Raw genomic sequence first — 54,887 nt, forward strand, 5'->3', positions numbered from 1 at the left:
AACATGCACTCTACAATGTGGACTAACCAAAGAAGAGTTGAACCGAGTCAATCCATTTTCAAGTGTGAAAGAACTATGAGAGAAATTGAACGAACTGCATGAGGGAACTTTGGACACAAGGTAAGTAAGCATGATTTGATTCTAAATAAATTGTATAACATAAAAATGCAGGAGGGTGAGACGGCGAGTCAACTTCATGCACGCTTCCAAGACCTCCTCAGCGATCTCCACGCAATTGGACAAAAAGTGGAAAATCACGACGTCATCAGGTATGAACTTAATGCATTTTCGATGAACACTTTGTGAGCATCTATGGTAGATGCTTACAAAGTGTCTAAGGATCTTTCATAAATTAAATTAGACGAGTTATTTTCTGAATTTGAACTTCATGAATAAATTAATACTACTCGGCTGAGAAAGGTATTACGTTACTTGCATGGAAACTCGTGAACAAGAAGTCGAAGCCTAAGTGAGGGACCAAACCCGAGTCCAAAGATGAATCGAACTCAGAAGAAGATGAAATCACCACAGAACTAGTCAAACTAGTTCAGAAAGTACTTAAGAGGAAGAAGGTGACTCAATTGAACATAAAGGTTAAGTATGGAGGCTGCAACAAGAAGGGACACTACAAGCCTGAATGTCTAAACTCGAATCAAGGAAGAAGGAAGGTGTTGAAGGTAACATGATTCGAGTCATTGAAAGAGTCGAACGAAGAAGAACACGAGCAAGCAAGCTTCGTTGCTCTACCAGCAGAAGCATACATTATCGAAAACGAGTCTGAGTCTGAAACCGGTGCGGAATCAGAAACCGAGTTCGAAAGAAACCATGGATTTGTATCCGTTTTTGAAGGGCCAAATCACTTTGTAAGCTCTCTGTTCGCTAGTACTCAAATAGATGAATTATAAAATTTAATTGAATACTTGTTAAGAAAATTAGCTAAATCCAATTTCCGGATCAAGTCACTCCAAAATGAGGTAACAATCCTTAAGGAAGTGACTAACTCGAGTTCTTTAACTGAGCAAATTCAAGAAGAAACCTCAACTCAAATCCAACAATTTGAGGAAGAGAATTTCAATTTGAAAAGTCAAGTCAAGGAACTTAAGGACACATTGGAACGGTTCACCTTGGGTTCCAAGAACCTTGATTTGATTCTAAGAAAATAAAAGGTTGTATACAACCGAACCAGACTTGGATACAAGGCTAGAAATTGATTTAAATTTTACTTGTCTTTAGTGAATCGATCAACTAAGAACCTAGCCCAAGCATCGGTCCCCAATGTAGGACCGTTGCGGCCGGCTAGAAGGGGGGTTGAATAGCCTTGTAAAACTAAAACAAAAGTACCCTTCTCGAACTTTCAACAGAACACTTGCATCAAATAAAAGCAACAAATAAAATAAGAAAATAGAAAGTAAAAGGCTCACAGAGAGTTGACTTGGTTATAACCGGGGAGGTTGTTAATCCAAGGAAGATGTCGTACTATTATCTCCTTCTGTCGGAGAAGCCTTTTTACAGCAGTGTAGGCACAGAAAGACAGAAGCTTATCTAAACAGTGGAAGTGCACAAGTGTTGTTTACAATTTCTGAATTGATGAAGAGCTTCTAGACCAAGACTATATTTATAGCCTTGGTCGGGATGCCTGGAAGGGGTTCCGGGCGCCTTTGGGGGAATAAAACATTATCCCCAACGTTCAGATCGCGTTTGACGTGATCTGGTAAAAAAAAAACCAGGTATGGGCGCCCGGAAGGGTTCTGAGCGCCCCGTGCTGCTCCGGGCGCCCCGGAGCCTAAAAGTCAATAGCGGTTGACTTTTTCGTCCGGGACCTCTGCTCCGGTTCGGTTCTGCTCGGTCCGGGTCTTTTACTCCGGATTCGTTCGCTTGAGTGATCTCTGCCATCTGGAAAATGGCTCACCCGAACCCAACTTCCGGTCTTCTCGAGCGGGCTTCCCTCCGGCTTCTCGTCCCTCGGAATCGCCGCGTGTTTCCTTCTTGTCCGCTGGCGTACTCATTCGCAGTCTTCGTCCCTCGAACGCACCACGTGTCGTCCTTCTCGCTAGCTGCGTCTCTTGCTCCCCGAGCAATCTTCCGCTCCGGCTTTCGTCCCTCGAAACCACCGCACGCTTCCTTCTCCTCCGCCGGTGTACTCTTCCGCAGCACCTCGTCCCTCGGACTGCCGTCCTTCTGGCTAGCTACGTCTTCCGCTCGACTACCTGTGCTCCTAAGCTCCTGCACACTTAGACACAAGGTTAGAAACACACAGGACCTAACTTAACTTGTTGATCACACCAAAACAACCTTGGGGTTCCAACAATCTCTCCATTTTTGGTGTGATCAACCCAAGTTAAGATAGGGTTAAAATAGACATTAAATAAAATTAAGTAAATTAACTTAATTTACAATTTAAGGGCAAAAAGATAGATAAGATAAAAAAAATTTAAATCTATCTACCTCCCCCTAGACTTATACTTTCCCTTCTCCCCCTTTGATCACAAAAAAATGGGGTTCCAAGAAAAACAATCTAAGGGTTAAAGACTTTAAAAAAAATATTTTAGAAAAAAAGTTCTAAGTTTTTAATAAATTTAGAAAAAAAATTTCTAAGTAATTTAAGCTGAGATTTCTAGTTTCAGAAAAAAGTTTTTAACTTAGGAAAAAAAATGATTTTTGAGAAGTTTTCTAAGTAAAAAAAACATCCTAAGTAACAAAATTTTGAAATTAAAAAAAATTCTAACTTAAATTTTTTGAGAATTAATTTTTTTTAAGCACGTTTTTTAAAAAAAAATGACTTAGGCAATTAAAAAAGTTTCTAAGTAAGTAAATTGAAATAAAATTTTTTAAATAACCTTTTTAAAGCACTAATTAATTCTTGTATTAATGCTTCATTAGCAAGTTAATTAAACATTTATTTCAATATTTTGACTTCCAGGTCCTAGCGAGGCACTAGGCCTTCTTGGTTATTGGAGCAACAACCACTTCCTTGACAAAGCCTCATAAAAAAATTCTTTGTTTAATTTTCTCACTTAAAGCGCTAATTTTAATTTTAAAATTTAGTTTAAGCATGATTTAGGAACCCAATATAGGTTCCAACCTACTAGATTAACTAAAAAGTTTTTAGGAACATATTTTCTTGAAATGTTCTTAATTTGTCCCGGGTGATATTTAAAGTACCAATTTAAATTATTAAATCTTCTAAAATTAGTTTTAGATGAACATGCATAGTTTTTTAAGTTATCTATTTGAATTTTCAAATTTTGATTTTCTAATTTCAATTTTTCATTTTCCAATTTTGATTTATCTAATTCTTCTAACGGTCAGGATTTAGCTAAAATTATTTTTAAATTTTTTATTTCATTTTCTAATTTACAGCAGTCTTTAGTTAATAACTTAATGAATTTAAAAAGTTTATCGGGAGGAAGAGAACGTACCTGACTTACCTTGTCGAGTTCGTTGTCCATGTCTCCCCCTGAATTGCTGCTTTCTTCTGACGAAGCTCCCCCTTCATCGATGCTCTCGATGCTCATCTCGGAAGAGCTTGAATCGTAGTCGTCATCTTGATGACTCGCCATCAGTGCGAGTCCGGAGAATGCTTCGACTTCTTATTCGGACGACGTATCGTCCCACGTCACCTTTAGGGTCTTTCGCTTTTGAATAGGCTTCTTACCCTTTTCCTTATCCTTGTTCTTCAGTTTGGGGCAGTTGTCCTTGACGTGCCCTTCTTCGTCGCAGTGGTAGCAGCGGATCGTTCTTTTCTTCTTTCCCTGCGGATGGTTAGTAGATCTGGATTTACAAAGTTTCTTGAATCTTCTTACCATCATTACCAATTCCTCGTCGTCGAGAGAGGATTCCGATTCTGGTTCGTCTCTCGAGGCTTTGAGGGCGACGTTGTTCTTGGGCTCCTTCATTCCTGCACATCTTGACTCATGCACTTCAAATATTGAAAAGAATTCTTCTAATGAAATCTTTTCTAAATCTTTAGAAATGTAAAATGCATCTACTAATGATGCCCATTTGGTATTTCTAGGAAATAAATTTAAAGCGTACCTGAGCGAATCTCGGTTACTTACCGTTGCGGCCGGATAGAAGGGGGGGTTGAATAGCCTTGTAAAACTAAAACAAAAGTACCCTTCTCGAACTTTCAACAGAACACTTGCATCAAATAAAAGCAACAAATAAAATCAGGAAACAGAAAGTAAAAGGCTCATAGAGAGTTGACTTGGTTACAACCGGAGAGGTTGTTAATCCAAGGAAGATGTCGTACTATTATCTCCTTCTGGCGGAGAAGCCTTTTTACAGCAGTGTAGGCACAGAAAGACAGAAGCTTATCTAAATAGTGGAAGCGCACAAGTGTTGTTTACAATTTCTGAATTGATGAAGAGCTTCTGGACCAAGGCTATATTTATAGCCTTGGTCGGGGCGCCTGGAAGGGGTTCCGGGCGCCCTTGGGGGGATAAACCTTTATCCCCAATGTTCAGATCGCGTTTGACGCGATCTAGTAAAAAAAAACCAGGTTCGGGCGCCCCGGGCTGCTCCGGGTGCCTCGGACAGCTCCGGGCGCCCCGAAGCCTAAAAGTCAGCAGCGGTTGATTTTTTCGTCTGGGACCTCTGCTCCGGTTCGGTTCTGCTCGGTCCAGGTCTTCTACTCCAGATCCATTCGCTTGGGTGATCTCTGCCATCAGGAAAAGGGCTCACCCGAACCCAACTTCCAGTCTTCTCGAGCGGGCTTCTCTCCGGCTTCTCGTCCCTCGGAATCACCGCGTGTTTCCTTATCGTCTGCCGGCGTACTCATCCGCAGTCTTCGTCCCTCGGATGCACCGCGTGTCATCCTTCTCGCTAGCTGCGTCTCTTGCTCCCCGAGCAATCTTCCGCTCCGGCTTTCGTCCCTCGGAACCACCGCACGCTTCCTTCTCGTCCGCCGGTGTACTCTTCTGCAGCACCTCGTCCCTCGGATTGTCGTCCTTCTCGCTAGCTGCGTCTTCCGCTCGACTACCTGTGCTCCTAAGCTCCTGCACACTTAGACACAAGGTTAGAAACACACAGGACCTAACTTAACTTGTTGATCACACCAAAACAACCTTGGGGTTCCAACACCCAAGTCTAACTTGACTAATCAAGTTGGACTTGGTCAATATTGGATCCCCAAGGATCAAATTCACTATCTTGATAGACCTTATCGAGGCTATAATCCAGGGGGAGCCAATCGAAAGACCATTTTTATTATATAAACTTGATTAATGTTTGATTTACTGCTCTCTCTTTATACATGCTTAGACTAGGATAGATAAGAACTTAGGCCTGATCTACACTTGACTAGTTAGACTTAGGATTTTTAGAAAGAAAATTAAATATTCAATTTCTTTAAAAGGCTTTGTCTAGAAGTGGTTAATGATCTAATACCCAATAAGGCATAGTGTATCGCCACATTCTGGAAGCTAATTCTGAAATAAATATTTAATTGACTAACTAATAAACCTTAGTCTAACTCGAATGTAAATCCATCCTTATATTTGAATTTAAATTAAAAATTAAATTAACCATCTCACAAAATCTATAAGATTCCTTGATTGAAAATCTAAAAAAGAATGAGATGAACTTAGGTTTGATATTAAAAGTAGTTAACTCAAATTAATTAAACTCAATTCAATTAAGCTAACTAAAATTCAACTAAAATTAATTCAATTAATCGAAGTCATCATAATTAATTTTAAACTCTTAATTAATTTTAAACTCTTAATTAATTTTAAAAGTATAATTAATTTTAAATTATTAAGTTTAATTAATTTTAAATTCTTAATTAATTTCAAAAGTTTAATTAATTTCAAATTTCTAATTAATTTTAAAAGTTTAATTAATTTCAAATTTCTAATTAATTTTAAAAGTTTAATTAATTTCAAATTCTTAAGTATAATTAATTTTAAATTCTTAATTAATTTCAAAAGTATAATTAATTTTAAATTCTTAAGTTTAATTAATTTCAAAAGTTTAATTATTTTCAAATTCTTAATTAATTTTAAAAATATAATTAATTTCAAAACAAACTTTTTTAAAAAAAAAACTTCATTATATTCAAAACATAATTAAATTTTCAAAATCTAAACTTAGTCATTCTTCAAAATTCAAACTTAAAAACTCAAATTTAACTTGTTTTTATATTCAAAATTAAATTATTCTCCTTAGACTTAAATATTTTTCAGAATTCAGATATAAAGATTAACTCCAGCTCACATAAATTCATAAGATTCACATGTTTGATAACCTAGAAATGGTGAGATGGAAAATAGATAATCACTTTTATCTTATTTTGTTTGCTTGGACTCTCAGACCCTTAAAACTTAAATAATTCTGTTAATTTTTTTTTTGCATTAATCCAGGGGGAGTGAAAGAACTCAAGTTAAATTAAATATTTTTCTAAAAGTTAAATTTTTTTCAAAATTTAAAGTATTCTTTTTAACATTTCAAAATAGAGTTCTTTAAAAAATTTAACGTATTTTTAAAAGGAAGTCCAGTGTTTTTTTAGTTTAACTTTTTTTTAAAAAAAAAATCTAATCATTTTTGAAAAGCAACTTTAAATATTTTTTAAAAAGAAAGTTCAAATATTTTTATCTGGAAAAATAAGTTTTTAAAGAAATATTTTTAACTGAGTTTTTATGTACTTAACTAAGTTTTGATAAAGCTAAGCATTTGATAAAGTATTGTTAAGTATTTGAAATCATTTTCTTAGCTAAGTAATTTTACAAGAATTTTTTTTCTAAAAAAGCTAAGGAATTTTTAAAACTTAAATTTATCCAAGTTTTTCGAAAAAGTTAAGTGTTTAGTTAATTTTTTTTAAAAAAAGAATCTTTCTAAAGTTAAGTATTTAGTTAAATTTTTTAAGAAATCTTTTCTAAAACTAAGCATTTAGTTAAACTTTTTAATCTTTCAAAAACTAAGTATTTTAAATCCCTTTTAAGCTAACTGATAAATTCAAAGGGAGCTTTAAATTAAAATTTTGAAGGAAATTAAATGTTATTTTATTTTTTTTACTTTCTTTACAAATCAAATTTTCTCTCTAACTTAATATTTTTTGATGTATGTTAAAGAGGGAGAGAAAGGTTAAAGTCAAGTTAAACATATAACTTTTGATTAAGGGGGAGTATAATGGAGATTTTTTTGTCAATTTATTTTACTTATGCATAAGTTCTTTTAATTGTTTCATTTATGTGCATGCTTAAGTTCTTTACATTATTGGTATGTTTTACTTAACTTTGAAACAGATTGCCATAATAAAAAAGGGAGAGATTGTTGGTGCAGGGAGCACCAGACGATCGAACTTAAGTTTTGATTATGACAAAGGGTCCAAATTAAGGATACTTATTATCTAACAAGTGTTCATGAGCTTGCAGGAAAGTCCTAAGTGTTCTTAGGTAAAAGTCTTAGTGGATTCTGGGCAGATGAAAAACCCTAGAGGGAGATAACGCTAGGTCTTAGAGGGTGGTAACCCTAGGTTATGAAAAGTCCTAACTGCGTTTAGGCAATGTGAAGTCTTGGCGGGTCAAGCACTTTGAGCGAAATCCTAGAGTCAGAGACTCTAGGTGAAAATCCTGGTGGTCGCGGACCAGGTGGAAGTTTGGACGGGTCGTAGAGCGAACGTTCAGCATGAAGACCTAAAGTCTCGAACGTTGAGAAAAAGTCTAGACGGTCATGGAGGACCGATCTGCCAAAAGATAAACTCTCCTGAGAGAAGTAGGTGAGGATGCGTTCCCCTGAACAGGAAACAGTAAGCGTCGGTTTGACCTAGAGTTTAAGCGACATTCAAAGTCAGAGCTGAATAGTCAGAGGCTGTCAAATTCATATTTTATATATTATTTATTATCTAAACTAACTTTGTTTTGTAGAAAATCAAGGTGGCTGAAAAAGTTGGTCCGGGAGCTCGGACCAGCCTCACCCCGGGCGAGCTTGGGGTGCCCAGACGATCCGAGCACCTGGACTCGGTCTAGGCGTCCGGACCTGAAAAAATATCCACAAGCTAATGTGGAGTGCGTCGATTGGTCGAACCACGTGGTCCAGCGCTCGAAGGGGTTCTAGGCACCCGGAACAACTTATATAAGCAACATTCGACCAAGAGCTAAAAAAGAGAACATTCTGAACAACTTTCGCTATGTAAGCTGCTTCAAAAAAGCCCTTATGATGCCCAAAAGATCCGACGACGATTCTACTGAAGATTTTAGATATGTAGTTGTCGATATTCTTTATTTTACAAGTTGTTTTAATATTGTAATTCTATACTTGTACTTATTTGGAATTGATAGTGGATTGTCCATCAAAAGCACTCTCATGTGCGGGCCTTGGAGTAGGAGTCTCCACAGGCTCTGAACCAAGCAACTCTTGGTGTTCACGATTGCTTTCTTTCTATCTTTTCTTTCTTTATCCACTGCGTTTTACTCGAACATTTCTAAACAAACGTGAAAGCCATGAGTGTTATTCCCCCCCCCCCCCCCTTCTAGCGCATCGATCTTACACTCTTTGTAGGAGGATAACTTTAATTAGCTTCTACTTGGAAATGTTGAATCTATTAGAACTAATAGATGAAGAAAAGAAATATGATAGAGAATAATTCTTTTTATTAATATTTATTAAAACCAATAGGCTTATTTATACAAGTTGTCAAAATAATAATGGAAAGATTAAATATGACATACAATTTATAAGTATAGTAACAAATATAGCAAATTTGGAAGTATTATTATTTTTGCTATTTGATTCATGTCGATCTTGATTGTGATGTCGATCTTGATTGTGATGCCAAATATAATAAATTTCAATTGTTTGAAATTAATTTTAGATTATTTTTCATTATTATCATTACCCCCGATAAACTCAACAGGAATGCTTGAACGTTGAGTTTGAGTGCTAACTTGGTGAAACGTGATTTGGATAATGGCTTGGTAAATATATCAACAATTTGATCTTCAGTAGAGATGTAAGAAACTGAAAGTTGTCGAGTCGTCACACGCACTCGAACAAAATGAAAATCAATTTCTACATGCTTGGTACGAGCATGAAAAATAGGATTTGCTGCAAGATAAGTTGCTCCAATATTATCACACCAGATTTTAGATGTAGAAATTGGGGAAAGTGTAATTCTGAAAGAAGAGATTATAGCCGAATAATTTCTGACGTCGTGTTAGCTATAGCTTTATATTCAGCTTCAGTACTTGAGCGAGACACTGTAAGTTGCTTCTTTGAAAACCAAGAAACAAGATTTTGTCCAAGAAATATGACATAACCACTAATAGAACGTCTATTTTCGGGAGATCCAGCCCAATCTGCATCACTATAGGCAATCAACTCTTGGGAGGCCTAACGATACAAAAGAAAATCATGTAAAATAGTGTCTTTGAGATATCGAAGAATTCTCTTAACACCTTCCCAATGGTGTTCAGTATGAGCATGCATAAATTGACAAGCACGATTCATAGCGAAAGCAATATCGGGTCATGTAATGGTGACATATTGTAGGACACCAACAATGTTTCAGTAGATCTGGAGGTCAGACATTGAAGAGGAGGATGAATGTGCAGTGAAACCACCTTCAACGATCGGTGTGGAGATAAGATGTGCACCATCCATTTTAGCTCGTTGTAGAAGTCCAACAATATATTTGCTCTGAGAGAGAAGACAACCTTTAGAATGTGAGAGAAACTCTACGCCAAGGAAAAATCGAGCATTGCCAAGATCCCGAATAAGAAACTCCTGACAAAGAAGATGGATTAAAGTATTAATGCTATTTTGATCACTACCAATTATTAATATATCATCCACATAAATCAGAATAAATATTAAAAACTCCTTATTACATTTGTAGAATAGTGAAGAGTCAGTTTTGAGTCAGAAAATCCCTGAGTATGAAGTCAAGTAGATAGATGATGAAACCATGCACGAGGTGCTTGCCGAAGATCATATATAGATTTTTGAAGTTGACACACATGTGTTGGAAGTTGCGGGTGGATGAATCCAGGTAGTTGCTCCATATAAACTATTTTTTCAAGGTGTCCATGAAGGAAAATATTGGAAATATCTAATTGTCGTATCGGTCAATTGGAGCTAACAACTATAGATAATAGCAATCTGATAGTTGTAATTTTGATGGTTGGACTAAAAGTATCATTGAAGTCAATACTTGGTTGTTGATTAAAGCCTTTAGCAATAAGGCGAGCTTTGTAACATTCAATAGATCCATCTGCACGATACTTAATTCGGTAAACTCATTTAGAGCCTACAATATTCATAGATAGAGTATGAGAAACTAAGCTCCAGGTTGCATTGCAAAGAAGAACATCAAATTCTATAGTCATTGCAGTACGCTAATTTGGATCTTTGACCGCATGTTTAAAGCTAGAAGGTTCAACAAAATTTGAAGAAGCAATAAGAGCACGTGGAAGAGGATAATGAGTGGAAACTGGTTGACATTTTGCATAAATATTGCTTAGAGGAAGCATTCGCCGAGGAGTATTGTTGGAACTAATAGATGAAGAAAAGAAATAGGGTAGAGAATAATTCTTTTTATTGATATTTACTAAAGCCAATAGACTTATTTATATAAGTTATCTAAATAATACTGGAAAGATTAAATATGGCATAGAATTTATAAGTATAGTAATAAATATAACAGATTTAGAAATATTATTATTTTTGCTATTTGATTCTTGTCGATCTTGATTGTGATGCCAAATATAAAAAATCTCAATTGATTGAAATCAATTTGAGATTATTTTCCATTATTGTCATTCCCCCCTGACAACCTTAATGGGAATGCCTGAATGTTGAGTTTGAGTGCTAACTTGGTGAAACGCTATCTAGATAATAGTTTGATAAATATATCAACAATTTGATCTTCAGTAGAGATGTAAGAAACTGAAAGTTGTTGAGTCACCACACGCTCATGAAAAAAAATAAAAATCAATTTCTGCATGCTTGGTACAAGCATGAAAAACAGGATTTGCCGCAAGATAAGTTTGCACTGTTGGATCGAGAAGCGCTAGAGGGGGGGTGAATAGCGCTCGTGGCTATTTTGTTCGATTATCAAGGAAAACTATCGGAGTTATTAAAATGCAGCGGAATAAAATAAAGACAAAGACACAAAGAGATTTACTTCGTTCGGAGCCTAAGGCGACTCCTACTCGAAGGCCCGCGATCCTTGATCGCTTCCGGTGGGCAACAACTATAATTCGTGAAAGTTACAGATTAATTACAATTCAAAGAAGTAAAAGATTATACCGACAACAGAAAACTAAATCTGAAGCTTCGGGTTGTCGGGGTGTCGTTTACAGCACTTTCTGGATCGAGTCGTTAGCAGCTTGTCGCAAGGAAATTGCTTAGAAGATTGTTTTCTATGAAGCTGCACCTCAACCCTCCTTTTATATGCGGTTCCGGGCGCCTGGATCCCTTCCGGGCGCCTGGAGTGTGACGTGGCCAACCAACCAGGATGCTCCACGTGGCGAAGTCTCGCAAGGGATAAACTTTGGTCCCGGGCGCCCGGACCTGTTCCGGGCGCCCGGACCTCCGGGCGCCCGGATCCATTCCGGGCGCCCGGACACTCTTTTTCCAACAGGTTCCTCACCTGCAAACAAAGGTTAGTCCGAGCAAAATACCCTGCAAGACAGTGTTAGAATATGATAAAACATAGTAAGGAATAAACGACAGTCTTCGGACTGTCCGAGTCTGACTTTGGATTTCCATCCGGAAACCCTAGGTCGACCCGACGCCTACTGTTCCCTCTGCGGGGAACGCGTCCTCACCTACTCCACTCAGGAGATTTACCTGTTGTCAGCCGATCCTCCAGATCGACTGGACTTTTGCTCAGCACCCGATGCTTCCGGACTTTCTACTGGACATCCGCTTCCCCGGCTAGTCCAGTCTTTCACCTGGTTCGCGACACCAGGACTTTTCACCTAGGGTTACCACCCCTAGGGCTTTTGCCTGAAGCCCTCGACCTGCCAAGACTTTCCGCATAGGGTTACCACCCCCTATGACCTAGGGTTACCGCCCCCTAGGGTTTTCCCTTTGCCTAATCGCAGCTAGGACTTTCCTGAAGCACTCATTCAACATGTTAGATAATAAACATCTTAACTTTGAATTATTTGCCATTATCAAAACTCAAGTTCGATCGTCGGATGCTTCCCGCACCAACTTTCAATTGTAGGATCGAAAAGAATTTAGATATCTCCACAATTGCATGATATTGTCCACTTTGGGCCTAAGCCCTCATGGTTTTGCTCTTGGGCTCTCCCCAAAAGGCCTCATGCCAATAGAGATATCTTTTCTCTTATAAATCCATGATCTTTCTCATGTGTTTCCAATATGGGACTATGTTTGCAACCTTGCAACCCCAACAATCCCCCCCTCAAACAAAGGACCATAGGCTTCCCACGTCCGATCCTCGACCCACCAGGTCTTCCTGCCCCTCGGTCCACCCGACCTACTGGGACTTCCTTGCCTAGTCACAACTAGGACTTTCTGCCTGGTGTCTGGTCCTCTTAATCCGAACATAGGAGCCCCCACTTTCTTTGTTCGAGGTTAATATTGTACCCACATGACTCAATTAGACCATACCTCTTGTGCACAGTCGGCGGTTAAACCTTCTGGCAGTCCGCAAGATAAGTTTGCACTGCTCAAAAAGGTTGGATCCTCTCTTCAGAAGGATAACTTTGCACTGTAGTAAAAAGGCTGATTAGTAATGAACTTTATTTTTAAGAAGGAGCATACATTTTTTTTTTTGAGAAAAAACATGAAGGATATAAGTTCCATTGACTCCTATAAAGCTACAAATGGTTGTCACTCCAAAGTCAGGTAGCTTTTTCCCATTCAGCTCTTCTAGATAGTAACTCCCCGAGCTTAATTTTGCGATGATTCAATAAGGGCCTCCCCATTGTGGGTAAGTTTGCTTACATCCTCGGCCAGATTGACTTTTCGCTATTCTAGATCTCCAACTTGAAACAATCGAGAAATTACCTTTTTGTTTTACGCTTGCTTCATTCTTTGTCTGTATGCGACAAGCTGAGCGGCAACTTTTTCTCTTACCTTTGTCACTAAATCAAGATCAATGAGGCAATGTTTTGCATTTTTCTCTTCATCATAATTTTGTTGGTGCGAGAAGCATCCGACGATCGAACCCAAGTTTTGATAATGGCAAAGGGTTCAAAGTTAAGTCTTGTTGTTATCTAACATGTTGAATGAGTGTTTCAGGAAAGTCTTAACTGCGATTAGGCAGGTGAAAACTCTAGGGGGTGGTAACCCTAGGTCCTAGGGGGCGGTAACCCTAGGTGGAGAAAAGTCCTAGCTGCGGTTAGGCAAAGAGAAAACCCTAGGGGGTGGTAACCCTAGGTCATAGGGGGTGGTAACCCTATGCGGAAAGTCTTGGCAGGTCGATGGCTTCAGGCAAAAGTCCTAGGGGGTGGTAACCCTAGGTGGAAAGTCCTGGTGTCGCGAACCAGGTGAAAGACTGGACTAGCCGGGAAGCGGATGTCCAGCAGAAAGTCCGAAAGCGTCGAGTGCTGAGCAAAAGTCCAGTCGATCTGGAGGATCGCACTGGCAACAGGTAAATCTCCTGAGTGGAGCAGGTGAGGACGCGTTCCCCGTAGAGGGAACAGTAGGCGTCGGGTCGACCTAGGGTTTCCGGGTGGAAATCCGAAGTCAGACCCGGACAGTCTGGAGACTGTCATTACTTCATATTCATACTATTATTGTGTATTAACTTTGTGGTGCAGGTATTTTTGGATTAACATACTTGCAGGTACCAAAAACACAAAGAAGAACTCGTATGAACAGTGTCCGAGGCACCTCCATGGGGCTTGGAGGCGCCTCGGGTGCAAAACCTAAGCTGGCGCGAGAAGCAGGCTTAAGGCGCCTTGGATGGATTGAAGGCGCCTTGGACAGCTTGGAGGCGCCTTGAAGGGTTTGAAGGCGCCTTCAGGTCGCGGCAGTCAAAGGGTTATCGCAGCGAGCAGATCGGGATAGAATTCAAGCTTCAAGGCGCCTTGGAGCTTGTTTAAGGCGCCTTGAACACTGTTTAAAAGCAGTGGTCGACCAGCAGCTCGACACAACACCTTCTCAAGCAATCTTCTACAACGTGCTGCGAATTCGACCATCCCTAAGTGCTGCAAGAACACCCCGACGACCCAAAGCTTCAGATTTAGTCTTTTGTTGTCGGTATATTCTTATTACTGCTTTAAATTGTACTTAGTTTGTAATAGTCTTTACGAACTATAGTTGTTGTCCACCGAAAGCGGTCAGCGACCGTGGGCCTTCGAGTAGGAGCCGAGATAGACTCCGAACGAAGTAAATAGCTTATCTTTCTGTGTGTTTGTTTACTTTCCGCTGCGTTACTTCTCCGATAGTTTTTACGATTCCGATATTCGAAATAGCCACGAGCGCTATTCACCCCCCCCCCTCTAGCAGTCTCGATCCAACAAATTTTGCCGTAGAACTGACTTTTCACCTACCTCGGCCAGCACCACTACTTCTACTCCATAAATCAAATGAAAGGGAATTTCACCAGTGCTTTTTCTTGGAGTTGTTTGATAAGCCCACAAGCTGCTTGATAGTTCTTCAACCCAACTGACTTTCACATGGCTTAGCTTGATCTTGAGGCCTCAAATAATTTTCTGGTTGACAACTTCTGCTTGCCCGTTACTCTGAGTATAAACTACAGAAGTAAAAACTTGTTGAATACCAAGTCCTTCACATCATTCTAGTAGTTTGCATCCTTAAAATTGCCGACCATTATTGGATACTATTTTGTGAGGAATTCCATATTGGGAAACAATGTTTTGCCATAAAACTTTCATAATTGCATCCTCTGTGATCTGAGTGAGAGCTTCAGCTTTTACCCACTTGGAAAAATAGTCAACAATAACCAATAGAAATTTCTTCTACCTTGAACCAATCGAGAAGGGGCCCACTCTGTTTATTCCCCATTGATCGAATGGGTATGGCACAGTGGAGGTTTTAAGTTGCTTAGTGGGGTGGTATGACAGGGGCTGATGTTTCTGGCAATACTCACAAAAGGTTACAAATTTAGCTATGTCCGCTAGTAATGTAGGCGAATAATATCTAGCTAATAACACCTTCTGAGCCATTCATTTTCCTCCTATATGATGTCCGCATATGCCTTCATGAATTTTCCTCATGGCATAATCAGTGTCATCGGATCCAAGGCATTTAAGTAAAGGATGAGCAAAGGCTCGATGATATAGTTTTTTCCCAATCAGGGTAAATTGAGCAGTTCTTTTTAAATAGTCTAGCTTTTGTTGAGTCGGCCGATAATGTTCCGCTCTGGAGGAAAGAAATCATAGGAATTCGCCAATCTTCCTCTCGCTCGATAGTATTGCTTATTTAAGCTATGTATAAAGTCCGAGAGCTCGGGCTATCCAATGTCCACAAGGATAAAGCACTTGACATCTTTGCTAGTTCATCCACTTTCATATTCTCCGCTCGAGATATCATTTCAAGGCTCACTTCTTGAAAGTTATTCTTTAACTGCTCAAAGACCTCCACATATCTTTTCAACCACTTATTTTGGACTTTAAAAGTACCGTCCAACTGTTGTCTCACGAGTTGTGAGTCAGAATATATAATTACCTGAGCGGCTCCTACTCTTCTTGCTGCTTGGAGACTAGACAATAGAGCTTTATACTCAGCCTTGTTATTAGATGCTCTAAAGCTAAGCCGAACGACCAACTGTATAATATCTTCCTGAGGTGAAATTAATAAGACTCCTACTCTACTAGCCAGCCAGTTGGAAGAATCATCCACATATAACTTCCAGGTCTCTTCACAATCTGGACTGGTTACTTCCGCCATAAAGTTCGCCAAAGCTTGAGCTTTAATTGCCTTGCGGGGATGATATTGAATGTCGTATTCTCCCAGCTCAGTTGCCCATTTTACAAGATGCCCAGAAACTTTAGGATTAATAAAAACTCGACTGAGTTGGCTATTGATAAGAACAATAATAGGATGAGCTAGAAAATATTGCCTTAACCGTCGAACTATTAAGATTAACTCTAATGCCAACTTCTCCAATAGGGAATATCTTGTTTCTACACTTTTCAATATAAATGACTATGAAAATATATGAGGTATTGAATGGTACCTTCCTCCCGTAACAAGACTGAGCTGACCCCTTGCTCGATTATAGATAAATATAGAAATAATGTCTCACCCACCACTGGTTTGGATAGTACAAGTAATCCAGCAAAATATTCCTTGAGCTCATTGAAGACTTGATAACATATGGCATCACACTCAAATTGAAGCCCTATGAAGGACTTTAAAAAAGGGCAGACTCCGATTAGCCATTCGGGAAATAAACCTTGATAGAGAGGTTGTTCAACCCAACAATATTTGAGTCTCCTAAAGGTTCCAAGGAGGAGCCATACGCTGCAAAGCTTCCATCTTATTGGGATTAGCCTCGATCCCTTGTTTGGTCACCATCTACTCTAGAAAGCGCCAGCTCTTTACTCTAAATATACACTTCTTAGGATTTAACTTGAGTATATGCCTTCCCAAGGTATTGCAAGTTTCTTGGATATCTGCAATTAAGTCTTTGCCTTGGGCTATCTTTATCAGTATATCATCGACACAAACTTTAGATTTCTCCCGATTTAGTGTTTGAACATCCAATCTATCATCCTTTGGTAAGTAACTCCTGCATTCTTAAGATCGAACGACATCATAGTATAATAGAAGGTTTCATCAGCAGTGACGAAACTCACCTTTTCTTGATCATTAAGAGACAATGGAACCTGATGGTATCCCTGAAAGTCATACAACATACATATATACACGCATCCCGAGGTAAAATTCACCATTTGGTCTATACGAGGTGTTGATGCAGGGAGTACCAGACAATCAAACCTGTGTTTTGATAATGACAAAGAATTCAAAAGTTAAGATGTGTTGTTATGTAACAAGATTGAATAAGCTTGCAGGAAAAGTCCAAAGTGTTCTTAGGCAAAAGTCCTAACTAGGGTTAGGCAGGTGGAAAACCCTAAGAGGAGGTAACCCTAGGTCCTGGGGGTGGTACCCTAGGTGGAAAGTCTTGGCAGGTTGAACACTTTGGCGAAATCTTAGAGTCGGGGATTCTAAGTGAAAATCCTGGTGGTCGCGGACCAGGTGAAAGTCTAGACGGGTAGTGGAGCGGACATCTAGCATGAAGACCTAAAGTCTCGGGCGATGAGCAAAAGTCCAGTCGATCTGGAGGATCAGTCTAGCAATAGGTAACTTCTCCTGAGAGGAGTAGGTGATGATGCATTTCCCGTTGAGGGAACAATAGGCGTCAGTTCAACCTAAGGTTTCTGGAGGAAATCTAAAAGTCAAAACCGGACAGTTCGAAGGCTGTCAAAAGTTATTTTCATATATTGCTTAATATTTGTCTAATTCTGTTTTGCAGAGAAACTAACATTTTGTAGGTTGGAGTTTCGACCTTGATCGATCGACTGAACCGGGGATCAGTCGACTGAACCGGGGATCGGTTGACCGAACTTCGAAGCAAGCAGAGTAGACTTCTAAGCCAACTGATCAGGTTCGACCGAAGGATCGGTCGATTGAACTTAGGGTTCAGTCGACCGATCGATGGATAGGCGTCGACGTGGTCAGGCCGGGTGGATCGGATCAGATAAGCCAGTGAGATCAGCAGGATCAGTCAACCGAACGGCGAGATCGGTCGACTGAACGAAAACTTATCCAGGCTGCAAAAGCATGTGGATGAGAAGCTGGACAGGTTCAGAGGGTTCGGTCGACCGAACACCTGGATCGATCGATCAGCTTTGAGTCAAAGACTGATCCTGAGATCGGTGGATCTGGATCAGGTCTGGCTCAGGTATAAAAGGAGGGTTGACCAGTAGCTTCAAATAGAACAACAATTCCAAGATTAAGAATGAACAATTGCTGCTCTCTCCGACGCTACTCCGACAATCGACGAAAGACTTTTATTTTTATTGTTGACGGTAACTTTATTGTATTGCAATTGTACTTAATATATGTACCTATTTCCGAATCTATAGTGATTGTCCAACGTAAGCAATCAACGATCATGGGCCTTGGAGTAGGAGTCGCCACAAGCTCCGAACCAAGTAAAAGAAAGCTGGTTAGTGTTGCTTGTCTTTTCATTCTTTATTCCGCTGTGTTTACTTTGTGTTTTTCGAAACGAGTGAAAAGTCACGAGTGCTATGCACCCCCCTTCTAGCACATCATCAATCATACAATTGGTATCAAAGCAAGGCCGCTCTGAATTGGTGAAACTACCAATCGAGCAGGGGGCCTTTTATTTTTTTCCTTCCAAATCTTTTTTGAAAATTTTTTTTTTATTTTTTCACCATTGGTTAGTATTGATGAAATATTGCATTTGGTAAAATTTTGTCATAATATTTTTTATTGTTATTTTAATATTATTTTAGTATTTTTCTCGAAATTCATGCATTACTACTTAAGTAATTTCTTTATCTCCCGCACTAATAATTCAAGACTAAGTCTTGGAACAAGTTTCATTATTCTCTTATGTGCAAGATTTATCTCTTAAATGGCTTACCAAGAAGACTACAACACCACACGCCTGCCACTCTTGTCTAGCGAGAATTTCATATACTGGAAAGATCAAATAGAGCACCAACTAAAGACCCAGGGGAAGATATGGAACATAATCTAGATCAGATTCATACTCCCCACCGAAGAGGGTGTGACCATCGCCTGTGACAAGTGGGATGCACAAACAATGAGAAAAATTGAAGATGATACAAAAGCAACATGTACTCTCCTATGCGGACTGATAAATAAAGATCTTGATCGAGTTGGAAAATTTAACAACGCTAAAGAACTTTGGGAAAATTGATCGAGCTTCATGAGATTCCATCATAGCCAGAAGACCAAATAGAACTTGAGTCTGAATCTGAGTATGAATCCCCAGAGTCAACCTCTGAACCAGACTCAAAAGAATCAAATCAGACCAATTTCATAGCACTAATGGCCCAAGAAAAGATAGATGAATTTGAGTCCAAATTCGAGATGGCAACAGTCAAGGGGGAGAATCCTATCATGGATCCAAGAGGTAAAAGTTTAAATTCAAATTTTAATTTTCACATAACTTGTTTTAAGTGTAGGGAGAGAGGGCACCACAAAAACCAGTGCCCTACTCGTAAGATTCGGATGGCACGACTGGAGGAGGAGAAATCAATGTTAGGAGTCTGGAAAGAAAAGGAGTATATGGAGTGCTTCAAGTACAAATGGATGGGTCACTACAAAAGTCAATGCCCAGAAAGAAGACCCAAGAATCCAAGGAGAGAAATCAAGGTCAGTAAATTTACATTACATGAAAATCTAATTTTTGCAACTCATGTTGGTATCTTAACTAATCACTATTTCTCTAGTTTAGTTCCCTCCCAACAATTTAATATGCATGCTAATAATACAATGAATAAAATTCATTTAAAATTATTTAATAAAAATAAGAAATTAACTCTTAGAAAATTAGAAAAATAAAATAATAATTTAAAAGATAAAATTGATAAATTAGAAAGGATTGTTAATAATTTAACCAAATCACAAAATCTAGATTTGGATTATAATTTTAAAGTGAAACTTAAACTCCACAAACTAAGCTATAATCAAGTGTCTTTTTATTATGAAATTAATCAATAAACACTAAATTAATCAGTAAACTCAAAACTCAACTTAAAAGTTAATTTAAAAGTGTAACTTGTTAACTAAACTAATAAGTACTTGATTTGTTTGATCTATGCATAATTACCATGAACATACATATTGATCCTGTCCGAACGCTGAATCAACGGGCGCTAGGCACGTGGCGCTCTCCAAGTTGCTGACGTAGATCTTCGACCGGTCGTATGGAGCTCCGGCGAACCTGCAAAGAAGTCGGGCCGGGAGGGGGTTCCCGGCGACGACCCTCCGACGCTCAAGTCAGGCAAAGGGAGGACAAGAAAGAGGCTCTAAATCCTCGAGAGTGCGTACCTCCGGCGAAGTGTGAGGCTCCTTATATAGAGCTGGGAAGGGGCTCATGCACACACACACCGAGGCTAATACGTGTCCTCAGCTCATACCTCAGTATGGGCTTGTCAGAAAAGCTTACCTGACACCATACTACTACAGTCCGAGCACATCTCTGATGGGACAGCGAACCCCTCTGTCATAAGATCCTGTGTATGGCCTGCTCGTCGAACATACCCGCTGTCAGAAGATGTTCCCTTGTCCTTTTCTCCTTTTATTCCATGCTGAACGTCCGACCGGTCGGTAGTTCTCTCGCGTCCGGTCGGTCGTATGTGCTGGTCCGCTCGGGAGATTCCCGGTCGTGTGCTCTGTGGACTGTTCGCAGTGTTGCTACTTTATGTCTTCGGCCGAGCGGGCGACCCGCTCAGCCATACGACTCTGTTAAACATGAGCGTCGGAACCCCGACTCCCCGCCGGGGTGTCTTTTCTTCCGCTCGGAACATTCGCCCGGTCACCTCAACCTTTATCCGCTCGGCCAAGCCTCTGGTTGACCTTTTACCTTTCAACCTCCACATGGCGTTGACTCTGCTTAAAAAGGGAGGGGGGGCCCCTCCTTACTGCCGGATCACATATAAATTGATAAATGTCAGTCATGATTACTAATTGCTTAATTTAGAGTGGTTAGATAAGGACTTAGGCTTGATTCACACTTAACTAGTTAGACCTAGGATTTTCAAAAAGGAAATAAAATATTTAATTTCTTCAAAAGGATTTATCTAGAAGTGATGGATGATCTCATATCCAAGAAGGCGTAGTGTCTTGCCACAGTCTGGAAATCAATTATTGAAATGAATATTTAATTAACAAACTATTAAATCTTAGTCTAACTCAAATATAGATTAATCCTTAGATTTTAATCTGAAATGAAGATTAAATTAACCATCTCACAAAACTATTACGGTTCCCTAATTGAAAATCTAGAAAAAGATGAAATAGACCTAGGTTTAAAATAAAAAGTAGTTAACCAAATTTAAATTAATTAAGCTCAATTCAATTAAAATTAATTCAAATTAATTAATATATGTTATTTTAATTAATTGATTTTAAAATCATAATTAATTTTAAATCCTAATTAATTTCAAAATGTTAATTAATTTTAAAATCATAATTAATTTTAAACCATAATTAATTTTAAAATTATAATTATTTTAAATTATAATTATTCATTTCAAAGCATAATTAATTTCAAAATTATTAATTACTTTTAAATCATAATTATTTTCAAAATTTTAATTATTTTCACATCATAATTAATTTTAAAATTATAATTATTTTCAAATCATAATTAATTTCAAAATTTTAATCATAACATTAATCATTTTAAAGTCTTAATTAATTTCAAAGTATAATTAATTTCAAATTTTTAACTTTAATCAATTCTAAAATCCTTAATCAATTGTAAATTATTAACTTTCAAATTAAAATATGATTAAGACCAAAATTGAATCTGAACAAACTTAAATTAGATCTGATCAAGTTTAAAATCAATATTTAAATTCAAATTTCAAATTAAATTATTTTTAAATGATTTAATTTTTTAAATTTTAATCATAATTAAGTTTCAAATCATAATTTTTAAATGATTAATTAATTTTCAAATCATAATTACTTTCAAATATTGTTTAAAAAGTTTCAAATTTTAAAATTTAATTATTCGAATATAAATATTTTAAAATTCAAACTTAATTATTCTGAAACTCAAATTTAAAATACTTTTATCTTCAACATTTTGAAATTTTCAAATTCAAACTTAATAATTTTTAAAACTATCTTAAATTCATCTCACATAAACTTATAAGATTCACATGTCTGATAACTTAGAAAGGGTGAGATGAAAAAATAGAAAAATAGATAATTATTTTTATCTTACTTATTTTCATGTTTGGACTTAGGACCCCCAAAATATCCAATTTATTTTTTTCTACATTAATCAAGGGTGTGAAAGGAATTAAGTTAAAAAAAAATCTAATTATTAAATATTTTTTTAAAATTTAAAGTTTTTTTTTCAAAATTTCAAAGTATAGTTCTTTAAAAAGCTCAAAATACTTTTAAAGTTTTTTTTCAAAAAGGAAGTTAAAGTTGTTTTTTTAAATAAAGTTTAACTCTTTTAAAAAGCAACCTTAAATAAAATATTTTTTGAAAAGCAAGTTCAAAATTTTTATCTGAAAAATAAATTTTTATGTACTTAACTAAATTTTCTTTTAACTCTTCTCAAAAAGCTAAGTACTTAACTAGCTTTTGATAAAGTTAAGTATTTGATAAAGTTTTGATTAAAAGAAAAAGGATAAAGTTTAAATTAAAAGAAAAAGGCAAAGGTAAAATCTATAAATTTTTGAGAAACCTAGTTTCAAAAATTATGTTGTTATCCTTCTAAAACTTAAGTATTTTTCAAATGATTTTTCACATTTTTTAGCAATGTTAAACCCCCCATTTAGAATTTGTTTTTTTTAAGGGACAATTATATTTCAAAGTATTTGAAAAACTAAATGTACCTTTCCTCCCTATATTGTCTTTAATATATAGCAAAGGAGAGAATGGTCAAAAGTTAAAGGGAGTGATAAATTAAGGGAGAGCTAATACTAAGTGAGAAAATGCTATGTTTTTCTTTAAATGTTTTTTCTTTAAACTGCTACATATTTACTTAACTTTTGAACCTGATTTCCATAATCAAAAAGGGAGAGATTATTGGTGCAGGGAGCACTAAATGACCAAACATGTGTTTTGATAATGGCAAAGGATTCAAAAGTTAAAATGTCTTGTTATCTAATAAGGTCGTATGAGCTTGCAGGAAAAGTCCTAAGTATTTTTAGACAAAAGTCCTAGCTGCGGTTAGGCAGGTGGAAAACTCTAGGGGGAGGTAACCCTAGGTCCTAGGGGGTGTAACCCTAAGTTATGGAAAACCCTCGAGGAAGGTAACCTTAGGTCCTAGGGGGTGATAACCCTAGGTGGAAAGTCTTGGTGGGTCGAGCACTTTAGGCGAACTCCTAGAGTCGAGGACTCTAGGTGAAAATCCTGATGGTCGCGGACCAGGTGAAAGTCTGGACGGGTCATGGAGCGGATGTCCAACATGAAGACCTGAGGTCTCAGGCATTGAGTAAAACTCCAATCAGTCTGGAGGATCGGTCTGGTAACAAGTAACTTCTCCTGAGAGGAGTAGGTGAGGATGCGTTCCCCTTTGAGGGAACAGTAGACGTTGGTTTGACTTAAGATTTTCGGAGGAAATCTGAAAGTCAGAATCGAACAGCCCGAAGGTTGTCAAAAGTTATTTTCATATATTGCTTGTTATTTGTCTAACTTTGTTTTGCAGGGAAACAAATATTTTGCAAGTTGGAGTTTCGGCTTTGATCGGTCGACCGAACTGGGGATCGATCGACCGAACCGAGGATCGATCGACCGAGCCGAGGATCGATCAACCAAACCTCCAAGCAAGCAGAGTAGACTTCTAAACCAGCTAATCGGGTTCGACCGAAGGATCAGTCGACCAAACCTGGGGTTCAGTCGACCGATCGATGGATAGGTGTCGACGTGGTCGGGCCGGATGGATCAGATCAGATAAGCCAACGAGGTCAGCAGGATCGGTCGATTGAATGATGGGATCGGTTGACCAAATGAAGACTTATCCAGGCGGCAGAAGTATGTGGACAAGAAGCTAGGCAAGTTTAGAGGGTTCGGTTGATCGAACACCTGGATCAGTCAACCGATCAACTTCGAGTCAAAGATTGATCCTGAGATCAGTGGATCTGGATTAGATTTGGCTCGGCTATAAAAGGAGGGTCGACCAGCAGCTTCAAACAGAACAACAATTCCAAGATCAAGAACGAACAACTACTGCTCTCTCCGACGCTACTCCGACAATCGACGAAAGACTTTTATTTCTATTGTTGTCGGTAAATTTATTATATTGCAATTGTACTTAATATCTATACGTATTTCTAGATTTATAGTAATTACCCAACATAAGCGATCAATGATCGCGGACCTTGGAATAGGAGTCGCTATAAGCTTCGAACCAAGTAAAAGAAAGTTTGTTAGCGTTACTTGCCTTTTCATTCTTTATTCCGCTGTGTTTACTTTGTGTTTTTGAAACGAGTGAAAAAATCACGAGTGCTATTCACCCCTGCCTCTAGCACATCATCGATCCTACACGAGAAAGAGGATAACAGTCTTTAGGACACACTCAATTGAGGTCCCAAAAGTCAATGCACACTCTCCACTCCCCGCTCGACTTTGGTTCTAACGCTACATTGACAAGCCATGAAGGGAACTATACCTCCCTTATGTATCCCACCTCTAATTGCTGGTCCACTTCTACTCAGATAATTTGATTCTGCTCGATGCTGAAGTGTCTTTTCTTATGTTTTATCGGTCAGGAATCAACTTGTGCACTAGAGAAACACCTTTGACTTCTTTTGGTAACTAGGCGAAAACATGATAGTTCTCCCTCAAGCAATCTAGTAGTTGTTGCTTCAATCTTGATTCTAGATCGACTGAGATTCTCGTGATGTCGTCTTCTCGCTCAGGATGAATATAGATCTCTTCTTGCTCATCTTCCTCTAGTCAGTGGGGTTTTTCCTCTTTATCCGATAGAGATAAAGGAAACTCCTAAGCAATTTGTAGAGTTTCTATAGTTTTCTGAGCTTTTCGTGATTTGAGCTGAACCACATCCACATAGTATTTCCAAGATGCCAACTAGTCACCTCTTACTTCCCCCACTTGGTCACCAATCGGGAACTTGATTTTCTAATAATAAGTCGAAACAACTGCCTGGAAGGCGTTTATAGGCGGCCTCCCCGGGATGACGTTGTACGAGGAAACAGTATCCACCACCATAAACAGTGTTCTTCTAGTTTTCTCAAGATACTGGGCGGTGTCTGTTGGATCGAAAAGAATTTAGATATCTCCACAATAGCATGATATTGTCCACTTTGGGCCTAAGCCCTCATGGCTTTGCTCTTGGGCTCTCCCCAAAAGGCCTCATGCCAATGGAGATATCTTTTCTCTTATAAACCTATGATCTTTCCCATGTGTTTTCAATATTGGACTATGTTTGTAACCTTGCAACCCCAACAATCCCCCCTCAAACAAAGGACCATAGGCTTCCCACATCCGATCCTTGACCCCCACCAAGTCTTCCTGCCCCTCGGTCCACCTGACCTACTAGGACTTCATTGCCTAGTCGCAACTAGGACTTCCTGCCTGGTGTTTGGTCCTCTTGATCCGAACATAGGAGCCCCTACTTTCTTTGTTCGAGGTCAATATTGTACCCACATGGCTCAATCAGACCATAGCTCTTGTGCACAGTCGGCGGTTAAACCTTCTGGCAGTCCGGACTTTGATACCAATTGTTGGATCGAAAAGAATTTAGATATCTCCACAATAGCATGATATTGTCCACTTTGGGCCTAAGCCCTCATGGCTTTGCTCTTGGGCTCTTCCCAAAAGGCCTCATGCCAATGGAGATATCTTTTCTCTTATAAACTCATGATCTTTCCCATGTGTTTTCAATATGGGACTATGTTTGCAACCTTGCAACCCCAACAGTGTCGCCTAGCGATACTGAAAGAGAAATCATCCCGAGCGATTGCACTTGATGTCCTGTAAACCTGATCAGCGGTGTGGTCAATGGTAGCAACTCTTCATCGATCTCCATCTGGTCCATAGCTTACTTGAAGATGATATTCACGAAACTTTTTGTATCCACAAATATCATTTTGACAGTATAATTTGCAATTGAAGCTTATATTACCAGAGCGTCTTCGTATGACATCTTAACTTCGTCCAGGTCTTCTGGCCCAAAGTTGATAGGCTAACTCTCTGCTCGGGACTAGTTGTCACTGCATGGACTTCTAACCGTCAAACATTTTCTTAGCGCAGTTCGAGTCACCATCTGTTGGTCCACTTGAAATGATCCTGATAATTTATAGGCTCCCGAGCTATTGTTTTTCCCTTTTCTTCCCTCCTCTGTTCCTCTTCTCCAGAAGATGGTGAGGGCTCTCCTGTTGATTCAGGGGCTCTCTTGATCGATTCAAGGGCTTCCGCTCTGGTTACTCCTTCCTTACCGATCGGCTGCCACCCCGTCTAGGTCTAGTAGACCAGGAGGAATTATACGACACCTTTCTATGCCATGTCTGAGCGGAAGCTCATTTTTGTTGATTCTTGTGAGTGTAATAACAGTGTTCGGTGGCATGGCTCAAAGATTGATGATAAGTACAAAAACGTTCTTACTTGGGAAATTGTTGTGATCCCTAATGCAAAGTTGGAGGAGTTGTCTCTATATTATGAATTGCCCCTTCTGCTTGATGGTCTCTTGGTTTATACAAGTAAGCTTCTTTTGCCTTCAACGAGAGAGGAGGTGCTTTCTGCTCGAGCTGAACATCTTGTTGGGTTGGCATCCCAAGATCTTTCCTTTGAGCTAACTAAACTTCCTCCACGTTCACATGCTTGCTTGAGCGGCCAAGCAAATCATTAAAATTGGCTGGAGGCTATCTTACAATAGATCTGAAAAAAATCCCCCTCCAGAAGGCCTTGTAAGAAGGCACTTACTAGTACTTTAGAGGTGGCTGAGGGAACATCTTGCGTCATTTTGTTAAATCTTTGAATATAATTCTTTAGTGTTTCCTTCGGTTTTTCTTTCAAGGAAATAGGTTCATGGAGGTTTTGTGATACCTCCTACTGTTGGCGAAATGGTGTAGGAATATAATTCTAAATTCTCTGAACAAATGAATCAAGTCTGAGGGGAGCCGAGAGAAACATCCTTGCACAGGTCTCAATAGTGTAGTTAAGAATACTCTACACTCTATCCCCTCTGAGTATCGATGCAGCAATGATATATTCTCAAACTTGCATATGTGATCCTCGAGGAGCGGTTGAACCATTATACTCCCCTGTAGTCGGTGATCTATAATGGCAATGCAGTAGATCTTCGAGAATCTCCGCGCTGAATGGAGAAACCACCAAAGTTCCTGCTTTGTTTTGGATAGCACTTGTTGCAGAATGGGGTCTCGAGAAGGAACATTTCCAACTGATGATTCAGCCGACCCCCCCCCCCCCCCCCATTTCCAATCTGAGGGTGCCCAGGTGCCCCCACACCTCCGGTGTGTCTCACTGTGGGTTGAGATAGATGGGGTTGCTCCCTTTGCGCAACAGGCAGAGCTCCATGGGGAGGGTTATGAACATGATCTTGCTGTATTTATCACTGGTGGTGGTTGCTCCTGACTTGCTGTTGTTGCACTTGGTTTACTAGATGTTGCTCTAAGACATCTTTCACAACATCTGATACAATCTTATCTAACTCCACTTGTGTCAAAGTAATATTGTCGGTGTCTTCCATGAGTCTTGGTTGAGGTAAATGAGATTCTCACAGATGATGTCAATTTGATCTTATCCCGAGATTCTCAAGGTTGACTTCTCGATGCATAAGTAAAGGAATACCCTAAGAGATAACGTAAGCAGTCATGTTTTTAGAAGAGACAATAAAAATGGTAGAATAATATTGAAAAAAAAACAAAGAAATATCTTACCTTCTCTTTTTTTATTATGAACTTTTTATACATTTTCCCCACACCTTTCACCTTCCTTATCATTGAAGTTGCATTTATTATAAGAGGAGAGAGTAATGAATCAATTATTGATTCATGAATCACAAGGAATTTTCGTTTTACCTTCCTCTAACTTTAATGTAGTTATTATTAATAAACTCATAATAAATGAATAAGAATATTAATTTTCTCTTCGACATGTTCCCCTTTTTCATGTTTTTATGAGCTCATATATAATATAGGCAGAGTATAGGCCGCATTGAGTATTTAATGCATCGGATTAATGTGATGATTTTCTTGATCGATAACTCGGTAACTTTCTTACCTGAATGATGCCCACTTGAGACTTATAAAGGTACTTGAGCGGTCGCTCAGATGTTTGTTCGAGCAAGAGCGGAAACTCCACTTTAAAATTTACTTGAGAAGGATTGAAAATTATAAGAGCTTGTCCTAGTGAATGATCATGAGTTATCTGCTCCCAATCGACTTGGTCATCACCAAAGCGATGCATCTCCTTTTTCCAACCTTGATTTTGACCAATGTCTCATTTACTATGTTGACTCTTATAAATATTACATGGTACCTTCTATAAATCATCACGTCATTTTACTATTCTTTTCTATTTTGTCAGAGAAATTTCTCTTATATTAGTATTTTCTTCTGTCAAATTTGATTAAGCATTTGAGGGATCTCGTCAAGGTAACCTTGCCTTTTTCTTTCCATCTTTTTTCAAGTCTTTCTAGCCTTCGCCGTCTGAAGAACATCATTCAAGTCCCGATGATAATCTGTCACTGGAAGTCGATCCGACAAAAGTCTATCCGATAGAAGCCGATCTGACAAAAGTTAACTCGAAAGGATTTGATCTAACATAAGCTAACCCGATGGAAGCCGACTTGATATGTGTCGAGCCTACTACAAAGAGCTCGGTTTCATATACGTTTATAAGTTACCCATCTCCTGATTTTTGACCGGATTTAATTTAGTTTATTTCATTCTTTTCAATTAATGGCTTAACAATGAGCTATTCAAGTCGCGAAATTGCCTATTGATCACCCCGAATGCCAACAGTGCAATCCTAGCTAGATTACCGTCAAACAACTCTAGTCTTGGAAAGCATGATCTAGATCTATGAACTGGTCAAACACAAACCAAATCAATGGAAATAATTAGTATGGTAATATTTTTTGGTTCATTATTAAAGATGTCCTAATAATATCCTATTTTATAAGTCAATTATAATATTTTTTTATTTATTTTCATATTTAATTCCAAAAATAATATCTAATTAATTTTTATTAATAATACTTAATTAATTTTTTAACAAAATTAATTTTTAAGCTTGATAAATTTAAATTTTGGTCGACTCAAATTTATCGATAACAAAGGTTGGTATACCATCTCAAAACCAAGGGAGTGCCCCTCGATTTCCCAAGCAGTTTTTCTTATTTTTTCTTGTTCCATCATTGAGGGCAGCAGATACTGACAATGCGAAAAGGACGAGATTAGGAGTTAGTGCATGTGATCATAGAAGATTAGAATAAAGGAAGGGAACGGCTGGTGGTGGGAAAAAGATCATGACGATGCATGCATGCATGCATTTTTCGAACAAAATTATAAGTAACAAGGTTAATATTATATTATACGGCCATGTTAACCTACGAATCCATCGTGGATAATTAAAATATTTTTTAAGATTTTATTTCTAAAATTCAAATTTATAATTTTTAAGTTAATTTTTTTTAAAAAGATTTCAATAGTAGGATTTAGATTTTTTTAATTGGGTCATAATATTTAGTTAAAAAAAATTAAAAATAAAATAAATTTAAATATTTACGGAGTATGTCTATTAAGAATTTATATAAGGAAATGTTGATTTTTTTAATTAAAAATTAAAAAATAATAATAGATATTATTTTTTTAATGCTTTTTTAATTTTGAATTTAAAAAATTAATTAAAATTTTTTTTAAAGATTTTATTTCTAAGTTTGACTTTCTAATTATGTTATAATTTTTAAACTATTTTTTTTTAAAACAGACTTCTCAATTAGGTTATAATGTCTATTTAAAAGAAAATTTTAAAATAAAATAAATTTAAGTATTTAGGAAATATTGTAATATGTTTAAGGGATAAAATATATTAGAGGAAATATATATATATATATATATGTAATTTAGCAAGATTAAAAATTAGTCGTTTAATTAGCTAAAGAGATCTTTTATTTTATTTCCTTAAAAATTCTCATCCATGATATAATTATTTTATTTTGGATTAAATTTCAAACAATAACTCTTTATCATACGTGTACTACCAAATAATTAAGTCAAATGAAAGAATTAAAAGTAAACTAACATGTTATATTATCAAATAGAACATTAATTATGAGGAACATGCTATAAATCTTGTTGTATAATTGAAACATTATGACAGGATTGAGTTGGCTATGATAGAATTGTTATTCGAGGAAAAAAAATCCTTCTTGATCAACTATAATTTCTCAATTTATCATTATTATGTGCACCGTTTACTATCATTGTTGTATAATTGATAATATAACATTAATTGGTTGGGTCAATCAAGAAAATCCTTTCAAATTTGTATTTATCAAATTAAAATTTATTATCTTAAAATATTTAATATATTTAGTTTAATTTCAAAACTATCATAAAAGTTTATCTTTCATATCTAATAACATCGACCTCATTAACAAGCTACACTCGTACTCTTAAAGTCCACAAAACATTGTTTTAGGCTAAAGTTTCCAACTCATTTTATTAATGTAAAAGTTTTAGCTACTTAAATCTAATTGAATTTAAAATTTCCACGGATAACATTATCCATCACATGCTATCTTAATTAAGAAATAGTAATCATACAAAATTGTCATTAGTTAATGGAGTTGATAGTACAGTAATAACAAGACAAATATATTGGTGTACAAAATTATTTATTTATTATCTTCAATTTTTTAGTAAAATTTGGAAAAAAAAAATCATGTTCAAATAATCAATTACATTATTTATTATTTAAGCTAGAATTTGCACAAATTTACAATAAAAATCATAAATTTAATAAAACATTTTTGTAAGTATAATATATTTGATACCTATTTAAGTATTACTATTATCTTTTATGTAATCAGTCAATCAAATATATTTCCTAAATTTATCATCTATTTATCTCTTTCCATATGTTAAGCGTGCAATTTATTGGATTTTTTTTCCTTTTTTTTTTAAATCACATTAAATATTTGATAGATCACCTTACAAATTCAAACCATTATTAGATTTTCTAACTTCCGTCCACCCTGTCCCGATCTGACCGTTCATCCTAGACGCGAATCTTGACTCCATACCTCAGAGTCTCAGATTATTGATTTCCACTTTTCTTCTTCCTCCTTCTCACTCATCCTCGCTCGGAAGCTGTGGATTCAAGATGGAAAATACAGCTCTGTGTGGGAAGGTGATGACTGATGATCAGATAGACACATTGAGACGGCAAATCGCCGCCTATTCCACCATCTGCGAGCAGCTCGCGGAGATGCACAGGGAAACCACGCTGCGCCAGGAATCCTTCACAGGTTCTTCCTCCCCTCCTTCTCCTTCTTCTTTTATTCAAGCGCCGTCCAAAAATTCGATATTTACCTTTCCTTTTTCTTTTAGATGAATCCATGTTTTTTCTCATCGTCTACAATGTGGTGATTTTGCCAGTAAAAATTGAATCTTGGCGCTCTAATGCTGCAGTTTTGGATCTTGATATGTACGCCGGCAGCCAATTTTGATTGATAAAGCGATATTTTTTTTTGGCTGTTTTGATTGATAAAGAGATTTCAAGATTTTTTTTTTTTTTTTTTTTAGTTTCTTTCTTCTAGGTTTTTTTTCAGCTTCAAAAAGGGTTCTTGCGAGGGCAAATTCCTAGGAACCTAGGTGTCTGACTTTTGCAGAAAGGCATGTGAGTGGTTGATGTCGAAATCATTACGATCTCTTTCGGCGAGAGATTAAGACAAGAGGAGACGTTTTGTTCCACAATAATTCAATCCGTTGATTCAAGGGTTAACGAATAATATGTCATTGCTTTCAGGAATGGGAATGACTTCTTTGTACTCGGACTCTGCAATGGCATGTGGAAGCTCCAAGATCTCTGCGAGGCAGCGCTGGACGCCGACGCCGATGCAGCTTCAGATTCTGGAGAGCATCTTTTACCAAGGGAGCGGCACTCCGAACAAGCAGGGGATCAAGGACATCACCGCCAAGCTCGCCGAGCACGGCCAGATTTCTGAGACAAACGTCTACAACTGGTTTCAGAACCGAAGGGCTCGGTCTAAGAGAAAGCAGGCGAATCCAACACAAAACAATGCCGAATCCGAAGAGGCCGAGTCCCTCAATGCCAAGAGAGCCAGGACTGAGAAGCTGGTTCCACAGAGCAGTAACCTATCCCCTGTAAGCGATGATCACCTGTTTCAGGATGTCAGCTCCGAGTTGCGATTCGTCGATCAGGATCACGGTGGAAGCCGAGCTGTGTATTCGTTCATCGATGCTTCGAAGGTTGCCAATGGTTCCGGCGGCATGGCTGTCTTTGGCAATTCTTGGTCGAATCCAAGTGAGTAAATTAGCCATGAGTTGTTTCCTTTTGAGTTCATTAATTCAATGAGTGTCTTAACTCTTCCTTTCACAAATATTTCAGGCTGGTGAATATGTTGCAAATTTGTTGATAGAAGCTGAAGGAACACAAGTTCGCTGGTCCATTCATGGAGTTTCTTTGTGAATTTTCAGAAGGAAATATAATTCCTTTTGTTTGTTCTTCTTCTTTATGGTTCTAATTTGAAACAGTTTTAACTTTTTTTATTATTTCTTTTTCATTTTGTTCAAAGAGGGGATACGAAATACTAGTGTGTGGTTGTTTTAAGTGGGTTTGTTCATGTTGATGTGAAGCATGTAATCATTATTTGTGGCGCTGATTGTTTATCAGTTTCAAGTTATGGTGCCATTGTTAGATTAAAGCATTTCATGCTTACGATGTCGCGCTAGCGCGTCAATTTAGTGTTGAATGTAGCTGAACTTTGTTGATACCGACCAGTAGAATTGGTGAAAATAATAATAATAAGTGAGTAATTCAGCCATATTAGACTTGATTCGGATTGCGGTTTTATAAATCATGAGCCCGAGCAGATCATGATTTTATAAACCATGAGTCACGTTCTCTAAGTTAGTCGGAAGTCATTTGCCTAAGTCGAAATATTATGTTAACAGTTGTCGAGATCAGCCACGACCAACAAAATGATCCCTCCTACTTCCAACCCTGTCTACATTGGTCAAATAATTAACGCCATGATTGGTTACACTGACATGGACAAATAGTTTGAAATTTCGACATGATCACAACATACATGTTTGATAAACATTAAAGTACACGAACCTTTCAAATCTCTCAAATTTTTACATTTTTCTTCTTCTGTCTTTGTTTGTTCTACTGAACCACTCAGACGCTTTTTGACATGGGATAATGTACATAGGGACCTCCCCCACTGAATTGTCTGGATTGATCGACACGTTTCCTACGAAACAATAGGTTCATTCGTGCCGCCTCAATTACGGTGCTCCAAATGATTAATTACACATTTAAAATTAGAATTCCAGCTGGGTGAACGGTAGCGATTTTTCTTGGAAATGCTAAATCAGAAGGATAGTAAAAAGTTAATAATGCACATTCCTTAAAATAATAAATCTAAGAATAAAATTATTTGGATGATCTTGATGAGCGTTTTTTAATCTATCATGATAATAAATAGGAAATTTTCGTGTGGTCGATCACTCAAATTAATGATTTGAAAAATTAAATATATAAATTATCAAAAAAAAAAAAAGTTCGCTGAAAGAAAATATTTCATCTTAGATATTGAATAAATAGATGACACAGTACAGATCCATTGGTTAAACTATTTATCATCTCTAAAGGTATAATTTGAATCTGGACGAATGATCGGAGGCTATCTGGAGATCGTTGACAATGGACAAATGATCAAATTGTTGAGCGCCGAGCGAGGAATAACTTTTAACTATCTGTTATAATCCAAAACAATAAATCTAAAGATAAATCACAACTAATTATAATCATGATTTAAGGACTAAGAGATCTGGCCTCTGGCGTACATCGCTTTGAGACCTATCGAAGTGTAACAGTACCTCTCATTAGTGGCGGATCCAAGAATTTAATTATGGAGAGGCGATCATGATAAACAAGGGACGGTATCCTCCATCTCCATCAATGAAATCCCATAATACTAGGGGTTCCACCGCTGACAAAGAGGGACGACCGCCGATGCCCCCTCCCTCCACTGGATCCGCCCCTGCCTCTCATGGGTGTCTGTCACAAATCATGTCACTGGTAGTCTCTCTATTCTCCGATGAACTCCCTCGTTCAGTCATCAAGTTAATAAATTCGGATTGTATTTTTCACATAATAATTTTTGAAAAAAATAAAAAATGATTTTACGATTTATTCTAAAAAAGACGCTCCATTCCGTAGCAGTTATATTAAAAAAAATTGTACATGACTGCTATAATTACGTAGCAGTTATATAAAAAAAATCTTTTAGTTTTGACCAAAATTTCGTGATTGCTGCTCTCATGTTTTTTGATTTACCCCATATATATAATAGTAAGAAGCAAGGATAATTCCTCTACCTTCTTAAAGACGATTTATCTTACGATGTCAAAATCCATCTACCTTCTTAAATTTATCGAATGACTGATCTGTAGCCGTCATTAGTTGGATCGAAGGCCTCGTTACGTTGATTAAAAAAAACATTTACCTACTTTTTCAAGTCTAGTCCTCTTTCACCATATTTCAAAGTCAAACCCGAACCGTGCGGTCCAATACAATCCCGCAATTCAACATGTAGAAATTTCATTCCGCGTCTGCTTTCTTCGTACTCCTCGAGCCATTCCAATCTCCCCCTCCATCGATCCCACGTCCGACCGACCGACCGACGTCGCTCCTCCTCCTCGTCCGGTCAACAACCGCCACGATTCTACGATATCAGCCATGGCCAACATCTACCGGTAAATCAAAACCCTAATCGATCGTTTCTCCCTTTTTTTTTTTGTGTGTGTGGTTTTTAGTTAACCCAAGTCCTGGTAGGTGTGCGGAGTGCGGGGTGGACCTGAACCTGAGCGCGGCGCACCTGTACCCACCGGACGTCTACTTCGAGGCCGGCAACAAGGGCAGCATCTCCTTCTCCTGGGTCGACGACTCCAAGCTCCGCTTCGTTAAGGAGGACCGCATCAGGCCCTTCTTCGAGACCCGCAACTACTGGGGCATCCACCGCAAGCGCACCCGCCTCCTCTGCGACTCTTGCGGCCGCCTCCTCGGCCACCTCTACGACGACGGCCCTCCCATGATGACCGGACACGGCCAGCTCGGATTCGGCCCCAGCCAGGCCATCCCCCGCGCCCCCAGGTACCGCTTCAAGATCAAGGCACTTAACACCTCCTCCTCTTAATTCATACTTCTCTCTGTTGTTGTTTTACTTGTTTGTATAAATTCGTGATCTTGGTGATGGGAAACGACGCTTTGGCTGTCGATTTGGTTGTTGTAAATTGAAATGATCGCAGATAATAAAGTTCGTTTTCTCGAACAAAGGAAAAAAATTTCTATGATTTTCGATTGTTCTCTAAAAGTTTCTATTCCTCTATCTTGAGCAAGTTCCATCATTCCTATTTTTTTTTGCCTATTTTTAATCCCTGAGGAAACACATTGAAGTAATAGATATCTTTAACACTTGCTAGGATCATTGCAATCATGAGTGTTGTCCAATGTCCATTCTAACGTATGGATTGCTTAACAATCAAATGAAGATAGCCATAAATTGATATTCTGATGACTCCATTATATGTTACAGTTTTGTATTGGTGTTGCCTGGCATTGAAAATCTGGAGTTTGAACATTGAAGCAAAGTAATTCATTAACCAGCATATTCTCATTATTTCTTACCTGTTTTTCTGATAGGGATATGGAATTATGAACACTTATCTAGGTAGTGTTTAAAATATTTTTTCAGCTTCCATGTTCTATTGAAGGGTTGGGCTTCTTTCTTGACTTTGTGAAAGTGCAGCATCTTCCTTGATCATAGTCAATTTCATAGGCAAATTCTGACCCCAAAAGTTATCACAATTTCTCATATTTTAAAGAAGTACCTCTTAACTTTCATGTGCTAAAGTTTCTTCTCATAATATTTACTGACTCATTAAGCATCTTGGCTCTTAATTTCTACATTAGACCTTGCAAACCAGTCAGGAACTAATTACATTGCATTTGTAGATAGCAATTGTATAGGTAAACTGATGCCTGATAGGACATGATAATAATCATTTGCATATAAACATAAACCTTTATGTTTGCTTAGATCAGTAATTACATGGTGATGGTTTCATCTCTGTAGGTTCTAATGTCTGAAACTTGTAGAAAATAAAATAAAGCAAAATGAACTGTGTAATACTCCTTATCAATCCACTAATTAATAGTTTAGCCTATGCATTTGAGAATGTTTGTCTTCATATTATTATTGGGATCTAGGACCAAGAAAATGGTCTTCTTGCTATTTCAGCAAGGTTGTAAAATACAAGTTCATATGGTTAACCATTTTAATCAATTATCGAATATTGAATAGCAAATGTCAAATAAAAAAATATAAAAGACGTTAGCAAATAATTTACACTTTTTTTCAGCATAATTATTGAAAAATCTAGAAGCATGTAAACCAAATATAATATCAATACAATAGGTGGAGTAATAGATGGAGTAAGCTGATGCTATTCATAAAAAAAAATCTATATCTTTCAGTGTGACAATTTAGAGATTATTTTTTTTTATTTTATTGAATTCAAGTAAATGAGTACTAAGAAACTTTTCTTAGTGAATGCTTTTGGTAAACAAAAAACATTTTCATCAAATGTATTAGATATGATGACTTCTAAGTTAGTATCAATTTCATCTAGCCCCCGGTGCTATGGTGCAATAGAAAGATACTAAGTTGTTACCTAAATATCCATGGTTTGATACCAAATTTAGTGTTACCTAGTTGAATTTTTTTTTTATATCAATTTTATCCTTATTTTCACTTTTGCGTTTCAATTTCACATGATTTATTATTCTTAATCATGTTAGGTTTCAAATTTAAATGGACTATATTATCAACTCTACTACTTGTTAACTTTTTAAATTTAAATTGACTATTACCATTTCTATGTCTCTGTGTGATTTTTTTAATCTTTTGAATGTATTTTATCATATGCTCATTGTTTTTTTTCTTCTTTTATAATAAATGTAGTTTATTTCCTAATATATTAGGTTTATTTGAATCATTATTGAATTTAATCACTATAGTTCTTTTTCGTTTCCAATTCCTAGATAAAAATTGCATTATTTCACATTATAAGAATTATGAATTATTTTAGTACAACTGCTCTGCACATTCCTATGGGACTGTGATTTAGTATCTCTTTTAAGAATGCTAGAAATTCAAAGGGAGGATATTCCGTTGAATATTTCGGTGATGCCCAATAACTAATTGTGAGCTGCCTATGGGATTATGGTATAATAATAGGGTATTTAAATTGTCATCTAAGTATCCGTTGTTCAATCTTTAGTTATGATATATTTGTAAAAAAAAAAATTTCAAATGAGACGTACAACTAAGAAATGTTGAACTTCTAAACCATCTATCGTAAGTACTTTTTAATTTATCTTGATAATCAATGAAAAAATTTTATAGGACTGAACTAGCCAACCAAAATTAGCTAGGTTTATCATTTTTTTTTTTTTTCAAAATTAGAGCTTATAAGCTTAGCAACAGCTTGCGTGATAGGAGCCATAAGAAAATCAACATTTAAATTTTAAATATGAGGAATATTATAGTTGTCTATTTTTAAATCTATACAAGTTGTATTTTAAATTAATTTGATAGACGAATTTAAGGGAGATTATATACTTTTAAGATTAATGGAACAAAGTTTAAATACCTCAATTACTAATAAAAATTAGAGCTCATAATATTAAAACTAATATGATAACACATCCAATTTGATTCAAAATACTATAATTATTAGAGAGTATTTAAATTAGACATAGTTCTATAAAAACGTTGGATTAATTGACATCTACTTTACATCTCAATTTAAATGAACAATTTTTCATGGAATTAAATGTTTATGAAATCAATTAAATGAATTATTCATGGAATTAAATGTTTATGAAATCAATTAAATGAATAAATTTAAGTAATTCGTTAAATTCAATGAATAAATTTAAACACGTGTATATTTTAGTTCGTTAATATTCATAAATAATATTTATATATAATATTCATAAATAATATTTATCAATAAAATTTTTATTAATATATTAAATAAATTAATTCATTAAAATAAATAAAAAAAATTATATTACCAAATTCAATAATCAATTAGCAAACTTAAAATTTAAACAAGTTAATAAAAGTCAGACAACTTCTTGGGCCAGGCATAGGCCCGAAGTTGGGCCATCGGTTCTAGTTGCCAGCACAAAACTTCGCCATGCTTTCTCTTTCTTCCCCATCACTATCTCCATTCCCAAATACGGAGCAGAGCAAAGGGATCATGGCGTTTTCTTCCCTCGTCCGGCGGAGGTCTCTCCCGTGCCTTGCGATGTCCTCCTTCGCGATTAAACCTATACTTTTCCGATCGCTCCACGAAGGGCCCGACACGATCGACGAGCTCCTCGACCGCCATCTCGTCGAGAAGAAACCCAAGGAGGAGGACCACGACGACGATAGCGAGCTCACTCGAAGAAGGCTCACCAGCAATCGTCGGGAGGCGCTTTCCCTCTATCGCGACATCATCCGGGCCTCTCGCTTCTTCACCTGGCCGGACGCCAGCGGCATGCCCTGGCGGGAGGTCCTCCGGCGGAACGCCCGCCGGGAGTTCGAGGAGGCCCGCTTCGAGAGGGACCCGGAGGTCGTCACGCGGCTGCTTATTGGCGGCCGCGACGCGGTGCAGAAGGCGTTGGACAAGCTCGTCGAGGCCAGTAAGAAGAGCATCGAGGCCGAGGAGCAGAAGCGAAGGGATGGGAGAAGATGACGAATAGATTGCCACTAGTAAATCTCGAGAAAGAAGAAATTCCCCTTCATTTGTTCTCCTTGACGGTACACTCTATTGGTACACTTTATTGCTTGGTTTTCTTTTCTCCATCCGTTTGCGACCTACAGAGATTTGTGCCCTTCATCGTGTTAGTTATGCCTTTTGTAATGTACAATATCTTGAATATCTGTTAGTTCGAAATTGATTAAACCCTGAATAAAACTTGGGAATGGATAGACTTAATCTGACTTCTCATAGTTGAAAAACGAGAATTTTCTTCTTAGAGTCCTTGAAAAACCTCAAGCGCTATGTTTAAGTTAGAGGAGATCTTTAGGGACTTATTTAGTTTTTCAATGCAACAGAGATAGAGGCTCTTTATTTCTTCTTATTTAAGTTTTTAGTGCTACTTATTATGAATTGAAAACACCCCCTTTGTATTGATTATACTTTGTTCTAAGAAGAAGCTTGTATCAGTACATGATCCCTTTTATTCTTACCTGCAAGCCAAACAAAATCTGTCTCATTAACAACAATTCATGCCATTCAGTGATTTGTTTTGGTAATATATGTGATGATTGAGGTTGTTGATCATTAATCATCTCTCACTATAATCAAATGAATTTGAGTTTGTTTAGATGTTCTAAGGTAGTCTGTATTTCTTGCATGCTCCAGTTTTTAGATACTTGAGGACACACCATATCATTACCAAGGATGAGAGATAAGGAGTGTTTTGCCATCAATTTAGTGTCATTCCAGGAATTGCTCCAAAGATTCTGAATGTGAGATGCTAATGTTTTTCACCTTTAATTCTTTGCATTTTGCACGAGGTTCTGAAAAATGCTGGTGTTGGGTATAGCAGTGACTGTAGGAGAATAATGGAATCATCCTAGTAACTCAATTTATGCTCCTGAATACATACTTGCTTAAGCTATATTGGGCCATGTGTGACATGCCAGTCTTATTATCAAGGCCTCTTGCTTGTTAACACTAGAATGAGTAAGTGAGATGAGAGCATTATTTTCACATTTTTCAAAAAAAAGGGATGAATCTTTCATCCTATGTAATCAAACCATGTTAGTGTGTTGAGTAAAAAAAATCAGAGAATATGTTAGATAGGTTTGGCCTATATTCCTGCCTTTTCCCATTCTCAAAAATTAGATAATTTGCAAGTAAAAGTTTTTGTAGTTCTGAAACTTCTTTACTTTCAATTAGTTTGTCTTACTTCTTCAGTGAAATATTTAAGGATCATTTTTCATTAGCTCTGTCAAATTATGGTTACCTTTAGGAGCCAATTTACAGCACATGATGTCCATGATGCGAAGAGGCCAATCCAAATAATTCATCTTAATTGACACCATATGTTTTAGTTATTGCTTAATCATGTAGGTCTATATTACTTGCAATCATAATCAAATTTGAATAGTTTTCCTACCTACTACCTAGATAATAAATATACTTTATCAAACACCTTCATGATAGAATTCTGAGCATCTATTTGGTTAACCATTGAAAGTTTTGGATCATTTCTTGGCATATTCTTGGAGTTTTCTTGTAATTTTTCCTATCATAATTCTACTCCAAATTTACAAGTGGCCCTTTTGACCTCACAATGACAAGAAAATACCAAAGGTGAGGCTACTTACCAAATAATTGTTGGTTTTAGAATTAAGCATAGTGCAGGAGCATTTTTCAGCAGCAAAATCAGGCAATAAATCTTTTTAACCTCATGAATAAGTATATAGTAGAAACAAGGAATTAAGTAAAGAAGCAAGTCTTGTGCATTGTTTATGGAAATTGGACATATTGTTATTGAATTGCTCCCATAGCATTTTTACGGTTAGATGGTGCAGTAAACAAATTTTCCTTGGTTCACCTCCAACTGTGAATATGGAATAATGTAAGGACTTAGGAGACACTTGGAAGAACTGGGCACATTACTGGTTAGTGTAAAAGAATGACCTTGATCAGTCCAAATACTCATTTTCTCATTTGTCTTTGATCAGGGGAAAAAGAATTTCAAAATTATGGATCTTGAGTTAACTCTACCTTAAGACTGCCATTCTACCTTATGTTCATAACCATGCGCTACCTATCTTCCACATTCTAAATTTTTTGTTAAGCTTATATCATACATTATAAATCTATAAAGTTTTTGAGAAGAATTTCTAACTCTCTGATATTAGCCCTCATCAAGAATGATTATTTGTTAGTTTGTTTCCCTAAACTTGGACAGCATATTTTAGGATTCTCTGATTGGAGTATTTTGCAAGTTTTAGATGATGTGGTTTAGGTTTAAAACATCCTGTTTGGATATGAGAATTAGTAATATAAACTTCAAACCATGTTTGCTGTTGATGATTCAATCGAAAGATGATCCAAGAATTACACCATTTTAAAATACCTCAACCAAAACAAATTAGGAAAACAATCAAATAACAAATTAGAAAACAATCAAATCCAAATAAAACTCCTTACAATATTACTCTCTTCTAAATTAAAACTTACTAAAACTAGTTAACATTCTAAAACAAACATTTACGAACTTTACCCACACCATTGAAACTAATTCTATCAAAATCATCCTTTTGACAGTGTAAAACTTTTAAAACTTAATTTTCTAATTGCATTATTTATTTATGGTTGATCTCTACAGCACGTGATTTAGAAAGGAAGTGAACACCGGGGATACTTTTGTTGTATTGCAGTGCCTAACAAGTGCGTGCATTACAGTGTCGGCCACCTGTTATTTTTGGCCTAAAACCCTGCATGATGTGAAGTAGAGTTGTGCAGGAGAAGAGTAGTTGGCGAAACAGGTATATTGTGGAATGTATGTAGAAGTTGGGTGTTTTGTTGTTGCATTCTGTCCCATGGATTCGGTTGCCGGCTGGTTCAAGTAGGAGTACTTACTCTTGGTCCACCTGCATTCATCCACAAAAACTTTATTAATCTTTGAATCCATTACATTACAAATCAGTGAATCTTCTTGATGACCTGCAAAATTAGTGATATGGTTGTTGTGTATGATACTGTATGTTTTTTTTTTTTTTGCATTATATCTTGATTGAGTGAACTATGATTTTCTGTTTGTATTCAATATTGTCGTTTAGCTGACTTTTAGTGGGATAAAGATTTGATTGTTGTGGTTATTCAATATTGCCAGTCCTATGCTACCGAAGAGGTGGGACTTCTGTGTACCAGGGTTTTTCTGACAGTTTTGATCACTCTTTAGATGCCAGGCTTCACTTGGTTTCTGTTGGTTCGGCATTTATCAACAAAATATTACAAGCTTCTCAGAAAGAATCTCATGGGAAGTGGATGCCTACCAGTCCCTGAATCTTATCCATGTCTCCATCTCACCATTGTGATTAGCCTGTGTCTTTCCTTCGCCTTTAGCCTCATCCAACGTCTCCTCCAATGACTCCTCAAACTTCCGGTAGTCTTCTTCCTGCATCTCACAATTATCGACATGAGTTTTGGATCAGAATATTGTTAGCAAGATGATCTTCATCTTAAAGCCACTTTAACTTTGTTAATCTTCATCATATGGTGACTAAAAGTTAAAAGGGGAGAACTTGCCTTGAGAGACTTGGCTCTGATCTTGGCCACTGCTTTCTCGGCTGCAAGGAGGTGATCCTCTTGGATCATCCGCTTCATCCTCCAATATTGGTTGATCTCCTCTACCGTTATGCTTCTGACGGCTGGCCTTTTTGTCTGAGGCAAGGGTAATGGGGTTGATGCCTCGGATACAGATGCAAGTGTCGTCTTTCCTGTTAAACCCATTTCTTTCTGCACGGACTCAACTAGCTTGCCTGCTAAATTTATTGGCCTCCTTGCTCAATTTCCTCGTGTTTTCATAAACTGCTATTCCAACCTAAACTTCTAAGTTGGACTGGCAGAGGAGGTGGATGTGGTTGGCTGATGGTTTCAGATTTATATTGCATAGCTTTCGGGTCTAGCAATTTCTGTTTGTTTTTCTTCTCTTGAGGGTCCACTGAATGGCTGATAGCGTCGTTAGACATAGGGATGACAATGGATAAGATTTGAGTAGGATATTATATCCTTGTACTTATTCCCATTTATTATATCTATATCCATACTCATCCTCATACTCATCGGGTATTTAACTTTCATACTCATCCCCATACCCGTTGGAGTTTCGGATACTCATATCCTATCCATTATCTTATTATTTCATATCATTCTCATTTAAAAAAAATATTTCAATGTACTTGTCAGCTCTTTCTCATCTCACCCTCCTTCGATCGGGTGAATATTTTTCGTGAAAAAAAAGATGAAATGTGTGTTGATAACAGGATAAAGAGACAAATTAAGTTTTTTTTTCCTAAGACGGAAAAGCTAAAGTTTTTTCTTTCTCAATAAAAAATGAGGCTTATAAATAAATAAATAAATATATCGGGTATCGGGTAGGGTATGGGTAGGATTTTACCACATCCGTCTCCATACTCATACCCGAAATAATACGCATATCTGAATATCCATTTACTATAATCGGGTATAAAAATTCCCTCTATATCCTCCTCCATTCGGGTTGGATGTCGGATTATCCATCGGATTCGGGTGAAATTGCCCTCCCTAGTTAGACAGCCGACTAATGACAAGCTGTGTAGGTCTAAATTCAGTTAGTCTCATTGACTAGTTAGTCCTAGAATGGCTGATAGTGTCGTTAGACGGTCGACCAATTAGGGGTGTCAAAAATGAACCCGACCCGATGACCCAACCCGAGTCGACCCGAAAAAAATCAGGTTCGGATTGGGCATTTTCGGGTTCGGGTCGGAGGGTTGGAGAGTAAAAAAGTTTCAGGTTGGGTCGGGTTCGGGTTGACCCGTGTTGACTTAAATATAGGGTTTTGTGGATTTTTTTGGGGTTAAATCAAATTTTATTTTAAAAATTTAGATGTTTTTATGTATTTTAATATCAAGTTTGTATGATAATGATGGAGTATTGAGATAAAAGTGAAGAATTATAGGGAAAATAGCCCAAAAAAATCGTTTTGAATCGAATTTTCGGGTTATATGGGTTGGGTTCGGGTTGATCGTGTTGGTCGGGTTCGGGTTGAGGTGTTTTCGGTTGAACTCGGGTTCGTGTCGGGTTTGGATTGAGTTAAAAAAAAAAAAAACTTAACCCGACCCAATCTGATCCAACCCATCCGAATTGACAACCCTACGACCAATGATAGACTAGGTAGGTCTAAACTTAGTTAGTCTACTAGCTAGTCCTATAGAAAAAGAAAATTTGTTATCCATGCATTTAGAGTTAAAAATTTAGGGAGCGTAAGAAATTTATCTACAGGCTTTTCGCTTGTGTTTCCGGATTTATTTTAGTAACTGATAGATTTTTTTTTGTTTTAAGACTGAGTTGGTCGTCTTTAAAATTAGTCAGATCTGATATCTGGATATATAATCATCTCTGAGATTAGTAAGATCTGATAACCTGGATATATATATAAAAGCTAATAAATTAGGACTTTTTAATTGTCAGAACAGTTTGCTGAGAGGTAGTAAACTGGTCCTTTAATCAACAGAGCGAACGACGTGATGCAGTGCAACTATGAAAAACGTCCACAAGCTCACAAAGAATATAAAAATTGAAGTAATTGGTGCCAAACGAAATTCAAAATTGATTAAATCAAATTTATTTTTGAATAAATCAAACAATTAAACTTTGTCAAATAAATAAATAAATTGATTACGATATATCAATTGAGTAATGATGTTTTCATTTAATTGGTTAATTAATTTATAGAATTTGAAATCAAAATTATATCGAATAAATAAAAAAATATTATTTTTTTAAAATTGAATTTTTGAACTAACTAAAACTAAACTTTAGAATTCCATGGATTACTATGACAATTTGATTTAATTTTTTGTTTTTTTTTTTTTGCTGAAACAAAAACACCATCTTTGTGGCACATTTAAATATGTTGCAATTTGTAGGCTACGAAACAGGGCATCCCCAAAGCAAAATGAACATGGTCGACTGATGATTATTAGGTTATGGAAAGTGATGCATGCAATGTGTAATGCACAGGAGACATAAGAACTACATGAAGATTTGTATTTGATATTAGAGCTAAGGCCCTTATATCATGTGGGGTAATAGAGTAAGAAAGAATAATTAGTCTATAGAAAATAATTTTAATTTTTAAATATTATCTGTACTTTTACTAAAAATTTTAATTTGTAAATATTATTGGTACTTTTATCTTTTTTTTTAATAGGGTAAAACTCTAATATTTTTATAATTTTATACATATCTAAGGGTACTTACAAAAAATTGAGGTGAGCAATTCTATTTTATAAAAATTTAATTTAATTTTTTATATTATATATTAAACTGATAAGAATAAATACTATATTTAATATTAGCCAAAAGAGCGCTCGTAAATTGGCTAAGGGTGTGTCAAACTCATGCAATAGTATAATACTAATATTATACTTGATCTTATCGAAAAAGTCGAAGTATGCTTTTTAGCATCGTCGACCTAAAATAGTTATGAAAGCTTTTTTGCTCGCATTGTTGCAGTTGTCAATTCTAATATGTGAGACTAAAGAGAATTCTAGATTTCTAATTGATTAATGAGAAAAATTCTCAATAATATATCACAGCTGAGTCTTGAACTCTAGATCCCTGATTGATTAATAAGAAAAAATTTCAATAATACACCACAACTGAGTTTCGAACTCTAGATTACTGATTAATTAATGAGAAAAATTCTCAATAATATACCATGGCTGAGTCTAGTACTCTAGATCCTTAATTGATGTGTTTGTAGAAATTACTAATAAACCTTAAAATTATTTTCGATGTGAAAAGAAAAAAGGATATTATCATAATTCCATTTTGGGATTTGCCAAAATTAGTTAGTAAAGGGGGCAGATTCTTAATAAAATAGTAAGATATTGATTACGTATTAACTAGATTGTATATATAAGCAAGCGATTTTAGTGATTGACTACACACAAAGTGACGTTGGACAGAATATAGATTATTTTGGGTCGTGAAGTTTCAAAGGGATAACGAGAAAATAAGGGAGAAATAACAAAATAATAAGTAGCCCAAGTTAGGCTTATAAATCTTCTCGAGAAAATAAGAGCGAGAATAGAAGAAAAAAGAGATATAGCCGTAACGTGGCTTAAGCAAAGTAAATTGATTCAATATCCAAACAAACTTGTCATAAACATTATCTAAGCATAGGTTTATATAGTTCTTAAAACCCTCAAAAAAATCTAAATAGAAAATTAACCAACCAAACTTAGTTCCCTAGGATTTAGGATAAATTAATCAGCAAGACTTAGTTTTGATTTAGGACGAGATTAAATATAATTAAGGAAAAAATAAACTAAATTTAATAAACGGATAACCAATTCAAAAAAACTCAAAGATGTAAATTTGAATACTTTGGATCCCCTCCTACATCAGTCGTCTGAAGTTGAAAAGAACTCATCCTCGAGTTTAGGGTGGGTGTATCCGACTCCACAACACAGTAACTTAGGTGTTTCACATTAAAAATATTAGAAGTTTTTAAATGATTAGGAAGATGCAACCAGTAGACATCGTCGTTAATCTTTTCTAGTACCTCGCAAGGTTCAATCTTTCGATCTTTGAGTTTATTGTATTTACCAATAGGGAAACAATCATGAGTTAATACAACCCAAACCATATCACTAACATCAAAAAACCTAACGTCGATGTTGATATGCCTTGATCTTGAACTCGATGTTGCTTTCCTGAATAATTTGCTTAACCTGCTCATGAATGACTCAAAGATGCTTGACCATCTCCTTAGCCTTGGGGTTAACTTGTCCTAGATGCAAAATATGGACTATGGACTAAATCCAGTACCTCAGATGGGTTTCCTCCATAAACAACTTCGAAAGGGCTCAAACTAGTGATCATTTCTTTGATCTACTGAGGAAGATCGCCAACACTTTCCTCAAAGATACTTCCTTGACCTTATCGCTTTCACTGTTCTCAATAAATTTGCCATTTCTTATTTTGAAGAAAGATCTCTTAGAGAGATCATAAAATTTATACCCCATTGATTTCTTAGAGTAACATACAAAATTACAACTAATTGTTCTTTAGTCCAATTGTTTTCGTTAGGCCTATAAGGCCTAACCTCAGCTGGACAACTCCAAACGTGTAAACACCTAATGTTGGGTTGTCTACTCATCTATATCTTGAATAGAGTTTTAGTTACTGCCTTACTAGGTACTTTATTGAGAAGGTAAATTGTAGTCTTGAGTATTTTACTCCATAAAGACTTCGTTAGAGAAGTGTAGGTCATCATACTTCTTATCATGTCTTTTAGAGTTTGATTGTGACACTTAGCTGTACCATTTTAACTGGGAGTACCAGACATGATATATTAAGGCACAATCTCATACTTAGCAAGATAATTTGTAAAAGGTTTTGGACGTTATTCACCTGGTTCATTATATTGACCATAATATTTATCTCCACGGTCAGATTAAACAACTTTAATTTTCTTACCTAGTTGATTTTCAACTTTTACTTTGAAATTTTGAACATGTCCAACGATTATGACTTTTCATACATAAGATACAAGTAGCTAAATTGAGAGTAGTCGTCTATGACCTACTAAAATATATTTGATAATTTCAAGATGTCTTAGAGAATGATCTACAAATATCTGTATGTAATAGCTCCAAAATGTTACTACATTGACTTGATCTCTTATTTCTTTTGTTAGTTGTCTTCTGTTTAACACACTCTATGCAGATATCAAAGTCTGACATGATAAAGGAATAAAAAATTTCATGTAACATTAACCTTTTTAAGCATTGTTTGGATATATATCCTAAATATCTACGTCATAACATGAACAAATTCTCATCAGTAAATTTATGTTTCGTACTTATACTATGCAAATCACATTGTCAACCGTAGAAATTATGGTGTTTAATTTACGAAGCTTATCAACCAAAGAACAATTGCCAACCAATGTAGGATCGAAAACGCTAAGAGAGGGGGGGGGGGGGGGGAATAACACTCGTGGCTTTCACGTTTGTTTAAAATACGATCGAGTAAAATACAGCGGAATATAAGGAGTTGGAAAATAAAGCAATGCTAATAAGTCAAGATTTACTTGGTTCGGAGTCTGTGACAACTCCTACTCCAAGACTCAGATCACTTAGGGCTTTCCTTTGCCTAAGATCATTTAGGATTTTCCTATATACTTAGTTCAACTTGTTAGACAACAAGAAACCTTAACTTTGAACCCTTTACCATAATCAAAACTTTAGTTCGATCATCTGGTACTTCATGCACTAACAACCAACACTGAATTAGAGAAAATACTTAAAATTTTATTTCTAAATGAATAAGAATAACCTGATTTATTCAAATAAGAATTTGAAATTAAATTTCATAGAAAAATAGTATAATAAATGTATTTTACAAATCCAGAAAAATCTTAGTTCCTAAACAAAGTCTAAAAATACTAATCGACTCGACTTTAGGCTTATTTCCATTCCTCGTATAAATGTATCTTTCACCATCAAATGAAAGTCAGCTCCTGAGACAACCCTGCATAATGATACTTATGTGAGTAATAACATCGATATCTATACATTAAGTGTCAATGAGTATAATAACTGATCCTGTCCAAAAGTCGAAGAGATGGAAAGCTAGGGATGTGACACTCACGTTGATCTCCCGTGGGCTCCGAGCGGACCTGCAACACAGACTACATTAGTACTGAGCCAGGGAAGGAGTCCCGAGTGTCGGCCCTCCGACGCTTAAGTCAGTCACCAGCGATGAAGAATAAAGCGGAGCAACAAGACTGTAGCACAAACAGTGAATATCACATACCTCCGCCGATGCTTGGACCCCCCTTTATATATAGCTCCGATAGTGCGCGTGCACGCTTCCTAAGGCGTGCACACTTCTCAAAGCTTTCCTTCAAAAGACTTGCTAGTAAAGTATCCCTGACACAGTACTTTAACAAGCCAACTATATCTCTAAAGTGACAGTAGAAGTTTCCGCCGTACGATCTTCTGGTAGTCCATGTCTGATGTCGGCGGCACCAACTGTTGGGATCTTGACGTCCGCTAGAGGGGGGTGAATAGCATCTCACCCAAATCGTCGCTTCCTACGCTTGTTAGTGCACAGCGGAAACAAAAATACTAACAAACAAAAGGAAAGCTAACCTTAGAAAATAATAAACAAGAAGCAAACCCAATGACACGTTGTGTAACGTGGTTCGGAGATGAAGCTCCTACTCCACGGCTGTCCGTAAGGTGGACGATCCCGATCCGTCGGTGGATGACTCTCTGGAAAACCTCCGGCTAGCTCGTGTAGCTCCTTGTGGGTGGAGAAACCTCGCCACAACCTTGTACAAACACGCTAAATCACTTGGACACTAGGAGACTCTAATTAGGGTTAACCACCACTAATTTCATCAACTTTAACTAAGCTTCCAATGCTTGGTTATATAGGCCACGGGTTGGAAAACTCCGCCTACCAGTCGATTGCCAAAACATGCAGTCGACTGTCCTTCGTGGAAATTCGACCGTTGCAGCCCAACGGCTCGATACCAGCCCTCTGTTCGCTCCCAGTCAATTGCACCAGTCGACTGATGAAACCACCAGTCGACTGCTACAGTACTGCTACAGTAACACTATAGTACTGCTACAGTAAAACCTAATTCTAGGATTTTACCCTGAGTACATTCACTCAGCACTCATTCTCACCCGACCAACCTACTAGCCTTCTACCCTCCTCCATCAGCCTTGCGTCCCTCGGATGTCTCCCCATCCTTCACGTCTTGCCTTCTGGAGCTTCTATCGGCCTTGTCATTGTTGTCGGGTCTTCATTTGCCAAGAGGTCGCACCTCCAGGACTTCGTCCATTGGCAAGTCACACTTGGACTTACGTTGTCAAGACTACATGCTTGGACTTACACCGCCAAGACTCATCCTTGGACTTTCCTCCTTTTCCAAGATCACACTTGGACTTTTCTTGTTATACCTGTATCCTGCACACTCACAATGCATATCAAATATAACAATAAATCTAACTTAAACCTTTACCCAAACATCAAAACCTAGGGTAACCAGATTGCTCCAACAATCTCCCCCTTTTTGATGTTTGACAACCCGTTTAAGTTAGGGAAATAATATAACAATACATATGAAAGTAAATATGCAAATCAACTCATGCATAAATAATGGAACCTAAATCCCTAGGCTCCCCCTTGAGCTAGGATTTCTTGTAAGGGTAAACTTCTCACCCTTTGCAAATAAATGAGCACTCACTCCCCCTTCACCTAAGCTCCCCCTTGAGTTAGGATTTCTTGCAAAGGTATGTAGGTTTCCCACTTAAACCTAAACTTCTCCCCCTTTGCCATACATCAAAAAGAGCTCCAACAATATCCCAATTATTGGACTCTTTGACATCTAATGACCATAAACATCATGTATTAATCTCCCATAAGATTACACACATGTTCTTCACTCTTTTGGTCATTTTCTAAAGCAAAAAAAAATATTTTCAGACCGTATCAGTCGACTGATATAAGTCTCAGTCGATTGTCATCGTCAAAATGAACTTACAGAGACATTCTGTGCTCATGAACAGTGTTACCAATCGACTGGTATAAACCCCAGTCGACTGTCATCGTCAAAATGAGCTTACAGAGACATTCTGTGCTCATGAACAGTGTTACCAGTCGACTGGTAACTGTACCAGCCGACTGGTATTCTATGTTGGTAAAAATCAACCTTTTTAACTCACTTTCAGAAATACACCAAAAATTCCACAGACCTCCAAAAAATCCCAAATTTTGTGGAGATGTCTATTTTATCCATGTATACTTGAGAAAAATATATATATAAATATATTTATCACGGATCCCAAGATTGACATAAAATTCAAAACTAGCTAAATGGTTCAATTGAACCTTGACCTAAAATCCTAGTTTTAGCTTCTTCTTGATGTATCTGCCCATACTAAATCATAATGCATCCCTAGCATTAGTTTATATGGTATTTATATATCAAAAACTAATTTTCATGTAATATGAACTCAATTCACATTTCAATGCATGAAATACATCCCAATTGTGCAACCCCACTATGTTAGAGACTTAAGTCCGTCTCCTAACCACTTAGCACATTTGATAACCTATCTACCATGGGTCCCAAAGGCTCTTCCTAACCTTAGGAATCTTAACCTTAGTCACCTCCCTTGGTGACTCATCTACTATGGCCAGGCCACTTTGGTGCACCTCGGGTGACACTTGGCCTACAAAACTCACCTTCTTAACCTTAGACACCTTGTCTTTGGTTAGTTTCTTCTTGTCCTTCACCATGGACACCTTATCCTTGTCATAATTATATGTCACCCTAGCATATTTCTTCTTATTGGCCTTGGATGACTCTCCCTTGTCCTTGGTCACACCTCCTTTACCAATGTCATGTACTACCTTAGCACTTGACCTCCTTTTGGTCTTGGAGGGACCTAATTTGATATTTTTGAATCTTTGACCACCCAAACACATGTCAAGTCCTCTAGGTCCAATAATGAACCTATCTAGGACTTTCTCCATTTCTTCAAGTCTTACCTTCAAGGCTTGATTTTCCAATTCTAGGGTTCTAACCCTAAAGTCAACATGTCCACCTTGGACATCCCTAGACCTACCCACCTTCCTAGGCATATGTCTCCCTTTCTTGGAATTAATGCTTAGGTTTTCACCTACTTTCCTTCCCTTTGGCAAAGTGGTTTGAGTCTTATTAGGTCTACTCTTACTAGATTTAGCATGAATAGGTCTCCTAGAGTTATCTCCTACATTAACCCTATTCCTATCATTATATCTAAATCCATGATTATGCTTGGGTAAATAATGAAAATTATTTCTAGCATGCATGGAAGAATTTAAATTTGAACTAGAATTCAAATTAGGGTTTACTTCCCTTCCCCTTGAAGCTCTCTTCTTCTCCCACCTCTTTAAGTGCGCCAATTTCTTGAGCTCTCCTCTTCTTGGGCACTTTGTATGGTAGTGACCCCACTCATCACATATGAAGCATCGAATATGCTTCTTCTCCTTCTTCCTATAACTCACATTAGTTTCTAAATTAACTTTTGTGAGTTTAGAGTTTACCTCCTTTACCTTCTCGAGCGAAGGACACCTACTCTTGTAGTGCCCCATCTTACCACACTCAAAGCATTTGATGTGGCTCTTCTCGCTCTTCTTGGTAGTTGAGGTTGAGGGTTGAGCTTCCAAGATCTCCTCTTCCTTGGATTGCTCTTCTTCCTCTTCACTTGAAGATGTGGACGGTTCCACTTCTTCCTCCCTTGAAGATGTGGATGATACCTCCTCATCTTCCTTCTCCTCCTCGGATGTTGAACCCGTGTCAACATCTGATTGGTCCTTCTCTTCTTGGACCAATGAACCCTTCTCCTTGAGCTCCTCCTTTTCTTGGATTTGTGTAGGACTCTTATGAAGCGCAATTACCTTTTTCCAAAGGTCACTTGCGTTCTCATATTCACCTACATTCAATATCGCATTAGGAGATAATAAATTAATCAAAATTCTAGTTACCTCCTTATCCGTCTCCGATTGCTCCCTTTGTTCCTCGGTCCAATATCGACGTTGGAGACGCTTTCCCTTCTTGTCCGTTGGAGATTTAAACGATTCCTCCAATGCAATCCATTGGTTCCAATTTATTTGGAACCACATCTCCATGCGCTTCCTCCAATAGTCAAAGTCCTCGCGCTCGTATGGAGGTGGGATTCAGATGTCCCATCCGAGAGGTCCCTCCGACTCCATCTTCTTCCTCTAGCCGCTCTCTTGGTGATTAATCAAACAAGAGCTAACCTGGCTCTGATACCACTTGTTGGGATCTTGACGTCCGCTAGAGGGGGTGAATAGCGTCTCACCCAAATCGTCGCTTCCTACGCTTGTTAGTGCACAGCGGAAACAAAAATACTAACAAACAAAAGGAAAGCTAACCCTAGAAAATGATAAACAAGAAGCAAATCCAATGACACGTTGTGTAACGTGGTTCGGAGATGAAGCTCCTACTCCACGGCTGTCCGTAAGGTGGACGATCCCGATCCGTCGGTGGATGACTCTCTGGAAAACCTCCGGCTAGCTCGTGTAGCTCCTTGTGGGTGGAGAAACCTCGCCACAACCTTGTACAAACACGCTAAATCACTTGGACACTAGGAGACTCTAATTAGGGTTAACCACCACTAATTTCATCAACTTTAACTAAGCTTCCAATGCTTGGTTATATAGGCCACGGGTTGGAAAACTCCGCCTACCAGTCGATTGCCAAAACATGCAGTCGACTGTCCTTCGTGGAAATTCGACCGTTGCAGCCCAACGACTCGATACCAGCCCTCTGTTCGCTCCCAGTTGATTGCGCCAGTCGACTGATGAAATCACCAGTCGACTGCTACAGTAATGCTACAGTAATGCTATAGTACTGCTACAGTAAACCCTAATTCTAGGATTTTGCCCTGAGTACATTCACTCAGCACTCATTCTCGCCTGACCAACCTAGACCTAGACTTCTACCCTCCTCCATCAGCCTTGCGTCCCTTGGATGTCCCCCCATCCTTCACGTCTTGCCTTCTGGAGCTTCTATCGGCCTTGTCATTGTTGTCGGGTCTTCATTTGCCAAGAGGTCGCACCTCCAGGACTTCGTCCATTGGCAAGTCACACTTGGACTTACGTTGCCAAGACTACATGCTTGGACTTACACCGCCAAGACTCATCCTTGGATTTTCCTCCTTTTCCAAGATCACACTTGGACTTTTCTTGTTATACCTGTATCCTGCACACTCACAATGCATATCAAATATAACAATAAATCTAACTTAAACATTTACCCAAACATCAAAACCTAGGGTACCCAGATTGCTCCAACACCAACTCCCAAAAGGATATTACTGGATATCATCAGGAGTGTACTGCTAGGCCGAGCGGGTTGGCCGCTCGGCCGGAATTTCGCCGCCCTGGTGCCCCGTTTAGTCGACTAGAATCTCTGTGTTCCTCAATGTGTCTACTCGACCGAAGGTTCACTTTGTTATTGTCGAAGTCTGCTATCGGGCCGAGCGGGGTAGTTGCTCGACCGAAGTTGAACTCCGCACACATCAAGCTCTACTGTCTGGCCGAGTGAGGTAGTCGCTCGGCTCAATTTCTGCACACTGTCTCTCTTGAGCGTCGGTTGTTTGATTGCTCCCCATGTCGAAGGCGACAGCGGGTCGGAGCCTTCTTCCACGTAATATGTCTTTCTTTGGGCGAACATATTTGTGCATAATCTGAACAAAATAAACTATATTCTATAGTTGTAGGTTACTTGGAAACATAAATCTAACATAAAAATAATTTTCCTTTTGGTCAATTATTTTAGCATAGATATACGTCTATTTGCATAAAATACACTAAATCTACCTAAAGTACCTTCCTTTGGGTCGACATAATGATTCAATTTAATAGCACATGTGTAAATAGACTCAAGAAAACCCTAGAACTTTAACCGAACAGATAATTACTTGATCAACCTTAATAACTCAAAAATTAGGCTTATTAATTGATTGACACCATATGACAATCGATTCATATGATCCAATTGATTGCCCCAATTGACTTAAAAGCCTACTGTATGCGACTCTAGGATCATTAATCGATTGATGATGAGTGCCAATCGATTGGTGCAAATAATCGATCCGACTAATCGATTACAAAACCTTCTGTGTTCGACATTTAACTCATCAATCGATTAAAACTTCATGGTAATCGATTAGCTGTTACCAATTGATTACCTTAATTGATCCAAAAGCCTTCTGCGATTGATTTTAATATTGACAATCAAATAAGAAGTAGCGGAAGCAAGAAAAGGTTGGTCTTCCAAAGAAATTAGGGTTGACGGTGCTGAATCATTTTCATCTAATGGGGAATAAAAAAACATCTCAAAGATAATACCCTAAACCTTTGGGGACCTTTCCCTTATATAGATAATCCAATACATTATCAGCGTATAGATAATAACAATCGGGTTAAAGGATTCTACACATTAAACTCATATCTAATAATTTTAAATTAGATCATTTTAATAGGTTTAATGTATACTCATATGTATAACTTATAATTAAGTCTATTAATTAGAGATAATAACTAACATCTAACTCTAACTAATAGAATTGAGTACAATAA

At 37.3% G+C, this 54,887-nt stretch overlaps 4 protein-coding genes across 5 annotated transcripts; 3 read left to right on the forward strand and 1 right to left on the reverse strand.

Moving 5' to 3' along the window:
- The first annotated feature begins 30,931 nt into the window (after positions 1-30,931).
- LOC121990616 (WUSCHEL-related homeobox 8-like) lies at positions 30,932-32,538 on the forward strand. The gene is made up of 3 exons (XM_042544720.1): positions 30,932-31,144; positions 31,645-32,163; positions 32,248-32,538. Exons 1-3 carry the CDS (start codon positions 31,000-31,002, stop codon positions 32,253-32,255), a joined length of 672 nt encoding a protein of 223 aa, XP_042400654.1. The 5' UTR covers positions 30,932-30,999; the 3' UTR covers positions 32,256-32,538.
- Positions 32,539-34,435: 1,897 nt separating this feature from the next.
- Positions 34,436-35,222, forward strand: LOC121990617 (uncharacterized protein At4g08330, chloroplastic-like). The gene is made up of 2 exons (XM_042544721.1): positions 34,436-34,625; positions 34,705-35,222. Exons 1-2 carry the CDS (start codon positions 34,609-34,611, stop codon positions 35,063-35,065), a joined length of 378 nt encoding a protein of 125 aa, XP_042400655.1. The 5' UTR covers positions 34,436-34,608; the 3' UTR covers positions 35,066-35,222.
- A 2,915-nt stretch (positions 35,223-38,137) lies between these two features.
- On the forward strand, positions 38,138-41,670 carry LOC121989315. 2 transcript variants are annotated; one of them, XM_042543281.1, is made up of 2 exons: positions 38,138-38,743; positions 39,351-41,670. In XM_042543281.1, exon 1 carries the CDS (start codon positions 38,199-38,201, stop codon positions 38,676-38,678), a length of 480 nt encoding a protein of 159 aa, XP_042399215.1. In that variant the 5' UTR covers positions 38,138-38,198; the 3' UTR covers positions 38,679-38,743; positions 39,351-41,670. The 2 variants fall into 2 exon arrangements, with proteins under 2 accessions (XP_042399215.1, XP_042399216.1); XM_042543282.1 differs by having other exon boundaries at positions 41,332-41,670.
- On the reverse strand, positions 41,069-42,538 carry LOC121989316. The gene is made up of 3 exons (XM_042543283.1): positions 42,255-42,538; positions 42,002-42,123; positions 41,069-41,596 (listed from the first exon to the last, which is right to left on the reverse strand). Exons 1-3 carry the CDS (start codon positions 42,456-42,458, stop codon positions 41,422-41,424), a joined length of 501 nt encoding a protein of 166 aa, XP_042399217.1. The 5' UTR covers positions 42,459-42,538; the 3' UTR covers positions 41,069-41,421.
- Between the last annotated feature and the right edge of the window lie 12,349 nt (positions 42,539-54,887).

This window comes from Zingiber officinale, chromosome 6B, assembly GCF_018446385.1.
Source record: "Zingiber officinale cultivar Zhangliang chromosome 6B, Zo_v1.1, whole genome shotgun sequence".
In the NCBI taxonomy this organism is placed as follows: domain Eukaryota; kingdom Viridiplantae; phylum Streptophyta; class Magnoliopsida; order Zingiberales; family Zingiberaceae; genus Zingiber; species Zingiber officinale.

Coding starts and splice junctions, on each gene's coding strand:
- LOC121990616 (XM_042544720.1), top strand. CDS start 31,000: ATGGAAAATACAGCTCTGTGTGGGAAGGTGATGACTGATGATCAGATA. Junction 31,145..31,644: donor GCGCCAGGAATCCTTCACAG/GTTCTTCCTCCC, acceptor CATTGCTTTCAG/GAATGGGAATGACTTCTTTG.
- LOC121989315 (XM_042543281.1), top strand. CDS start 38,199: ATGGCGTTTTCTTCCCTCGTCCGGCGGAGGTCTCTCCCGTGCCTTGCG.
- LOC121989316 (XM_042543283.1), bottom strand. CDS start 42,458: ATGGGTTTAACAGGAAAGACGACACTTGCATCTGTATCCGAGGCATCA. Junction 42,124..42,254: donor TCAGAGCCAAGTCTCTCAAG/GCAAGTTCTCCC, acceptor TGTGAGATGCAG/GAAGAAGACTACCGGAAGTT. Junction 41,597..42,001: donor TGGATAAGATTCAGGGACTG/GTAGGCATCCAC, acceptor GGATGAATGCAG/GTGGACCAAGAGTAAGTACT.